Genomic DNA, 68,102 nt, shown 5'->3' on the forward strand with positions numbered 1-68,102 from the left:
CTCTCAGATTAATGTCAGCGTTTGGCTCTGATCCAAAAGGGAACAGCGAGTCATCGTCTTTAATGGATGCAAATAAAACTTTGGGTTGAAGCTTTAAAAACAGCTAAAATGTTGGCTGCTGAAGGAAGTTCTGAACAGCCTCAGTTTGGAGAAAGAGATGGTTTCTGAAAGGATTGAAGGGCTAAAGGCTAGTCTGACAAGATGCCCAGGAGCGGCTCTAATAAAAGAAGCGACGCACACGTGGACTTTTGTTAGACATCGGTATTCATCAAAAGCTTCTGGTGTCCAGTAGCAACTGTGTATGTTTGAGACTCTTAATTTGAAGGATTACAGGAAGCTTTATGCTGCTGTAATTCTCTCTCTCCTCCTTGTCTGATTCTCATGTTTAAGATGCACCCTGTGTGTTTAGAGTCTCCGCTTTAGCTACAGGTAGGGTGTTATTGTTTACAACAGCTGGCTGGAGTGATGCATGCTGGTCCTTCAGGCCCCAGTAGCTCCAGAGGGTCATGTAATCCCACATGGTGCTGTAACGAGCCATCAGGCAGTAATCTGCTGACATCCGACCATCAACACCGCCCTGCTTCATGAACGCCGCCCTCACATCCTGTAAAACCTGCAGCTCGCCGCCATCAGCAGCACTGCGAGCCCAGAGGCGTGGACTTCATGAACCTGCGTCGTTTGTCAGCTGAGGGACATGAAGGTGCGGGAGCTGCAGGTTTAACGGCGCCGCCTCCCCTCCACGGTGAGTTCATGCTATTCGTGAGTCGCTCCACCTGTTCCTGTTCTCCACGCCTCTTCAGTCACGTCACCTCCCTGTTCAGAAGTTTCCTTTTGGACTTCCAGGATCATCTCTGAAAATCAGCTCAAAATAAACGTTTCATTTAGGATTCAAGGTGTGAGAGTAACTTTTCCTCTTTGGGCGTGTCCCTTCAGGAGTCTCCACAGCCAATGAGATGTCTCCATCTAGTCCTGACTTCTGCATCCTCCACCCTCACACCAACTAACTCCATGTCTTCTTTCACATTCTTGGTCTTCCTCTCAGCCTCCAGCCTGGTGGCTACAACCTCAGGATGAGGATGAAAATCATACAAAACAACATTCCCACTGGATAAACGAAGCTTTAAGTTTATTGGATCTTCTCAGCGATGGATGCTCTGAACCTCCAGCAGCTGATAAATGCGAGGCGAACACAGATGCCAGGTTGTGTCCTGAGGACTTTTATTGCAAAATCCTGAATTGAAAATATCATAATATAGTTTTTTCATAAATGGATGCATGAGATTATAGCTTTCTGTCACCAGACAAGATCCGAGTTTCTTATTGTAATTATAAAAAATAGTCTTGAAATTTCCGCAGCAGTTTTAAAATGAGACAGATTTTTTACTTTACAGGTGGGTCTGAGACCCCTTTAGGGTTCTCAGGTGAGAAAATAAAAGTAACACGGGTTCGACGTGATGTTTTAAAATGACTTTAAAGTGTTTTCAGTGTAAAGAGACTCCTCTCTGAGTAAACATCACCCTCAGTGAAGCCAACACTGGTGTTTTAGTGACGCCTGCTGGTGAGAAACCGGGCTACCGTTAAACAGAGAGGCAAACCTCTCAGGTGTTCCACACGGGGGCTGTCTTCTGGTCAGGATGGAGAAAAGTCACATAAAAACACTAAAACATTATTTAAATGTTCAGATGTGTTACAGCAGACTTTAGTTTTACCTGAAGAGAAGATCTCTGACTGAGCCTCCTTCCCCTCGGACAATAAATCCTCCTGACAGCCAATCACGTCGAAGCCTCTCACTTTTACCCAGAATGCAGATGGAGCACAAATCTGAGATCTGAGCTTTAGGACGCCGGGTGCTACATCAGGCCCAGAAACGCTCGGCCCTGAGGGGAAATCGTGAGCTCCACTGCTGCAGCTCTTTGTCCCATCCGGACTGCATCTCCACCACTAATAACCAGCGGTCCCAGTTAGCTGGAGATCACTGAGTGAGGCTTTCCGCGGCCTCAGGTGTGACCGAAGCACACAGCAGCTCTTTGTTTCTGTACACGTCTCTAAGGAGGCACGGAGAAGAAAGCAGCTCAGTTTCCGCTAACTAAGCAGTCGTTGGTCTGTTGTGAGACGTTGAAAGTCAGGGTCACACATCAACTCCCACAGCGCCCCGACAGGAAGCAGCTGACAGAAACATGGCCTCCACATCCACGTGTTCACCTCCTCTCAGCCAGGAAAGCTGGTGTTGCATGTTTCATTCAGAACAACATCAGGAAAACCAGTTTCATTACCTGCTGAACAACACAAGCTCCTGCAGGATTTATTATGTATTCAGTACAAACACGTGTTCCTCCTGGGGAGCAGCTTGGTGTTTTAACAGTGGAGAACATGAGCTAGTCGCTTTCACAGCTGGCAGGAAATCAAGCCAGACCCTTTTGGCTGCTGATCAAAAACCAGCAGAACAAAATCAAATCTCCTGGTTTTACTGGGGAGGTGATTTCCTCCCCACAGCTGATTTCTGCTCTGGCTTGTTTCTGCGGAGCCATGGTCTGGGAGTAGATGGGCGTGGCTTTTCTCCCTGTACAAAAAGGTCTGGTTGACTCACATCGGCTAAGGGCTTTCATAGAAAACGGCGTACGTTTATTTGCATGTGACTTTTGTTTTGAAGGTTGAAACGCATCGATAGCATCCTCTCGCAGCTGGGAAACGTTCAAATGGTTACACCGAAAAGTAACCCGTCCACTATAACGGCGACTAACTGATGCGTAGAGAGAGAGAGAGAGAGAGAGAGTGAGAGAGAGAGAGAGAGAGAGAGAGAGAGAGAGAGAGAGAGAGAGAGAGAGAGAAACTGAAAAGTTTTGAAGTGAATAAATTAGATAAATAAATCCTGAAGAATCAGTGAATGAACCCACAGAGATCCTTCAGTCCAGAACCAGACAGGAGGTCTGAGTCAGAATCAGAAGTCCTCTGAGGTCAGAATCCCAGCTTCTCTATGAACGACATCAGAGAGGAGAAATCTGAAGAAGTTCAGTCAGCTTCTTCAACACTTTTCTTACTGAGTCTGAAGGTCCAGGTTCACTGAAGTGTGGAGGTCTCCTCATGGAGCGGTCACTCCTCATAGACGATTGGGTCCTGCAGGTTCTGCTCTGTCCTCCTCTTCCTCCACGTGAACGTCCATCTTCCTCCTCGGTCAGTCTGAGCGGAACCAGTTAGACTGGCTGGGATTCACCGGCTGTAGAGTTTCACAGATAAACAAAAACAGCTTCCTGCTTCTGTCTGATGGCTTGTTTCATCTCCCAGAGAAATCTTCAGAGAAATGAGATGTTTTGAGTTTTCTGTTAAACTTCAGATTCAGTTTGTGATGAAAGCTAAACATCTGCATCAGCTGAGAGCAGCTTATGGGCCATTCCCATCTGTACCGGGTCGGCCCGGGCCGGGTAGCGTAGGTTGTTTACATATCTGGGTGGCCTGGTATTTTTCCGGGCCAACCAAGGCTCATTCTCAGCCCTCTTCTCGAGGGGGTCTGCTTCAGGCCGACAAGGGCCAACACACCCACTGCTGACAGCAAATTCACACCTTCCATTAGAGCAAGCCTCTGATTGGTGGGTAGAATCAGCCCACATGGGCTTAAGGCAAGGATGTGTGGAATCAACCGGGCCAGGCTAAGGCCGACTGGGGCTACCCGGCCCGGGCCGACCCGGTACAGATGGGAATGGCCCATTAGTCTGGTTCACAACCTTTAAACCTCCTCATCTCTTTCTGGATCAGCAGCTCTTCAGACCTTCTGAAGGTCTTTGGACTTTGGCTGATTGATGACCCCGTTTTAGTCTTTGAACCAGAACTGTTTCATCAGATCTGGATCAACTCTTCAGGTTTTACTGCCGTATTTCTTCCGGCTCTTGGAGGGTGCAAGCGCTTTTTTCCTCCTCTCCTCCATATCTTATCCTCAAGGCCCTTTGTCTGTCTGTGTGCTGGGTGCACGGCTGCTTCTGCATTTTTTCTGGAAACTGAAATCACTAAAATGGACCTCGTCAGCTGGTCTCTCAATGCGATTGATAAATTTTTTTCAACGATGAGAACGGGAGAAGGGGCTCTCGGATGCCCCCCGGGACAGACCCAGTTGGACACATCATGGACTCCTGGAAACAGTGGAACTTGATTTGTTTATCTCAGCTGTCTGTGGAGGACTCTGAAGACGTGTGGATATTCGTGGTGTTGGTGTCAGGTTTCCTGCTCATTGGCCTTGGAGGCTACCTGGCTTACCGGAAAATGAACGAGCTGTCGAGGAACATTGGCCTGATCCCGGAGCTCAGAGATGGTTTGCACCGCGCTGTGAATTCACAGACTCACATAATTGTCGAGATGAATCGTAAGCTTGGAACTTTGGCTGAGATTCATTCTTTGGCACAAAAGATGGATGCCATCAAGGACAGAGTGGACAAATCAGCACGGATTGGGATAGATTAATGTCCATTATTGGGATTTTGAGAGGCTGAGGACCAACAAACTGTAAGACAGAGAGGAAATTATCTCTGTCTGGCCCCAAAACAATTTCTAATCGCAATCTGGCGCCTTTGAGCCAGCAAGGCTCCAACGAAAACTCCCCCCTCAGAAGATATGTGGAATGTGCCGTCGCTATGGCAACTCAACTCTGTCTCCTATCCCAGCCTGGGCAGGACTGTGGGAAGGCCGCCGAATTGTTCCAAATTCACTGCAACCCTCCAACCTTTAATGCTCCTCCCCCTGTTCAGGCTGAGGTGACGTGCGCTGCTTGTAGTGGCTGCAGGAACTGAAGTGCGGATAGTCCCAACCCACCACCCCACCTAGTGGACACTTATGTTGTGTTGTCTGAAGTCTGTTGCATATCTGTTTGAGGGTTTTGTTGCAGAGCAAAGCTGCCCTCCTGGTGGAGGGTAACTCTGAAGTGCCTTTTTTCCCTCCACCTGAACCAATCCTCATGTAACCCTCTGATCTCTATTAAGGTAGCGCGACTCAGGGTTGTGAATGACCACAGTCACCAATTCTTGTCATGTGTCTTGCCCATGTACGTCTGATCTCTGAATTGTGTGTACTGAAACTCTATTTTCCCTCTGGGATTAATAAAGTATCTTTGAATTGAATTGAAACTGATGTTCCAGGGCGGATGAGATCAGAGTCAGAGAGACAAACGAGTTACGTTCAGGAAGGAAATCTGCCCCGTCTTTACTTTTGTGACATGTCCTGTTTTTAATTTATTAAAACTGATCAGTTTTCCTAAATTAGGCACTGAAGAGACATTTGACCTAAAAATACCTTTTTATAATTCGGTTAAAATGAGAAATTTTAAGAAATCGTTTGTTTCCAGAAAAACTCAACATGTTTGTTTGTTTCTTCAATGTGAGCCAAGGCCAAAGTAACAAACAAAACACGACTTCCTGTTTGTTCTAGTGAGAACTTCCTGATTGTTCTAGTGAAAACAAACAGGAAGTGATCCAGCAGGTTGTTCTGAAGGAGAAGCACAGCAGAGAGAACAGCTCTCAGAGACTCTGACAGAACAAGAACAATGCTCACGTCTAACTCACCTGATTCACTTCAGTAACCAGAGTCTGAAACCTGTTTTACCTTTCTTCCTGCTCCTCCTTGGAGGAAATCCCTAAGTCTCCATATAAGGAAAAGGCTCCACATCCCTTAGACTCCACACAGGAAGTGTTCCTGGCATTTTACCTTCAGTAAGCAGACTGCGTTCCAGATAGACTCAACGTTTACGTTAAAGTTATCATTCATAATACAAAGAGGTGTGGTTGTTGATTAAGTGTTAAATTGGCTTTCCTCGGTTCTTTATAAACTAAACATAAGGGACTGACAACAAGCAACAAAAGCTGCTGCCGACCACCGACCTGACACCAGACAGGACCTTCAGCTGATTGGTCCTGGATCTGGTTTCTTCTGAAGCGTCCCTCCGGTTCCTGTTAGCATCATTAGCATTCAGCAGATCAATCAGCATGTTTGTCTCTGAACGACCTCGTGAATAAATAATGAAGCTTTAATGAGACTCCCAGCTGATGCTCACCAACTGGCAGAAAGGAGTTTTACCGCCGGTGCCCCATAGGTGGCGCTACCACACTGATCTGAGTTCAGCGTGTTTCAAACCCCAGCTGTGTCCTCCTCCATCTGACTGATGAGGTAAAAACACACAAACAGAGTCAGACCAAGCCTTCTGCGGTCGGTGCTAACCACCAGCAGCCTTAGAGGGGCGTGTTTCATGTTCTACACGCGTGAGGACAGAAGAAGGTCACATTTACTATATCTGATCTTTTTAAGCATCTTTTAACCCAAATGAGCAGATTTAAACCAGATTAGGACGGAAGCATCGTCTCAGGATGTCAGGAATACTGATGCAGCTGATGAAGGGAACGTTTGATCCTCTGTCTCAGAAAACATCTGAAACAGGAAAACACAACAATAACAGTGCATTTATAAAGTTTCCTCACATCAGGATGTTTACTCTCCAAAACTCTGTAGTTTTACTTCACTGTGATGTTCCTGCAGCATCTATAATTCACTTGTTTGTATTTAGTTTGCTCTCTGAACAAAGATTTGTCGGTTTTCCTTTCATTCCTTCATCAGAGGAGCCGATTGTCATGTTTGTTCCGACAACAACAGAAAGTCTCCTGTCCTGTTGTTTTCAGCAGCTTTTATAGAAATCTAGAGTTATGAATCCGACAGAAGACGTCTCAGATGCTTCTGAGTGACAGAAAAAGCCGGAGATGAAAGACGAACCAGGACTTTGCTGCATATTTATCTCTGTTTGTGTTTCTGGAGGAAACTCATCAGTTGAACGTCGTCATTAATAAATCAGAAATCTGAGCAGCCTTTGATTTGTGGCCTCTGAAGAGTCGGTCCACGGCCGACTGACTGATGATCGTTTTCATCTGAAACCAACTTTTCCTTCAGAGTTTCAGCAGAAATGTGTTAAAGCGGAGTTCTTCTGCTGGTTTGGGTTTAACGCGACTGATCTGAACGTTGGGTTTCTTTGACTTTCAGCAGAAAAAAGAGTCACAAACGTGGAAATAAAGAGAAAAGGTTGCAGCTGATGTGAGTCTGAAGCTTCATCATCTTCATCATCACAAACTTTAGTCACAGAGTTTAAAATGCTCCTGTAGTTTCATCAGTTTTGCTATCGCTTTTTATTAAATTCATGTTATTTTATCATTTATTTATTCCTGTTTCTGTTGTTTTATCGTGTTTTTCTGCTGTTTGTCGGAAACTTTTTGTTTTCAGTGTTTTAAAAAGGTTTTAATAAATAAGTATTATCATGAAAATTGGATTTATTTGTAATCCAGCTCAGATAATAAAAATCAAGTCATTTAAAAATAAAATGAAACAGAAAAATACCTAAATTTTAAACAATTAAACACACATTTGTTGTTTTTGTAAAAATCTTGATCTTTAAAATGTATTTTACTCTCTTCTTTACTTATTATGTGTAATCTTAGTTCAGGTGATAAAAAAAATATTCTCTTTATTTTAATTAATTATTTATATCAACTTAGTTTTGAAATTATTTTTTAGCTTAAAATGTTGTGAATTTAATTTTTTTCTCATTTCCAAAAGTAAACAAGAATCTAACATTTATATTGAAAAAAGTCAATTAAAATAAAATATATGATTTTTTCTTTATTGTCTCCTGTTATTTAAAAGACAAATTTTCCTTCTTTTAACATCTAATTTTATTTACTGAACATTTTTAAGGTTCCATATTTCTCTAATTTCATCATTATAATCTGTGATGAGTCTAATAAACGATCATCTGTATTTTTCCTCCAATAGACGTTCACTAACAATATGGATGATGTCAGGAAAACTGGGATATAAATGACGGATATTAGTGACCACCTACCTGTTTTTGCAGTCTTCAAATGCAAACGTTCCATAAAACAAAACATCGCCATGAACTACAGAAGAGATAATCCGCTAAAGCCATGGAGGCATTAAACAAAGACCTTAATAAACAAAATTAGAAGGAGGTACACGTCAGTGATGTCAACGCTGCCTACACATCCTTCATGAAAATACTGTTGAAGTCATATAATAACTGCAAATTAATCAAGTCTACAGGTAAAAGGGAAAATCAACCTTGGATGACTAAGGGATTAAAGAATGTGTGTGCAAAAAAGAATTATTTATATAGGAGTCTTTTAAAATGGCAAACAAGGGAAGCAGAAGATAGATATAAAAATATAAAAATAAATTAGTAACAATAATTATGAAGCAAAAAAAAAAGATTATTATGGTAATCTATTGAATCAGAATAAAAATAACACAAAAACTTGGGGAATACTAAACAGTGTGACTAATACAGTGAAAACAAAATCCAGTATTCCAGATCACTTTGTCAAGGACAAAAAAGATATTTATGATGATAAAGAAATCACTGATGAGTTTAATGATTTTTTTGTAAATGTAGGCAGGAGTTTGATGGAGAACAAACCAATAATAGAAGATAAACTGACCACAATGATTAGTACTGCCAGTAGTACTGTCCTTGACAAAGTAGATAAAGAAGAAATACGAAACATTGTAAAAAAACTGTGGAAACAAACAACCGATTATCAGGACTGGACATGATAACCGTTAAAACCATCATAGAATCTGTCATTCAACCATTCACTTACATTTGTAATCTATTACTTTCTACTGGAAATTTTCCTGACGCAACGAAAACAGCGAGAGTCATTCCTTTGTACAAGAGTGGTGATAAACATAGTTTGAATAATTACTGGCCGGTGTCACTGCTTCCACAGTTTTCTAAAATACTGGAAAAAGTATTTGTATCAAGGTTGGATAAATCCATCAAAAAAAATAATATTTTAAACTATGAACAATATGGGTTTAGAACTAAACATTCCACAGCAATGACAATAATGGAATTAACGGATAAAATATCAACAGCAACTGACATTAAAAATGACTTTGTTAGTGTTTTCATTGACATGAAAAAATTTTTTGACGTCATTGATCACTCAAGTTTACTTTGAAAATGAAGTCAGTGTGGAATAAGAGGCGTGGCTCATCAATGGGTTAAAACTTATCTAGAAAAAGGAAACAGTTTGTTCAGATAAAGGACCATACATCAAAACTATGTGGTATTAATTGTGGAGTGCCACAAGGGTCGGTCCTCGGAACAAAACTGTTCATTTTGTTTATTAACGACTTGTTAAATGTATCTAAGACACTCGGTACCATTCTGTTTGCAGATGATACAACACTGTTTTACTCAGGATCAAATATTGAGGAGGTGGCTAAAGTGATAAATGATGAACGGATTAAAATTAAAAACTGGTTTGATATAAATAGATTGACATTGAATCTTAATAAAACAAATTTTTTACTGTTTAATGATAAAAAGAACAGTGATGTGTCACTGGAAATAGATGGGATTGAAATACAAAGAGTAAAAGAAACTAAATTTCTTGGAGTTCTTATTGATGAAGACTTGTCATGGAAATCCCATGTTAGTTACATAAAAGGTAAAATTGCCAAATCCTTAGGAGTATTACATAGAGTCAAGTTTTTACTGACTAATTCTGGTTTGTTGGCGTTGTACAATTCACTGATTGTTCCATACTTGACTTATTGTGTAGAAATCTGGGGAGCAACATACAAAAACTATACACAACCCTTATTTATTTTACAGAAAAGAGCTCGGAGAATCATCAATTATAGTGACTGTGGAGATCCATCGAACCCATTGTTTATTAAATATGAATTACTGAAATGTCATGATTTAAAAGACTGGAAAATCTTACAAACCATGTATAAAGCCAGTTTAGGTACTCTGCCAACAAACATTTGGGGGATATTTGAAAAGAGAACTAGTAATTACACGCTGAAAGACACTGTTGTGTTTACAAAACCTAGATTTAGAACTAAAATGAAGGAGTGGAATATATCTGTACATGGTGTTAAATTATGGAATAACCTTAAAAGGGAAATAAAAAGAAACTGTCATTTAATATATTCAAAAATGTAAATGAGTGCACTAAATAATTATGAAAATGTAAATTAAATCAATGATCATGATCGCTCTGGAATTAAGAACAGGAAACAGTTTAAATGAATCTGTGTGTGTGTGTGTGTGTGTGTGTGTGTGTGTGTGTGTGTGTGTGTGTGTGTGTGTGTGTGTGTGTGTGTGTGTGTGTGTGTGTGTGTGTGTGTGTGTGTGTGTGTGTGTGTGTGTGTGTGTCTGACTAATGGTAGTTATATATATAAATAGATTATTTCTACTGGAAAAGGGGGCAGAAATTATAAGATGTTTTTCTTCATTCTGCTCCTTTTCGTTCAAATTAGATTTTTTGTTGTTATGTACTTCTTACTGGTTATATGTTTTATTTGTTTTTATTTTGAATGAAATAAACGAATAAAAAAATAAAAAAATATAATTTGACACGTAAACATTGTCTGTGATTAAAAGTCAAACCTGATTCTGTTTCAAACATCAAGTTTTATTATCTTCGTTAGTAAATCTTTGTGTTTTATTCATTTTTTAACTCTGATGACAGTTTGGACTTTGTCTTGTTCTGAAGTTGAATCAGTGGGAAGGAGCTCACTAAGCTTCTGATTGGAGGATGATTCTCCAGACCCCGCCCTCCCCGCTCCAGAGGAACACGAGAGGATGAAAACGGGTCTGAGCAGAGCTCACAGGTGGAGAGACGGAACATCAGGACCTTCTGGTCTGGACTCTGGTTCTCTGGAAGCTCGTCTCTGGACCCGGACCAGAGAAGACTCCAGTCTGAAGGCCGCTTGATCTGTTTTTCAGAAGCTTCTGGTCTCTGAAGGTCTCTGCTGCTCTCTGGTTCCACTCTCTGACTCTTTGTGATGAGGTTCTGCAGCTGGTTCCGGAGGGCCGTCTTCATTCTGCTGCTCCTTGTTCAGCCTGGTACCGCTCAGGATGAGGAGGGGATTCCCATCCCGGATCACGGCTTCTGCCGGCCCATCTCCATCCCGCTCTGCACAGACCTGGCCTACAACCAGACCATCATGCCCAACCTGCTGGGTCACACCAACCAGGAGGACGCTGGGCTGGAGGTCCACCAGTTCTACCCACTGGTCCAGGTCCAGTGCTCCACGGAGCTGCGGTTCTTCCTGTGCTCCATGTATGCTCCGGTGTGTACGGTTCTGGACCGGGCCATCCCACCCTGCAGGTCTCTGTGTGAACGGGCTCGGCAGGGCTGCGAGGTTCTGATGAACAAGTTCGGCTTCCAGTGGCCCGAGAGGCTGCGCTGCCAGAACTTCCCGCTCCACGGAGCTGGAGAGATCTGTGTGGGTCAGAACACGAGTGGCTCTGAAGGTTCTGCCTCTGATCTGATCCCGGCCACGCTGCCTTCCTCCACCTGGACCCGGCCGCCCTTCTCTTGCCCCCAGCAGCTCCAGGTGCCCCCCTTCCTCCTGTACCACTTCCTGGGGGTAAAGGACTGTGGAGCTCCATGTGAGAGCTCCAGACCCGGTGGGCTGATGTTCTTCAGTAAGGAGGAGATAAAGTTCAGCCGGTTCTGGGTCGGGATCTGGTCGGTTCTGTGCTGCGTCAGCTCCCTCTTCACGGTTCTGACGTATCTGCTGGACTCCAGGCGGTTCTGTTACCCAGAGAGACCCGTCATCTTCATGTCCGGCTGCTACTTCATGGTGGGTCTGGTCCACAGCACCGGGGCTCTGCTGGAGGACCGGGTGGTGTGTGGGGACCGGTTCCAGGACCACGGATACAGGATGGTGGTCCAGGGAACCAGGAAGGAGGACTGCACCGTCCTCTTCATCATCCTCTACTTCTTCATCATGGCCGCCTCCATGTGGTGGGTCATCCTGTGCCTCAGCTGGTTCCTGTCTGCTGGGATGAAGTGGGGACATGAGGCCATCGAGGTCCACTCACAGTACTTCCACCTGGCAGCCTGGGCGGTACCGGCGCTGAAGACCAGCACGGTCCTGGTGATGGGGCAGGTGGAGGGGGATCTTCTCACTGGGGTCTGCTTCGTAGGAATCTCCAACCTGGACTCTCTTCAAGCCTTCGTCCTGACTCCGCTCTTCATCTACCTCCTCATAGGTGCCTCCTTCCTGCTGGCCGGCTTCGTGTCGGCGTTCCACATCCGATCCGTCGTGAAGCAGGACGGCACCGGGACGGAGAAGATGGAGAAGCTGATGGTGAGGATGGGCGGGTTTGGAGTGCTCTATGTGGTCCCTGCTGTCCTCGTCCTCTCCTGTCTCCTCTATGAGACGGCGTTCCGGTCTCGTTGGGAGACCGCGTGGCTCCTGAAGACCTGCAAACACTTTGGTGTTCCGTGTCCAGGAGGAAATCCGCCTCCTTCCAGACCAAACGTCCTCCTGGTCCTGATGAAGACCTTGATGATGCTGATGGTGGGGGTGACGTCTGGACTCTGGATCTGGTCCAGGAAGACGCTTCAGCTGTGGCGTCGCTTTTTCCACGGCTGAAGCTTTTCTTCCTGAAAGGATTCGGGCCGATCCGGAAGATTCCAGGAAAATCTTTAGTTTGTCTTCACTCCAGCAGCTTTAAATCTGTCGTGTTTAGCAACAAAACAACAAACGTGCTGATGAATGTTGTTAAATTTTAAATGAAACAATCTCATCTCAGATTAAAGTGAATAATCTTCATTTCGAACATGAGAGATTAAACGGTTTAAGTGCTGAATTGATTTTGTCGGAATTATGAAGCTGATTTGTTTTTTTTTACAATAAAATAATTATTTATTTTTCAGAGCAACAGAATAAATCTGCAGATTTAATTTTACATTTTAAGTCTTCTGTTGTAAAGATGTGAGGCGTTTTACCAACAAACTTCATTTTCATTCTCAGAATTTTTGCTTTTTCACTTTTTTGTGACTCAAAGTTTCAACAAACATCAACACCAGAAACTCAATAATAGCACAAAATTTAACTACATTAACTATTCTGATGTTTTTACTGAAAACTCAAACTTTACACACAACACAAACGTGTGTGTGTGTGGGTGGGTGGGTGGGTGTCTATATACATATGTGTGTGTGTGTGCGTGCATATGCATGTATGTGTGTGTGCGCGTGTGTGTGTAGGTGTGTGCGTGCCGTGCTTGTGTACATATGCATGTGTGTACGTACGTGCCTGCGTGCGTGCGTGCGTATGTGTGTGTGTGTGTGTGTGTGTGTGTGTGTGTGTGTGGGTGTCTATATACATATGTGTGTGTGTGTGTGTGTGCGTGCATATGCATGTATGTGTGTGTGCGCGTGTGTGTGTAGGTGTGTGCGTGCAGTGCTTGCGTACATATGCATGTGTGTGTGTGTGTGCGTGTGTGCATGCATGTGCATGTATATTTGTGTGTGTGCGTACGTGCGTGCGTGTGTGTAGGTGCGTGCGTGCGTGCATGCATGTGTGTGTGTGTAGGTGTGTGAGTGCGTGCATGCATGTGTGTGTGTGTGCACGTGTGTGCGTGCATATGCATGTATATTTGTGTGTGTGCGTATGTGCATGCATGTGTGTGTGTAGGTGTGTGAGTGCGTGCATGCATGTGTGTGTGTGTGCGCGTGTGTGCATGCATGTGCATGTATATTTGTGTGTGTGCGTACCTGTATGCATGTGTGCGTGTGTAGGTGTGTGAGTGCGTGCATGCATGTGTGTGTGTGTGTGTGTGTGTGTTTGTACACCTACAAAACACAATAGGATACAAATTTCCATTTTTGGGTACAACTGGTTTTAAAAACATAAAAAATCAGATGTTTGTGAATGAAGACATTTAAAAAATTAGTATCTAGAATTTTCAGTCTTGTGTTTCTGGTTTCTACGGGTTAACTGTAGCGTGAACTGGTACCAGGTGTGTTCAGGTTCTTTGATCCTACCCTCCTTTCCTTTTAGACGCACGGCCCAGAGCACACCTGCTGTGATGTAAGCTGCTGCTCCTCCCAGTCCTGAGAAAACATCTATTCTCCTGTAAAATCTCTGAAAAGGAAGAAAAGTCAGACATAAAACACAGTTTCTGCTGATGAGCTGTGATGTTTTTATTCTTTAAATTCAAATGCGGTGCAGTTTTTAGCTGAAGAAGGCGTAATACTGACAGTTTTAGGTAGAATATTTAAAGAGCAAGTCACCCCCAAATCAGGTATTTTTTTCTGATAAACTATATAAATGTGTGACTAATCGTGCTGCAGACACGTGTCGTCAATAATTTAGCACTTTAGTGCATTTTAGTTAAAATTTTAATGTTCTGCCTGAAACTGTCAGTGTTGTGCCGTTGTCAGGTAAAAACTCTGCACTGCATTTGAATTTAAATCTGTCATCGCTATTGGCTAAGAGGTACCCTAGAACGTTAGCTGGTACCATATGATGTCACAATGTTATTGTGTGCCTGTGTGTGAGTTTTTGTTAGTGGCTCCGCCCTCTCGGTCTGCTAGGCAACAGCATTGTTCCAGTTTTCAAACAGGAAGTGGGAGTTGATTAATAATGTGGTAGGGGGTGACTTGCTCTTTAACTAGGCCTTATGCAGCAGTCCTGGTCCCAGAGGGCCGTGTCGGCATCCATACTGGACGGGTTCCTCTCTCCAAACCCAACTGCAGCCTACGCAGACGGAGCAACAACCATTGTTCTGAGAATAGCTCATGTGGGAGTTTTCCAGCCTACCCATGCTGGGAACAACGTTCCTTATTAATCTAATTCTGTTTTTTCAGAGCATTTTGATTTTATGTTAATCTGTTTATGATTTTATGACTGTTTCATCTATGTGAAGCACTTTGTGATTCTATGTCTGTGATAAGTGCTATAGAAATAAAATTTACTTATTGTTATCAGAAGTCACATGTGTTATGATTCTGACTGTCCATCTAAGTAATCTGAGTAAAGTAAGTACTTTAGGAGGCTGGACTCAGAATCCCACTGCAGGGCACTTCAGTCAGATGGTTATTGTTGACAGGTGCTGATGGTCCGTCATGAGGCCTCGTTAGTGACCTCATCAGCTGTAGACACGAGGAAGCTCTCCCGTCCCCATTTAACACTTGAAGACCATCGCTTCATGCTTGTGTCCTCAGCTTCAGAAAGCAAGGCTGCAGCTAGAGTAACCGGTACGGCACACACACACACACACACCACGCTCTGCAAATAGTCATTATTCAAGGGGTTTTGCTCCCCAGCCCCAGCGTGTTTCACTGTCACATCTAATTTAAGCCGTGATCACTTCTCATTTCTGAAGCAGCAGGTTGAAGACGAAGCTTCGTAAATCCTGGATGGTAGAACCTGCTGGACCGGCTGGAGTTCTGATGAGATAAAAAACCCAAAGTCTCAAACAAACCATGATCGACCCGGCTAACCCGATGTCCTCCTGGTCATGTCATGTTAAAAACACACACAGGAAGTGTTTAACTTCATAAACGTAATTATTTTCCATATTAACAATCCCAGAAGACTGAGCCCACTTCCCCTGACTCATCGGGATGAGGTCTACGTGTTCTCCAAAGCTCGGTTCCCCCCATAGGGTCCGGAGCGGGAGAGCACTCGATGTTTGAGATGTTCTCATTTACTGAAACCCAGGGGCGCCGTAAAGCGGTGAAAGATTAGGAAGATTCTTAGGGCCCACAGCTGTCAGGGGCCCAAAAACGTTTCAAAGTTGAATAAAAAATATAGTTTAAAAATCACAAATACTTTATTTTGCAGTATTTCTTCTCATTTAAGACATCTAACAAACAATCTTTAAGTCTTTATGAAATGTGTATTTATTCAGAGGTCCCTACTTTATTTTGACTAATTAGTTAGTGAGTGGTTAAATTCAACCTGGAACCCCAGCTCCGGCTATGGATGAGCCCCTAGGGGGCCCAACTTGATATTTTTTCATGGGGTCCAAAATCTCTGGCAGCCCCCCTGCTGAAACCATACAGCAGTGGCGCCATCTAGCGGACACATTTAGTCACATTCAGAGAAGAAAGGAAGAACAAGATGTTTGCAAAATTATCAAAGCTGTGTTTATTTTGATGTTAAATAGTGAACATTGTGATGCATTTACATTGTGTTTATTTACATTGTGATTTATTTACATTGTGATTTATTTACATTGTGATTTATATACACGCTTAAATAGTGATTAAAAATACGTGATCATTTAAAATCCATGTTTCTCACTTTGCATCGTGCTCGTGTGCAAATAAAAATATCAGCATCTGGTGTCTTTGGTGCGAGTTCCTGGAGAGAAAAAGAAAAAGTTATTAAGTTTCAGAGTTAACTTATTCTGAATAAAACCGGATTAATAACAGGATTTGTGTTTGGACTGAATAATGATCCTGAATGTCTAAAGATGGCTGTAAAATAAAATAATTAGTGTTCTGTACAGATCTGCATGTCCAGTAAAGTATGAATGAGCTCTGTGCATGAACAGATCAGCCGTTTGAATTATAGCAGTAAAAATAAATCATGTTTGCAAACAAGTCAGAAGGATGAGGCAGACGTTAACGTTGAGGATTATAAATCTGCCTTTGAAGGGTTAAGATGTTTTAGCAAACATTCAATTCAGTTTCTGTAAATTTAACCCTTAAGAACCCAAACACTTTAGAAACAGGAATAAATAAATATAGAATAAAAAATTGATATTTGAACCCGTTCTGCAGAAGCTCGAGACGGGGCGGGACACCGGCGTCACCACGGGTCTTTAAGGGTTAAAATACAAGATTAAAATCAGATTTGGGAGGCTTTTTAATCTGAAGCGTCTCTTAAGACATTCCTAAACCTGATCATTCAGAGAAGATCTCGGTACTTTCCACTTTTCCCATTGAACCGAGAACTTCTCCGATAAGCCGAGCACCGCTAGGATCCTCGCTACAGGATGAGTTTATGGGTGAAGAGTAATCGAGTACCAGACCTTGTGGCTGTGGTTGTGTCGTCTTGTGATTAAACGAGTGGAGGGATGTGGCTTCGTTCATCATGTTGGGAATCACGTCGCTCCATGGCTTCGCTGTTGGAGGAAATTTCAAATACGACCATTTTAGAAATCACCTTAGCTCACAGCCCTGCCGTAAAAACCCACATGAACGGCAGCAGAGAGCCAGAACCATAAGGTCCGACCCAAACACACCTGGAACTTTCATACACCCTTACCCCAACAACCACACCCGGAGAGCAGCAGCAGCAGCAGCTCGGTCTCACCTGTTTGCCATCGGTGCCGCCTGTTCGGAAGGGAAACGGACGTGGAACAGTTTTCATCCACTTCTTGGATGGTGTTGCCATGGGGACAGTGGCGCAGCCTCTCCCAAGCGGCCGACTGGCGCGGCGAGTCACCACAGAAGCAGTTCTTCTCCCTGAGCTTGGGATGGCCGGCTGCAGGACGTCTGCCGATGCCCTTCGACTTCACGGAGTCGCCAGCGGGTCTCCACTGTGGAGATGTGTGGCACGAGCTGTTCCCAGAGGATTCCTCCTCGGTGTTCCGTCGTGGATCTGGACTGGAACCTCCTCTCAGCGGCCTCTTGGTGTGAGACCTACAGGCTTCACACGTTGGTAGAAGAGCGTGGTTCCACTGCTGGAGGGGAACGGCTTTTCTTTTCAAGCTTCGACCATCACACCCTGAACCCGAGGTGCAGTCTCGACGTTTCAAACATCTGGAACAGAGCTGTTCCTTCTTGGAAGCATAGGGGCTGAACGAGTTCTCGTTGGCGTTCCTGCTGACGCTGCAGTCGTGGTCGGAGAAGCTCAGGCAATCCACTTTTCCTTTGGGTTTGTACCGCTCCTTCGGCTTTCTAGTAGCTGGTTGTTCCCTGTGATCCGTGTCTAGCTTCCTTCTCCTCTTTGGTCCATCGGAACCACAACAGCTCTGCGGTCTGATCTGCTTCCTGGGAGCTGGCGGGGTCTTGGTGGAGTAGTAGATATGATCAAAGTCCGAGAGCCAGCTGCTGGAGGGAAGGTAGGTAGGGAGGGACTCAAACGAGGTGTCTGGATGGTCGTTGGTTTCCAGCCTTGGTTGGTCTCCATTGGCTTCTGGAGGTGAACGGTCCATCAGCGCCACCTCTTCTGTGCCGATGAGCTCCGCCTTTGGAGAATCAGACACCATCTCGCTCTCCAGAGTCGAGACAATCTCCTGCAGGTCATCCTCTTCAAGAGGAAACATCTCGATCACATGGATTATCTCTTTGGTAGGAGGCTCATCCATCAGCGTCTCTGGCTCCACCACTTCTGAGGACAGCAGCAGATCATCAGAATTTGCAAAGCAGTTCTGGATCAGCAGCTCAGGGGAGGAGATCAAAGTTTCCTCTGCTGACCAGACGGTGGACTCCATCTTCCTCAGCTCATCCAGATACTTTGGATCAAACGGCAGGTGAACACCTTTGAGGTAAAAGTTCTCAGGCGAGACGTCCCCCGTATCCTCACTTTTAGGACAGGCCAGCTCTGGAAATCCTAAACTGGAGGAGACGTTCACGGGAACCACCTGGTTCCTGGGTTCCTCCGGCGGAAGGACCTCCCCGGTGCTCGGCTTCCCAACCAACAAGATGTCGGGACAAACTTGGAGCTCCTGCTCAGACTGGTCTGCGGGGACGTGGAGCCCCTCGTCTTGAAGGACAAGAGAGTTGTGTTGGACCATGCCCTGGGGGAAGCTGTGGGACATGTCTGCAGCATCGTGCAGCAGCTGTAGTCCCACTGGTGTGGAGCAACACTCGATCCTCAACTCCTCCGTTTGGATCACAAAGCTGCCTTTTGGAGGGGTTGGAGAGAGAACCTTCTGGAGCTCCATGGAAGGATTCTGCTTCTGTACATCTGAGACAGGTGAGAGCAGCTGCCCAGTGGAGGTGCTGGGGGCGGCGCTGTCGGGGCGCTCACTGGGCATCGGGGTGCTGGTCCTTTGAGCGGAGACGAGGGGTTCAGTTTGGACCTCAGAGCTGGTGGTGTGTCTGCTGGGGGAGTTGTGCTGGTAGCGGAACCTGCGGGCGTGGTAGGCCATGGCCTGGTAGTACTGGGGGTTCAGCACCCGCCTGTAGTCCATCAGGTGAAGGTGGGTATGAGGAACCACAAAACCAGGTGGATCTAGGTAGGGGCTGGGCTGGTAGTGGGGCATCATCGGCAGTCCAAAACCTTCAGGATCAGACAAAGATTTAAAAAAAATCAAAAACACAGACAGGTCCCACCGAGGGGGGAGGGCTAGAGCCGCTAGGACCCTTCACCATTTATCCCGTCTAGAAATGATTACGATAAATCCGATAACGAGGATCTGAAGATGGCTCGATTTGATTTCGCCCCTCCTAAAGTTTATCAGAGACTCGTCCAGGAAAAACAGCTTCAAGCTTTCTCTCTCCAGTTCAGTCTCCTCAGACCAGTGGAAGCAGCCAATCAGAGCTCTGATTTTCTAAACCACAGCCTTACGAGGGCTACTACTACTACTACTACTGCTACTAAAAGGGTTAATACTACTAAAAGGATTACTACTACTACTACTACTGCTTCTGCTACTAAAAGGGTTAATACTACTAAAAGGGTTAATACTACTAAAAGGATTACTACTACTACTACTACTGCTGCTACTAAAAGGGTTAATACTACTAAAAGGATTACTACTACTACTACTACTGCTGCTACTAAAAGGGTTAATACTACTAAAAGGGTTACTACTACTACTACTGCTTCTGCTACTAAAAGGGTTAATACTACTAAAAGGGTTACTACTACTACTACTGCTTCTGCTACTAAAAGGGTTAATACTACTAAAAGGGTTACTACTACTACTACTACTACCACTACTACTACTAAAAGGGTTACTACTACTACTACTACTACTACCACTACTAAAAGGGTTACTACTACTACTAAAAGGGTTCCTACCATTACTACTACTGATCCAAAGTGTCCTAAACCAGGACTCAGACTCCCGACCAGCAGGGGGCAGTAATGCGGCGTTTCATTTTAATAAAATATTTTCCATTTTGTCCTTTTAAATATCAATACTTAGAGTAAATATCTACAGTTAATTTCACTTTGAGGTTCATAAATTCTCCAGATTCACTTTAAAAACTCAAATAGGATTTTTTTGTACTAAAATTTATCCAGAAGTTCTGGTAAATTATTCCTATAAAATGGTGCTTCTTTTTTTCTGTTAACTAAACAGTTTAAATTCCATAAAAAGTCAAGAAAAATGGTTTTTACAGCCCCCCCCCCCCCCCAAAAGACATTCGTGTTTGATCAAAATGACTTTCATAAATTCAACCCTGCAGGTTAAAGTCTAATCCTGCAGGAAGAAAGCACAGAAACACTCAACATTCTGAGCATTTCGATCCAACAACAGTATTTGAATGAAAACTTTGCCTGAATTAAGCCAAACATCCGAACTGTGAAACTAGGCTCCTACCTAGGCCCGGGTATCCGTAGTACGGGTTGTAGGACACCGGCATGGCCATGGGGACAGGCCACTGCAGACTCTGCATGGGAAGGTAAGGCTGCGGCGGCTGGACGTAGAAGAACGGTTTGTGGTGCTGCCCGTCAGGACGAGGTGGACCTGGACCTGGAGCTGGTTCAGGAGGTCTCTGAGAAGACTCAGCTCCAAGGTTGGGGTGTGGACCGCCAGGGCCCAAACCGTACGGATGATGGAAGGTAGACGTGGCTGCTTCCATACCTGAACAAAGAAAGACGTGATTTAATGTGTGTGTGTGTGTGTTTTTGTCATGACACGAACACAAGAAACACTCACGTGCAATGAAGAAAACATCCAGAACAGCTTTTCTTTCTAGAAAGGAAGACTCCAAGAGCAGAAACGAGTCTGTCAAATGCTTTACTGATTGGCTGTTTCAGCTCCAGGTGGTGAAGCTCCAATTAGTCTAATGAGCTGCCTTCAAAGCCAATAGGAGAGGCTCCGTTCCAGCATGATGCATCCGTTTACCTGAGCAGAAGCACCTGTTGGTGGAAAGATGTGGGAGAAAACAGGAATGAGGAGTCAAGAGCTGAACCAGCTGGCACCAGAATCAAGAGGAAAAGCCCAGATAGGCGTCGGAGTGACTCATCTGGTTCATCTTTACTATCTTTGTTAAGCTATTGACCTTTCTTTTAAACTAAAGGAAACAAAAATGAAGAGTCCAGTTTGTGGGTTTATGCAGAAGCTCACCTGCCTCAGGTGTACCTTATAGTGGTGTGTTGAGATTATTTAATGCATGGCCTGTTAACAGGTTGTTTACCCTGCAGCAGCAAACAGGAAGTCACATTCAACAACCAAACAGTTCCCGACTGCAGCTGCAGCTCTCCGCTCCACATGGGGAACGGTCATTTCACCAGTGTGTGATCACCAAACGTTTTCTGATTGGTGTACGATTTAAGTAAAACTAGGGATGCTTTTGTCCTGCCGTGGAACACCGGACCAGCTCTATGCCCTTTTGAGGACCTGGGAGGGTGCGTGGGAGTTCGCCCAACCACTCGACATGTGTTTTACTGCATCCCCCAGAGGCACCTGTGGGGGGTAATCCGGGAGTATGGGGTACCAGGCTCTCTGATACGGGTCGTTGGGTCCCTGTATGGCCGGTGTCAGAGATTGGTCCACATTGCCAGCAGTAAGTCGGGCTCTTTACCGGTGAGAGTTGAACCACGCCAAGGCTGCCCTTTGTCACCGATTCTATTCATAATTTTGATGGACAGGATTTCTAGGAGCAGCCGAGGTGTTGAGGGCATCCGTTTTGGTGGCCTGATGATTGGGTCTCTGCTATTTGCAGATGATGTGGTCCTGTTGGCTTCATCAGAACGTGATCTTCAGCTTTCGCTGGAGCGGTTCGCAGCCGAGTGTGAAGCAGCAGGGATGAGAATCAGCTCCTCTAAATCTGAGACCATGGTCTTGATTCAGAAAAGGGTAGAATTCCTTCTCCGGGTCAGGGACGAGGTCCTGCCCCAAGTGGAGGAGTTTAAGTATCTCAGGGTCTTGTTCAAGAGTGAGGGAAAACTGGAGCGTGAGATCGATAGGCGGATTGGTGCTGCATCTGCAGTGATGCGGGCGTTGTACCGGTCTGTCGTGGTGAAGAGAGAGCTGAGTCAGAAGGTGAAGCTCTCGATTTACTGGTGGATCTACGTTCCTACCCTCACCTATGGTCATGAGCTTTGGGTAGTGACCAAAATAACGAGATGCTCGGTCATCCAGGAAAGGCTCTGAGTAGACCCGCTGCTCCTCCACATCGAGAGGAGCCATTTGAGGTGGCTCAGGCATCCATTTTGGACACCTCCCTGGTGAGGTTTCCCAGGCATGTCCAACTGGGAGGAGACCCAAGCGAAGACCCGGGACACGTGGGAGGGACTCTCAGCTGGCCAGGGAACATTATTCTATAAAAGCTGAGCCACAAATAAATTTGACCTTTTGATCATTTTGGCCTTTAATGATTAAAGTCCCATTAGAAACGGTTCAGTGCTGAGGGGAGACAGGAGGATAGCTGAGACTGAGCCACATCCTCAGTTTGAAGACCCAAGTCAGGATTTTAATTCCAAAAAATAAAAACATGCATCACAAAACTGAAACGACAGGATTTTATTAAACTGCCCCCAACAGTGGCACATCTGCAACAACCATCAGCCCTTCTCTTTGTGATATCCAGTCATCTTGGAGTGTAAGGCAGCATCACTGCAATTTTTTTGTTTATTTTTACAACAAAATATGCTTCTTGTGCCGTGCGTTTCACCTGGTGATTAAATGTCTTCATCCCTCAACATGAACACCTTTAGGGGGGGCCTGAGAAATGAAAACGACGTGTTAAAACTAAGCGAGCGATTAAATTGTCATCTAGAGCAACTGTAACCTACAGTTCAATCGGTTGGTCAAAAGTCGGTCGAGGAACATTAGCATCTTGGTTCGTCTCTCACTGGTGAGCCTAGGAGAAGCAAAACAAAAGGTGAACTACAACATCTGCATGCAGGTTTGTTAGAAACGGGAAGGTGAGTGAAAACTACATCGTTCCCAGTGTAACGGTGGGGTTTGGTCATGATTCTCGTCTCTGGGCCGGTGGTACATCATCTTCCACTGAGTGCTTGTTTCTGTTCGATCAAGGAGAAGAAAGAACGGAAATATGTTTAAAAAAATGTTTCAACTACAACAAAACAAAAAACACCAAAACTTAAATGTAACCAAATATGAGGTCCCTCAAGGATGCATGCTCAGCCCGGTGTTCTTTCACTAACTGTACTACCAAATTCAGGACTAACCTGCTAAAGTTTGCAGATGATCCAACAGTAATGAAGTCATCAGCAACAACGATGAAAGATCCTACAGAACTAGGGGGAGCTGTTGGTGAACCGGTTTGTGGACACTTCTGCGCCCGCAGGACAACAAAGCTACTTTAAGGATAAATGTTCCTTTGCACATCGACCCCCTTTCGGATAGGCAGCACCATATTTAAAAAGGTCTGCATCACTGAAAATCCACCGGACTCTCAGAACCACACATCTGACTAAAGAAAGCCGAAAGAGGACACGTTTCCTCACAAAACTCAGGAATGAGAGAATTCTAAAATAAAAAGGACAACGAATTCTGGTCTAGGAGGCATTTTAGCCAACATCTGTCCAAACCGCCGAAACATGGGCGTCAGTTTTATCTTGATTACTAGGAGAAAGTTCGTCGCCATTAAACAGAGTCACAGCATCCGTGCATCACCTGTAGCTTAAACCATCTTCTGCATTACAGTGACGAATGTCCTTAGACCCTCGGAGCGTGTGGAGAGGCAGCAGGTTTAACAGAAACAATAAGGGTCCTAGAACAAAACCTTGCGTTACGCCTCGGGCCACAGAACTGAAAGACTCGGTTACTGAACATGCTCCGTGATGGGAAGCACACTTCAGGCGACTCGCCACATTAAATCATCTCAGTGAAGCCGAGGTCATCTTGTTTTCCAGGTCATGTGCCAGAACAACGGACAAGAGTAGACCTCATTCACCAGAGAATCACAACAAAACAAGCTAAATGAGCTTCAGTTCAACCAAGATGCAGGTTGATAAACACTGAGTCACATGACCTGGACTAGACGATCACCTTCTCAACCCTGTGGAGCAAGCTAAACTAGCAGCACTGTGCAGAACTAGGACAGTTTAATAGATGCATAAAATGAAAGATGTTAGCTTTTAGTTGCTGCAGGTGAATTTCACCTTGTCGCTGCAGAGGGGCTGCATGCTTCCTCCTGGGAATCACGTCTCCATCCATCCATCCACCCTGGTCTTCTGGGGTCAGGTCTTCTCGGAATAGTCCATCTGTGAACATATTCACGCATTAAGATTGTCCAGAATAAAAATACTAAAGGAGCTCTGGTCTTACCCTGACACGTCCTACACTGGCGGTCGCTGCTGTCCAGCTCAGCTTCAGCTTCTGCGGTCTCCACCTTCCGAGCTTCTTCCTCCTGCTTCGCCAGCTCCGAGAGCTCCTTGTACTGGTCTCTTTTGCACCAAGGCTTGGCTGCATGTCTTGGGGTGGACTGAGACTTCCTGGGTGCAGAATGCTTCCTCACAACCACCCTGACAGGCTGCTCACACCCTCTTCCATATCCGCCCTCCACGTCAGAGTCTCCACCCTCGTCCCGGTACATCTTGGAGCTGTGGACTTTGCTTCTGCTTGTTCCTTTTGTCAAACTTCTCCCACAACAAGCACAGCTGGACCTCTTTGAACCAGAGAACCACTCATCGTTCTCGTTTGTGGCTCGAGGGGATCCGGTGACTACTTCAGTGAGCCTCCTGCTGGCGTACACGTGGCTGGGAAAGAGATCCACATCATCCAGATCTGTGGAGAACATCTCGTCCCTGGAGGACAGCTCATCTAAGGATGGGCTGAGTACGCTCATGCGTTCATGCGTGGTCTGCATGGGGAGGTAGCTGTAGTGGTAAGGCGGTCCTGGAGAGGAGAGGTGTCGAGCTCCAGGTGATAATACACCATCAAAGGGCAGTTTGAGAATCTGGTAGGACTCCACAGGTTTGGGTTCGCCACAACATGCTACCAGATCTTCTAGCTTCGAGACTTCCTCACAGCTTTTAGACTCATTTTGTGCCAGCTGACTGGAGGCAAACGACGGAGAGGAAAAGGACTTCCGGTGCTCCTCGGCATCAAATCTATGGACACTTGAGTCGGTCATTGAGATACTTGTTCGGATATCCACGACCTCTTCTTTCTCAAGCGAGACATACTGTACATTTGATGTTGAGGGCTCAGGAGACTCTTCCTGGATGGATGAGCTATCTAGAGGCAGTTCCTCCTCCAGCCTTCCAGCCCATCCCTGAGGGTTCAGGGGGTCTAAAATCATTTCTCTAGACTTGTTGTAAACCGTGGACTCACTCGAGGTCACAGCCGACGACTCCCGATCGAGAGGCGCTGAAGGAACGGCGTGACTCTGCTCTTCCGTTTTCTTCTCTTCCCCAGGAGAAAACACTCCCGAGGACTGTGAAGCAATGCCAGAGTCGAGCTCTCTGTTGGCGTTCTGCAGCTCCGTAGCTCGGATTTTATCCAAGCACTCGATGAGCTTGGTTATGGCATCACTGGGGTCAGTTTGAGCCCCTGAACAAGTCGTTTCCCTACGTCCGTGTGGCTGTGGAGGAGGAGGAGGAGGGGGATGATGATGGTGCTGATGAGGCACATCACCCCAGGGAGAAGCTTGGAAACGAGGCTCCAACATCCGCCGGTAGCCCATAGGGTACAACGGAGCATTTGGTAAAACAAAGCCAGGATACGGTGCGTAGGGGTATGGATGCATGCAGGGACGGCCAAAGTTAAAACCTGTAAACGGGTCACAAAGTAACCTCATATTTAACTTAGTCCAACTAGCAACGTGTCAGCTTAAAACTAAATATTTAGCAAACGCGTTTAGCCAACTGTCAGAAGATACCTTCCAAACTAAAAGTAGGTGAGAAGATCTCCGATCTAAAAGATGGTTAGATGGTTGATTCCTTCAACCATTTGGCTTCATCCTCTCTGAATAATGACCCGTGTTCCAGTCAGGGTTCTCTGTGCAGAGTTAACAAGTCAGGGTTAAACTGACTGATACCTCAGGGATGTGCAATCCTGGTCCGGGGCACAATCCAGAGTGTTTTAGTTGTTTCCCTGCTTTAACACACCTGATTTTAATCAGCAGATCATGGAAAGGCTTCTACAGAGCTGCTGAACGGGTGATGCAACCATCGAGCTGGAACTGGGAAACAACTTGGGCAGCAGTAGCTCAGGTGGTAGAGCGGGTTGCCTCATGATCGGAGGGTCATGGGTTCGATTCCAGCTCCCGCCAGGGGATCCTGCTGTTGTGTCCTTGGGCAAGACACTTCACCCAACTTGCCTGTGTTAGTGGTGGTCAGAGGGGCCGACGGCGCCAAATGGCAGCCTTGCCTCGGTCAGACCTCCCCAGGGCGGCTGTGGCTACAAGTAGCTTACCATCATTGGCAGTTTGTGAATGTGAGAGTGTGTGAAAGCGTCTTTGGGTGTCAAGAAAAGCGCTATATAAGTTCAATGCATTATTATTATTATTATTAACTAAAACATGCTGGATAGCAGCCCTAGAGGACTAGAGTTGCCCACACTGCTCCAATAAAGGATCACAACATGCCCTATAGGTTATAAATTGTAAGTTGCTTTGGATAAAAGCGTCTCCTAAATGAATAAACACAAACATAGTCCTGCTTTTTTGATAGGCTACTGTCTGAATTAGCATTTTAGTTTCAAACCCTCTACATCTGATGCCATTCCATGTAGCTGGGATGTATTACACAGTTGGTCTGACACCCACCTGCGGGCAGACCGAAGTGACCGTAGGGGTTGTTGAGCTGCCAGTGCTGGTACAGGTAGTAGGGCTGGGAGGGAGGCTGGACGTAAAAGAAGGGTCTGGTGTGGGGACTCCTCTGCGCTCCGTTCTCAAACGAGTGTGGCGGTTTGCCTGAATCTGCAGGAAATGGTTCAGTATCAGAGTCAACCCGTCTTCTGTCGGAATGCAGCCAGGATGGGTACATGAGTTCATCTTTACCGTCCATTTTCTGTAGCGTCCTCTCAGGCCGTCGGAAATAAAACACACTTATTTCATCAAATACTTTGTTACAAGCAGAAATAGAAACGCGTCGCTCTCGGCTCCGCGGCACGTTTCTACAGATTCAAGGCGAAGCGCCGCAATTAATCACCGCTATAAGAAACAGGTGCGGCTGCGCACTTCCGGTGTGTTCGGACCAACACCTGGTCTCAGGGGAAACAATCAAAGTAACGAGAACATCCTTTTATTATAGGACATTTTAAAAGGAAAATACAAAAAAGATGACTTTATATAGGATTTAAAGATTATGATAGCTACATAATTTGCATGTTTTAGTTGTTTCCATAGCTACACCTTTAACATAAGAAATAATAGCATACACTCCATAATAAACGAAATAAATAATTTCCAGCTCAAAAATGTAGTAGTTAGAGTTATAAACTTAAGAAATATGTTGATTTATTTCTAAAGGATCCTTCCTGTGACAATGCATGTTGATTTGAGGACGTGGGTCTTTCCTGCTTATTCTGTGTAGCAGAAATCTGTTCTCAGTTTATTAGAGACATTTAATATTTTACTTTTTTAACTCTTTTATTCAAAAGCATGTTTTAAAGTGTATGGGGTCCCAAATAGTAATGTGGAATTCTAAATGTACAGCAAGCAAAAGCTCATGCAGCTCTCAGGATAAACCTCATTGCTCTCTGCTTTATTGAATGCATCATCTGACATTTAAAGTGTAACAATATATTTCTATTTTTCTATATAGTATTTAAAGAGCAAGTCAACCCCTACCAGAGTCTAACTCCACTCTCACTTCATGTTTGAAAAATGCAACAAATGCCGTTGCCTGGCAGGCCGAGAAGGCGGAGCTGCTAACAAATGCACACACACACACAGGCTCACGACAGCATTGTGACATCATAATGTACCAGTTTACATCATAGCATACTTCTTAGCCAATAGCGGTGGCAGATTTAAATTAAAATACAGTGCAGAGTTTTTACCTGACAACGGCACAACACTGCCAGTTTTAGGCAGAATATTTAAATTTTAACTAAGATGCACTAAAGTGCCAAATTATTGACTACACCTGTCTGCAGCATGACTAGACACTCGTTTATTTAGTTTATCAGCAAAAAAATGTAGCAGAGTCTTACTCCTGTTCCACTTCCTGTTTGAAAGATGCCGCAAATGCTGTTGCCTAGCAGACTGAGAGGGTGGAGCCACTAACAAATACACACACATGCAGGCTCACAATGACATTGTGACATCATAATGTCCCAGCTAACATCATAGTGTACCTCTTAGCCAATAGCGATAGCAGATTTAAATTCAAATGTAGTGCAGGTTTTTACCTGACAACTACACAACACTGATAGTTTTAAGCAGAATATTTAAATTTTAACTAAGATGCACTAAAGTGCCAAATTATTGACTACACGTGTCTGCAGCATGACTAGACACTCATCAGGGGAAAAAAGTTGATTTGGGGGTGACTTGCTCTTTAAGTACAATGCACGCACAAACTCGGTGATTATAATTATTTCTAATAATTTTGTTGTCCGCGCTGCGTGTCACCTTCTGGCCAGCAGAGGTCGCTGTTTCTCCACCCAGCAGCTCGGGTCATTGAGTTTGCGTGCATGCGCAGTATCCTCATTTGGCCTTAGATGCGCTCATAGTTTTCGTACGCAGCTCGGCTCTGACAAACAACACTTTAGCCCCTCAGAGTCCTACTTTACACGCCCTGCTGACGAGAAAATCTACCGTGTGGGTTCGGAGTGTGGGACCGGCCGACCATCAGAGTAAGAAAACCCAGGATTTTACCAGGTGAAGCGGTTTGGTCGTGCGTTTAGCTCCTTCCAGCTCAGCTGATGACCATCCGACTCTCTCTTCAGGTTTCTGCCATCAGGTCGTTCTTTTCTGTGATAATATCAACACGTTGAGGTTACGATGTTAGTCTGTTTACTAGCCGTCAACCAGTTAGCTAACCCCATCGGTTAAACCTTAATCTACACCGGAACTGAGGGGAGAACAGAAGCTAAAGTTGCTAACTGCCCGCGGTTTGAATCCGCCCCGTTTGGTGCGTCTTAATTCAACACAAATCTTCAGATGTTAGGAAAACAACCGCTGAGATCCCGAAGGAGTCCGTTTGTTTACTGTTACTTTGCCTAAATCCAATCAGCACACGTGGTTTGTCGGAGAGAGAGCAGCGCAAACGTGCTAACGTAGCTAACTAGCATTAGGCTAGTTGAAAAATGTAAACTAAAACTAGTGTTAACGCGTTAATCCTGTTTCTGTGGGATAAACCAGCTGGTTTACAGGAAGAGAGGTGTTTGCTGCAGACCAGTCTCGGTGAAGGTGCTGTTTGATGCCTGGCCTTTGGTGGAGGATGTTTGGTCGTCTTTCGTTCAGCCCTGGGTCCAAACCCATCATAACCCATCATGGTTCTGAGGATGGAACCTGCAGCACGTCAACTAACCCTCAACAAAGAACCATGGAGTAACACCTGTCCTTAAAACGGGTTTATATATCAGAAATTACAATCCTATTCATTTTAAACATGACACGCTTTGTTCGTAGCCACTTAATGATGACGTGTTAAACACGTTTTAAGGTGAAGGTTCAGTTTTTGTCACTTGCCTCTGTGAAAATCACATTATTGTTTCAGATCAGTAAATACGTTTTGGTCATGCATTAGCACCTCGTTTGGATTTGGGTCCAGTCCAGACCTGTGTGCTTGAGACCACAAAGATCCCAGTGCAGGTCCAGACCATCACACTGCCTCCGCCGTGTTTAACTGTTGCTTTGATGTTGATGTCTTTCCCAAACGTCTCAGGAACATGAAGCCGTTTCATGATGATATGAGATGAATCTTTGCATTGTTTTGGGCCAGTGGAGGTTTGAGCCCTGACTCTTCAGTGACCTCTGACCTTCACCGCAGCCTAATGAGGCCTGTGGTTCCTTAGATGTTGTTCTGATCTCTTTTATTATTGGATTTATTCAGAACGGGGCTCGGTGTGTGAGATCTTTTAGCCCACTTCCTGTTGTCAGATTGCTTCTAAGATGTGATTACGTAATCCTGCAGGTTTGGTAGTGATCAGGCGCGTTTAGACATTAATGTGTTTTATTATGAAAGTTAATTCCCGGTTTAGGCAGGGAATCCCTCCTAACAGAGCAGGGTTGGTTTCAGTAGCTCCCCCACCACAGTAAACAGTGTTTTGTGTTTACTCGGGTTATCTCTGTCTGCTGATTTGGGACATTTAAATGTGATAAAAGCCAAATCTATAGAAATCTGTGAAAAATGAAGTCAGTCTTTGGAGTACTGCTACTCGCTGGTTCTGTGCTTGTATTTATTCTGGAAGGCAGCTCTTTGCTACTCGAGATGCATTAAAGGTCCCACGACATGTTTTATGTGAACAGTGAAACAGAAGTGGTGGTTTTCCTCTCTTTTAGAGGAATTCTGTAGTTTTCCTGTGTTCATGTGGTGATGTAAGCACACCATGCCAGTTTTTCTGCCTTTGAAAAACAAAATAAGGGTTTTATCAGGAATATTTGAGTCATCTGAGTTTAAAATAATCTAAGAAGAAACAGATTAATAACCTTGTAGGGAGTAAGAACAGGAGAAGATTAATCAGGACTGTTTAAACCTAAAACTCTGACATGAATCCGGCTTTGTGGTGGTTTCTGATTGGATGTGTTTTCTCACCTCGTTAATGGCCGTTCTAAATTAGACACGCCCTGTTTTCGTACACCTTTTGCCAGCAGGTGAGATGTGGATGAACCGAAGACTCACCTCTCCTCTTTTCTGTTTCTCTTTCCCAGACGAGCACTGCTGTGACGCTGTTGCCGTAGTAACCGTGTTCTACCTCTGGTGCCTCGCTGCATGACTTCAGATGACAGACCCTCGAGAGGAAACCTTCCTGACCCCGGACCCCCCTCTTCCCGTGGACTCCTGACAGGGTGACACATTCGTCAGGCCCACTGGGCTCAGCTGTCAGCGGGGCTGAACACCTCCACTCGGACCGGTGGAGGTGTTGAGGAGCTGCTCGCTCCCCCCCCCCACCTCCCTCACATCTGTCTGCTTCAGGAATATTTTTTCTTCTGGTTGACTTGAGTCCGGTTCTGCCGGCCGTGTGAGTTTTCAAAACTGGGGCGCGATTCGTGGGATGCGACCATGTCGGATCTTAGCGAGCGCAGGCCGGTCAACACGGACTACGCTGTCTCCCTGCTGGAGCAGCTCAAGTTCTTCTACGAACAGAAGTTACTGACAGATGTGGTGCTGCTGGTGGAGGACACGGAGTTCCCGTGCCACAAGATGGTCCTGGCCACGTGTAGCTCCTATTTCAGGTGAGTGTGCGACACCGCCGGTGTGGAATAACACGCGCGGGAAGCTTTTGTTGTTGATGGGCCGAAGGAAGTCAGAGATTCTGGATGGACAGCTCACCTCCTCGTTCAGCACATCTGACCTTTTCTTACCAGAGGAGATGAAAAGGTTTGGGCGAGAGCCCGAGGGCAGCTCTGCCCCCGCCGTTACAGCGGATAGAAACGAATAACGTAATGACTAACAGACGTGTTCCTCTGGAGGCCTCGTTCATACGCAGCGTTGCACAATAACCCGAGTGTGACAGAGGCGGGCTGCAGCTCTGAAGCTCGCTGCATCATGTCTCAGAAACGCTCCACACCCCCACCCCCACTGTGTTTATCAGCTGTGAACACGCAAACGTCTCCCCCTCAGGGGTGAGAGGTGCAGCAGTGCTTCCGCTAAACACACTTCCTCTCCGCTCACACGCAGGGCGGGGGGGTAATCCTGCAGGACTGCTAGGTTTACACACGCCGTGGTGCGTTCAGGCGCCCTCAGCCTGCTGCTGATCACCAGCTGATTTAGTTTTTGCTCTACAGTCTCTGTCCTTGAGCTGTTTCCATGAAACAACTTTAACGTAATCAGAAGTGCAGACCGTGGGACTTTAATAGTTTGTTTTAGCCAAAAATGACTCAAACGAGTGAATGATCAGTTTTGTAGCCTTTTGCTAAAGAAATTGGAGAATCACAAACATTTTTACAGTCCTTGGAGCCGAACTAACGCTGGAATCGGCGTCTGTCGTGATTTCACGAGTTTCTTCCGACAAAACTGCTAGTTTGGTCTTTTTCATAAATGAAGCTCTTATTTTGACAACGTCCAGTGGAGGCTCGTCCTCATCGTGGCCTTTGTCCCCGCAGGGCGATGTTCATGAGCGGCCTCAGTGAGAGCAAGCAGACCCACGTCCACCTGAGGAACGTAGACCCCGCCACGCTGAAGATCATCATCACCTACGCGTACACGGGGAACCTGGCCATCAGCGACAGCACGGTGGAGCCGCTCTACGAGACGGCCTGCTTCCTCCAGGTCAGTGGAAACGGCGGGGGGGCGGTCCGGTTCGGGTCTGCTGATGTAGCTTGTTTAACCGTCTCTGTTTAAACTGAGAAGCGTTTGACTCTGACTCCTCTGTCCCGCCAGGTGGAAGACGTCCTGCTGCAGTGCAGAGACTATCTGGTGAAGAAGATAAACGCTGAGAACTGCGTCCGCATGCTGAGCATCGGCGACCTCTTCAGCTGCAGCGAGCTGAAGCAGAGCGCCAAGCGCATGGTGGAGCACAAGTTCCCCCGAGTCTACCGCCAGGAGGCCTTCCTGCAGCTCTCCCACGAGCTGCTGATCGACATCCTCAGCAGCGACAACCTCAACGTGGAGAAGGAGGAGACGGTGCGCGAGGCGGCCATGCTGTGGTTGGAGTACAACATGGAAGCTCGCTCGCAGCACCTGTCCTCCGTCATCAGTCAGATCCGCATCGACGCGCTGTCGGAGGTGACGCAGCGCGCCTGGTTTCAGGGCCTGCCGCCCAACGACAAGTCCGTGGTGGTGCAGGGCCTCTACAAGTCCATGCCCAAGTTCTTCAAGCCTCGGTTGGGCATGACCAAAGAGGAGATGCTCATCTTCATGGAGGCCATGCCAGAGTCGCAGGGCGAGCGACCAGTCATGTCTACGGCCGTTCCTACGACGATAGTGTGCTACAGCCCGCAGGCGGAGAAGGTGTACAAGCTGTGTAACCCCCCAGGAGACCTGCAGAAGGTGGGAACCCTCGTCACTCCAGACAATGACGTGTACATCGCCGGTGGGCAGATCTCACTCAAGAACTCCATCGCCAATCACGGCAAGAGCTGCAAGCTGCAGGCCGTGTTCCGCTCGGTCGATAGCTTTTTCTGGTTCGACGCCCAGCAGAACGCCTGGGTGCCCAAAACCCCCATGCTGTGCGCCCGCATCAAGCCCTCGCTGGTCTACTGCGACGGCTTCATCTATGCAATCAGCGGGGACAACTTTGGAGGAGAGCTGAACAAGCGCACGGTGGAGCGCTACGACTGCGAGAAGGACGAGTGGACCATGATGAGCCCGCTGCCCTTTGCCTGGAACTGGAGCACCTCCGTGGTGGCGCACGACTGCATCTACGTGATGACCCATGACCTGATGTACTGCTACTTCCCTCGAGCTGACACCTGGGTGGAGATGGCCATGCGTCAGACCAGCCGCTGCTTCGCCTCCGCCGCCGCGTTGGGCAACCTCATCTTCTACATCGGCGGCCTCCACGTGGTCAGCAACTCCGGCATCCGCATGCCGACGAGCACCATCGACGGCTCCTCGGTCACCGTGGAGATCTACGACGTGAACAAAAATGAGTGGCGTCGGGCCGCCAACATCCCCGCCAAGCGCTACTCGGACCCGTGCGTGCGGGCCGTGGTGTTGCTCAACGCGCTCTGCATCTTCATCAGGGAAACCCACATGAACGAGCGCCCCAAGTACGCCATCTACCAGTACGACTTGGAGCTGGACCGCTGGTACCTGCGGCAGCCCGTGTCGGAACGCGTGCTCTGGGATCTGGGGAAGGACTTCCGCTGCGCCGTGGGGAAGCTGTACCCCTCCTGTCTGGAGGAGTCTCCGTGGAAACCCCCCACCTACCTCTTTGACGGAGCCGAGGAGTTCGAGGTGGACGGGGAGCTGGTGACCTTCCCTCATGTATAGCTCCTAACCCAGCCTCCCTCCCTGACCTTTGACCTGTCTGTAATACCCAGGCCTGAACACAAGGGGGGGTCGTTTTGGGAGGGATGGCCGGACTTTAAGACACTCGGACTGAATCGATGCCTCCGATCATCTGACCGTTCTGGTTCTGTTTGTTTCATTTTGCCGTCGTGACTTCTGTTAGGTCGGACGTTATCCGTCAAACTGGTTCCATTGTGATGATCTCAAACTAATATTGTGAGGAGGATGATGATGAAGATGCACTTAACCGGTAAATCCTCTGGTTATTACGGCAACTGTACCAAACCCCCCCCACCCCGCACCACCACCAGACCAGACCGCCTTTCAGCTCCTCAGCCCCCCGTCGTCCTCCTGTTGTTACCGCTGAAGAAACACTCTGCAGAAAACCGAACCTCTGCGCTTCTCCAGGTTAAAACCCGAGACCCGATGCAAACTAATATAAATGTGATTTAACGCCGACTTTCTAACCGGACGTCAGATTAGTCGCGAAACATCCGAATCACAGCTGAAGAGCGCCGATTCTGTGTGTGGATCAGGTTACGTCTTTAAAAACTATGAAATCTAAACCACCGGTTTAAGTTTGGGGGATTTTAAGCATAAAGACTTTATAAATCAGTTCAGACAGATGAAGGAAAGCAGGCGAAGTCTGCAGGACGACCCACGCGGGTGAGGCGGGGCGTAGGGGTGGGATTCAGAGCTCACCGGGACTCTAGTCCAGGTTTTCCTCTCAAAGTGTCTGTTTTTATTCTGATTCATCCCAAAGTTGCTCCCGACCACCATGGCGGCCGTTTAAAAAAAGACTTGTCTGAAGGACCTGATTTTCAGCAGAGTGTTCCTTTAAACCCAGGATGATTTTCCTCTAAAGGCCTCGCAGACGAGCGGAGGGGCAGCTGTGGTTTCAGGACGAGTGGCGGGAAACCGGGCAGCTGCAGGTCCAGTTGCCTCTTCATGCCCCGCCCCTCCACCCTGGCCCCGCCCCCTGTCTACCGCGTCTGCTGCACACAGGCCTTCCACACAACCAGCAGTTTACACCTCAGTGTGTCCATCGTCACGTGGCCACGACACTTCCTTTCCTCGACTCGCAGTACAAACCGGCTCTGGGCTCATGCATTTTTTATTTCTAAGCTGCTGAAATATATAAATCTAAAATATATATTTTTCATATGTTTAAAGACAGCTGTTCTAGTGTGGAGGTGGAAATAACCAGGTCTATTTTGTATTAGTGTCTTTTTTATTTAATACCAGACTTTACTGTAGTGTGATTGTGCGTAGATCTCCATCTTTCTTATCCCAGGATGTCTTTCTGAGTAAATGCAGAGAAATCCTTGCTGCTGATTGGTTCAGAGACGTGAGGGCGGGTCCAGGGTTTGGGAATCATCCCAGCAACCTCTGTAGTCAGTGGGGAGGGGGCTCTTCCTCTCCAACTTTAAAAACAGGAGCACGGGTGCTTCATGACAAACCGTAACTAGCATGTTTGGCTGCATCATTTTCCTTTGGCACTGTATTTTGGATGAACGTTAATTTATTAAAAAACGTACCAAAAACGTTCTGAAATGGACTCGTGGGTGTTCGCTTTGTGCTGCTGCTGTTTTTATATGTACCTTTGAGTTTTTTTGTAAAGTTCAGCGTTTTAAATAAACCCCGAGTCACGGCTCAGGAAACGCCACCTTACCGTAGAACGTTACCGCGGTGTCGAATCCGACTTCCCGAGTCTTTGCTTCAGTTCTAGTAAAAACAAAGGTCACGTGTCAGAGGAGACCTGGTTTAAACCAGAGCCAAGTTAACCTGGTACAAGTGGTTCCACCAAGCCAGAGCTGGGCTTTATCTTCATTTATTCTGTTAAAGAGCAAGTCACCCCCAAGCCAACTTATGTTCTCTAATAAACTATAAATGCGTGTCTAATCGTGCTGTAGACGTGTGTAGTCAATAATTTGGCACTTTAGTGCATCTTAGTTAAAATTTTAATCTGCCTAAAGGGCTCGACACACGGGAGGCGACAAACGACCGCGATCAGCGAAATTCGTCGCTGTCGCTTTTATTACCCGACACACGGGAGGCGACCCGCGGCAGCAGCAAAGCCGTCGACGCGTTCTGTTCCACGGCGAAATCGAATCTTCTGTTGTTTTGATTGGCTGTGTCAGGTTGGAGGGAATTAAGGTTATTTAAGCGGTTCTGAGTTAATAAAGTGGTAGATATGATGTTTCACAAGGTGCTGCTAGAGTTATGTGAAATCTTACTTCTGATTTTACTATAAAACAATAATAATCAACTTCTCCTCCATGTTTGCTCGGAGGTGTGCGGAGCATCCTGTCCGCTCATTGGTCAGTGAATGAAACCTCCGTTGATTGGTCCTCGTCCGAGCGACAGCGACGATCGCGTCGCTGGGTCGCCTGTGCACGACACGTGCACAAGCGCAAAATTTCACACGCACGTTTTTCTCGTTTCGCTTGGTAGGAGGGAGACCCACGATTATCGCTTTGTCGCGCATGTCTCATTGAAAATGAACGGAGGAGAGGCGATGTCGCCTCCCGTGTGGAGCTCATAAAACTGTCAGTGTTGTGCCGTCGTCAGGTAAAAACTCTGCACTGCATTTGAATTTAAATCTGCCATCGCTATTGGCTAAGAGGTACCCTAGAACGTTAGCTGGTACCATATGATGTCACAATGTCGTCGTGAGCCTGTGTGTGTGTGTGTGTTAGCGGCTCCGCCTTCTCGGTCTGCTAGGCAACAGCATTTGTTGCATTTTTCAAACAGGAAGTGGGAGTGGAGCAAGACTGGCGAGGGGTGACTTGCTCTTTAACATTTTATGTTAAGATATTAAATACATATTTTCTCAAAATGCTAACATTTTCATACAGATAAAATTAAATTAGCCTAAGAAAACTTCACGCATTACCTTTTATTTGTGTCTTTTGTTCAACAGATCTAACAGTTTTCAGCATTTCAGAAGCATTTCCAGCGTTTTTCACCCTGCAGTGATTTGTTTGAACCCTGGCGGTTCGCCGAGGTCAGCAGGGTCACGACTTCCTGTCAGGGTAGTGCTTTTGTCAAGCTGCTCACCATCACACCAGACGGACACAACACCACTGCTACCAAAAATAAAAGTGCAGTTTTATTTATTTTCATTACAGCAACACATCACTTCCTTCTCCAGTACAGTAAAAGCATCTGAGGAAAATAACGGTAAAACGTGGTTCACCAAACATTCATTAAATATAAAATCAACATAAATCATCAGATAATTAAAAAATAAAAACTTATCGTACTTGATTCAGAATCCAGAAACGGCTCAAAGACTAAACGACGCAAACACTTAAAAACAAACACTCGGACGGAAAGCTTAGAGGACAGAGCGAGCGAGCGGGAACACATTTAATCCGACGCTCGAGGAGCGGACAGACCCGGTTAGCAGCTCAAAGGTTCAGAAACACCAGATCCAGAGAACCAAACCACCGCTTTGTGCAAATAAACGCACAGGTCCACTTTTCCGGTGTGGTCGGACAAAACACGGACATCACACAATAAATTACTTCAGACTGGTTCGGCTTTAATAAATGTAGTTCTTCAAATATATATGAATATATATGTATTTATACACGACACCGAAGTACAAAGAGCCTGGAGGACGGTTACGGACGCCCTGCAGCTCAGGCGAGTATTTTGGTTCAGGAGGATTTCTGTAGTAACACGCTGGTGGCTTCAGGACGCCGGCGCGGCGGAGACATCACGTCCAAAGAGACGTTTCTAAAGCGTGTTAGAAATAATATCTAAACTGGTCGACTCCTTCCTACATGGCCTTTGTTCAGAGAAATAGGGTTTACGGTCTTCAGGATTGATAGGCTAATGGCTAGTCGTGGTGCAGCCAGGAGCAACGTGTTCCAGCTCCAGTCGACTTAGTTCATAAAATAACTTTGTACGAAATTTAGGAGATCTGAGCCGTTTTAGGACAACAGCAGAATAATTTGTTCCTGTACTAGCTGTTAGCTTATCAGCCATGAAGGAAGTAAACTATTTCTCTGAATAGAGGCTGTTAAGGAAGCTAGTTTAGTAAATGCTTCTGACTTTCCACACAAACACACTCAAGACTTTAAGAAAGATCGCTTTAATTATCTATTAAGACTGAATGTAGCGTGTGTGTGCGTGTGTGTGTGTGTGCGTGTGTGTGTGCGTGTGTGTGTGTGTGTGTGCGTATGTATGTGTGTGTGTGTGTGTGTGTGTGTGTGCGTATGTGTGTATGCATGTATGTGTGTGTGTGTGTGTGTGTGTGTATGCGTGTATGTGTGTGTGTGTGTGTGTGTGTGTGTATGCATGTATGTGTGTGTGTGTGTGTGTGTGTGTATGTATGTATGTGTGTGTGTGTGTGTGTGTGTATGCGTGTATGCATGTATGTGTGTGTGTGTATGCATGTATGTGTGTGTGTGCGTGTGTGTGTGTGTGTGTATGCATGTATGTGTGTGTGTGTGTGTGTGTGTGTGTATGCATGTATGTGTGTGTGTGTGTGCATGTGTGTGTGTGCGTGTGTGTGCGTGCGTGCGTGTGTGTGCGTGCGTGCGTGCGTGCGTGTGTGTGTGTGTGCGTGCGTGTATGTATGTGTGTGCGTGTGTGTGTGTGTGCGTGTGTGTGTGTGTGCATGCGTGTGTGTGTGCGTGCGTGTGCGTGCGTGTATGTGTGCGCGCGCGTGCGTGCGTGTGTGTGTGCGTGTGTGTGTGTGCATGTGTGTGTGTGTGTGTGTGTGTGTGTGTGCGTGCGTGTGTGTGTGTGTGTGCGTGTGTGTGTGCGTGTGCGTGCGTGTGTGTGTGTGTGTTGATCCCTTTCAGCTTTAATACTAATCTAAAATGATCAGATTTTAAAAATAAGCTTTAATAAGCTGTTAAACGTTTACAGATTTGGGAATAAAGGTCTTCCGTACGTTTCTGTTCATCATCACAGTTCAGGAGGTTGTTTTAAAACTACTGAGGCATTAAATAAATCTGTGGTCGAGTATTTGATAAGACCGTAAAAAACTTGCTAAAATTTATTCTGTTAATGATTTTCTATTAACACCAAAATGCTAATTTATAAAAAAGTACTCTGAAGATACCACATAAGTTATAGTTAAAGGACGGAAACTTACAACACGGTCATACATGAAGTTGGAATAACTACCGTTAGCTAAAACGTGAGTCTGTTAGCATCTGCGTGACTAAACCACAAGGATCTGATGTTAGCTGCTCTGTTGGAACTACAGACTTTATGTTTAAATAACAGTTTTCCCGTTACGGAAGCGTCTGAGCGCTTCGTTGTGTTCCTGATCTCGTTAGCTGTTAGCTTCATTTATAAAAATAGAAATTTGTTTATTGTTCCCAGAAAAATAATTCCTTTTGTATAATTAGCCTGAATTTTTCTGCTTCTGTGGTATTTTTGACTTGATTTCTATCAGTGATGGCAACATGCTCGCACTAATATAAAAAAAATAAATATTTATGACTACCAACTCCGTGTTTCCATACCGTCCCTCGATGGTTGCTAAATGAAACCCAAACAACCAAAATGTTACTACAGAAGAACACGAGCGAGTCTAAAACCTGATCGTCTTTAGGACGCGTCGGCTCTCGTTTCCGAGGACATCCTGGCGTTTTCGACACGGTTTACAGTTTTGGACAAACGGAATGAAACGCAGCGAAGCGTAAACGCTGCGGACCCAAACAGCGTCGCTCACGCCTCAGGGAAGTGTTCAGAGACAGAAACAGGTGGTCCGAGTTTTGTGGTTCTGATCAAAAGCAGTGGCAGCTTCCACCTCACAGTGACTGTGGACCGTTCAGGTATTCGGTTGAATCTCCAGCCGAAGGTCAAAGGTCAGAGCCCGCCGTGGTTTTGGGTTTAGGCTTCCATCTGAATTTGAGGAAACGTGATAGTTTTTCTGCTCACGTGGTAACGGAAGCAGCTGACCCAGAGGCTACGGCGCCAGAGGGTTACGGTTTCACCTCGGCGACGGGCTCTGGGCCGGAGGCGGCGGGTGGTGCGGGCTGAGCGAGCGTGGAGAACCAGGAGGACATGGCTGACTTTGCGCTGGTCAGGGCTCCGCCCACTGACTGACCTGGGAGCAGACACAGACAGGTTTAGTTGCACTGACGACGTCTGGACGAACGCCTCGGCCATGCCGGCGCTCGGAGGCTCCGTACCCACGATCTTTCCGGTCTGGACCATGCTGCGGCTGGTCGTCATCATGGCGTTCCCGATCTTCTTCCCTCGCTCGCTGTTCTGCACCGAGCTGCAGAATGAAAAGATTTACTCAGAAACTTACTGTAAACCAGCGACAGAAGGCTGATGTTTCATCTCCTCCTGGGTTCATGTTGGTTTTACCACAGACCAGAAGACTGTCTCTGAATTAGGCTTAAGAGGTGAAACATCTTCATGCAGCAGGCCCGGTTACTGCTTAGATTTTTACTCTTCAGGTCGTAATGATCAGATTTTAAAGCACATATTTGCTCCGAGCACAGAACACACAACTATTAAAGACCTTTTCTGATTAACTAGCCAACCGGAGGAGGACCTCACTCCATGTAGAGGAAATCTACTCTGGCAACGGTCTAGAAATGACATCATTCTACGATATTTCACCCATCCATCCATTTTCATCCGCTTATCCAGAGTCGGGGCATGGGAGCAGCAGCCTAAGGCGAGAGGCCCAGACTTCCCTCTCCCCAGCCACTTGGGCCAGCTCCTCCGGGGGAATCCCAAGGCGTTCCCTGTCCAGGTGAGAGACATAGTCCCTCCAGCGTGTCCTGGGTCTACCTTTAGGTCTCCTCCCGGTTGGACGTGCCCGGAAAACCTCACCAGTGAGGCGTCCAGGAGGCATCCTGACCAGATGCCCGAGCCACCTCAACTGGCTCCTCTCGACGTGGAGGAGCAGCGGGTCTACTCCGAGCCCCTCCCAGATGACTAAGCTTCTCACCCTATCGCTAAGGGAGAGCCCGGCCACCCTGCAGAGGAAACTCATTTTGGTATCCGCGATCTCGTTCGTTCGGTCACTACCCAAAGCTCGTGACCATAGGTGAGGGTAGGACGGTAGATGAGCGGTAAATCGAGAGCTTCACCTTCTGACTCAGCTCTTCTTCACCACGACAGACCGGTGCAACGCCCGCATCACTGAGATGAGATATTTCAGTGAAATAAAAACCGTTTTGTGTGATCTGGTGTCAACGACTCTCGGTAACTACGACACCAACGTCTAGCTCCATGGCTAAAACCGACTGAGCTACGACCATTTTTGTGTAGATGAGCTTTGGCGGCCATCTTTAATGGGACTGACTGAAGTTAATCCAGTTAGACATTTAAAAGTATTAAACCAAAACCAGGCGCTGGGGTTTAACATTTACAGCAGGAGATGCAGAACCACAGGCTCCACCCATCCTGACCTCTGACCTCTTGTTACTCCAACAGGAGTTTAGATGTTTGTTTTTTGTTCTGAGCTAGCCCGAGTAACACTCACCCACCTAAGAACGAACACGCTGAGATCTTTGAATACAAGACTGAAAAGGTTAATGGGGCACTCTTGTTTGTTTTTTCACTGCATTTCTGGTAAAATGAGTGAAAATGAACCATTTAGGTCAAACTAACACCGAGAACCATAACATGTAAGGTAAAGAGACGTGAATCCTGCGGGATTCCCGGCTGCAGACGGTCATTCCCGACAGCAGGAATCCATTTTAACTTTGTGTCGGTCTCCGAGAGGGAAGTGAGTCAGAGGAGCAGCGGGTCCAGCTGGCTGACCCAAATAAACATCTCCTTATGCAGCGTGACGCGGTGCCCTGACAATAAAGAACCACAGCGTGTGTTCGCCTGTGGCGCCGCGCCGCGTCACGTGACCCAGCTTCCTAAAAACATCTCTGCCACCAGCTGCTCCTCGGCCCGCGCCGATGACGAGGGCCGGCCTGGTGTCGGCGCCGCTCGCCGACGGGGCTGGCTCTGGTTTCTGTGATGAGCTGAGAGAGGACAGACTCGGCTTTTACCTCCTCATCTACCCTCCTCCAGACCTTCTCCCTACGCCATCCAGGCTCGGATTCCACGTTTACAAGCTCTCCATGTCGACCCAAACAGGAAAACAGGAAGAGCTACATTCCAAGGTTGTCTGAGATAACTCAACAGAGAGGTTGTGCTCTCTCAGGAAGCTTTCCCAGGCCCAATGTGGGGTTTAGAAAATATCCTTTCTCATTTCTCTCACACGGCACCGCTGTCGAAACATACCTGTAACTAAAACCAGGTGTGGAAGCCCCGCCCTCGGCTTTATAGTACCACTGGCGGATACCATGGCGACCCAAATGAGTTATTTATGGTTTCTATGGTGACCCTAATGAGTTACTAGAAGTCACTGCGGTAACAAACCACTGGAGATTACCATGGTGACCCCGATGAGCCACTGGCTGCAGCTTTAACGTTTCTGAAGTTTCTGTTTTACAGAAAAGTTTTTCACCTGCAGCAAAAGTCTAATTAGACGTAGAATTACCGTTCTACGGTTTTTATAACAAACACGGATGTTGGAGTTTTGACCAGCACCACAGGTCCAAGTCCAGGAGGAAAGCCCGGCTGCAGGGTCGTGGTCAAAACCAGCATTCCCAGTCCTCACCGGCTGCAGGATCCAGTGGGACTTCTTATAACCGTAAGTTGAATTGGACTTTTTTCTTGAAATGACATTTTAAAGAGGTCTTAATATATTTAAAAGTAAATAACACTAACAATAATAGTTGTGACTCATAACTACAAAACATTTTAGGTCGATAACCGTAACGTGCCGAGACTTCTGTGGGATTTTCATGTTGTTTTGCTTGAATTTGTTTGTTTTAATTTAAAATAAAACATTTAAAAACTAAAAATGCAGCAAAATCTTTCTTGAATAAGTGAATCTGAGGATTCATAAACTAGTTCAGGATCGAGTTTTCCCATCTGAAACCAGTTCTGGTGACACGCTGCCGGGTGTTTAGGCGGACTCTCACGTTCCCGTGCGGAACTTCAGGATGAACCAGCGATGACACAGAATTCCCAAAGTTACCGGAGAGCAGCGGGAAGTGGGACCACACAGCTCGTTTTAGCCCAGAGGGACGCTCAGCTGTCCACTTTATTTATAATCCTGATAATAAAGAGCAAAGTTTGTTCAATCAGTTAAGTTACTGAAGAATTGAAGTACTAAACCAGCTGAACGTCTGGTGTTTGATTCCGATGTGGAGCAGCTGGGTTGTTTGTTTACTGGAGCTTTAGGCCGGCGCTGACACCTGACACCTGAACGTAAAGCCAGAGCCCGGTGAAGTGACCCGAAGGGGGGCACGGTGCTCTCCGTTCGGGGGCGTAACTCTAGGAGCGGCGCTCCAGCTGTGGACGGAGTCGGCTTTCATCCCCGCTTCCCAGAATGATAACGGATCTGAGGCTGATGGAGTTTCCAGCTCCGTTTTTCAGAATGAAACTCACACATTATTAATGACTCTGGCCGTTACGAGCCCCTCGTCCTCACGGCAAACCCCCGCCCTGCGACTAGAGTGGAGTGAGGGGCTCCTTGCAGCTTTTACCAACAGCTGGGTAGGAAATCCCATCAGCAGAGTTTTAAAGAGACGCATCAAAGCAACGAAAACGCCAGAGCCGGCCAGACACCTGCTGTGACCTCTGCTGCTGGAGTTTACGTGGAGCAGCTGGTTTCTGCAGAGCTTGGTAGGAACCCTGGAGCCAGTCTCTGCAGACCCCAGAGGTGGTTGTGGGTTCAACTCCCAGCACATCAGCAGATTCTGAACCAATCAGATCAGTGTCCCTTACATCCTCTTTCTGATGCTCAGAACTTCAAACGACTAAATGCACAGAGCAATTAAACAGATGTACCTAATAAAGTGGCCTGCACATCTCTGTGATCTGTGGTATATTTATCTCATTTAGGAAATAATTTCCATTTTTATTTAGATATTATGAGATTCATATTTTTATTTGTATAACAGAATTTGGTTTATATTTTTAACAGAGTAAATATTGTATTGCTGCTTTGTTCGGGTGAATTTCTGCGTTACTATCCAGCGTTGTTTATGTTTGCAGACTTTCTGCTTATTTTATTTTGTATTTTAACAAATTAAAATCACAAAATAATGTTTGTTTGTTTGTTTAAAGATTTGTGGTAAGTTACAAAGTTTTCAAGATAAAACAGAAAGTTTCCTGGATTTGAGCTGTTGTTTCACATCGTGGCCACTAGAGGGCAGCAGAGCTGCGTTTAGAAGGAACCGCCCAGAGGCGGGCGGTTACCCTGATGTAGCACTCACTGTGAGAGTCGGAGTTTCACATCAGCCACGCCGTACTGGCCCTGGAACGGGTGGCTGCAACAGAGAAGACACGCGGGTCACTAACCAGGTCACTAAACGAGTCAGCAACCAGGTCTCTAACCCAACTCCTCCATGTAGTTTAGAGAGAAAAGGAAGCCCCCCCACCCTGGAGTGATGACGGTCATGCCTGGATGCTTGTTGCTGAACCAAACTCGGTAGTTGTGGGTGATTTTCCAGGCTGAGACGAAAGGAGCTCCATAATCCGCCAGAAGCCTCTCGTTATCTGGAGTTAAACACAAGACAGGAAGTAGAGTAGTGTGTTTATTTAGGGATGGGTCAGGGAGGAAAACCCAGACTTCCCTCTTCCCAGAGACTCTCCAGCTCATCCTGGAGGAATCCCAGGTGTTCCCTGGACAGAAAGCTGATTTAATCCCTCCAGCGAGTCTTCGGTCTCCTCCTAGTCCAGGAAACCTCCAGAGGGAGGAAAACCAGGAGGAGATGAGGAGATCTCAGCTCCGTTTCACCACAGCAGACAGAATCAGCACAGTCATTTCTGAAGATGATGCCCTGATCTGTTGGAACGTCTACCAAGATCTTCCCCAACTAGGGAACCTCTTTACTGTGGTCTAAGCTCGGAAAAGCCGACTCTCATTCCAGCTGTGAACCGTCCCAACATTCCAGGTGTGAGTCTAACCCTAAAACTACAGCTGAGGTGGTACACGCCTAATATGAGTTGTTTTCTTCTCTGCTCTTGGATCTCCTACCTTCCTGTAACGCAGACGACAGCAGGGAGTGCAGGTAGAGGGTGAACTGGGCTCTGATCCACTCATCTCCGCCCTCCCATCCCGTCCCGTCCAGGAACACGTCGTCCCGGTTCTCGGTTACGTGTTTCACCAGGTAATCCGCAAAGCGCAGGTCGGCTGTGGTCAAGCACAGGATCTTTCGGAGCTCGGGGTCCTGGATCTGGACCCGAGCTTCTTCCACCTGCAGCAGGATCAACATTTAATTCCAAGCTCCTCCCCTTTGGAATAACATCGCTACCCCAGACTTACTTCAACCACAGCATCGCTGAGGTGCCGCTGCTGCCGGAACAGGATGTTAGTCGCCCCGGCAACGAAGCCTCGCACGGTCACGTCCGACAGGAGGTGATGCTGCTGCAAAGCCATGTAAGGCAGGCACAGGTAACCCTGGCAACAGGAGACAATGGCTGCTGAGTTCACAAGAGCTGACCTGGCTGGGCTGATCCCAGATCAGACCTGAGACCAGATCCCAGATCTGAGATCAGATCCAAAGATCCGAGACCAGATCCCAAAACAGATCTGAGATCAGATCCAAAGATCTGAGACCAGATCCCAAAACAGATCTGAGATCAGATCCAAAGATCCGAGACCAGATCCCAAAACAGATCTGAGACCAGATTCCAGATCTGAGACCAGATCCCAAAACAGATCTGAGACCAGATTCCAAAACAGATCTGAGACCTGAGACCAGATCCCAGATCTGAGATCAGATCCAAAGATCTGAGACCAGATCCCAAAACAGATCTGAGACCAGATTCCAGATCTGAGACCAAATTCCAAAACAGATCTGAGACCAGATCCCAAAACAGATCTGAGACCTGAGACCAGATCCCAGATCTGAGATCAGATCCAAAGATCCGAGACCAGATCCCAAAACAGATCTGAGATCAGATCCAAAGATCTGAGACCAGATCCCAAAACAGATCTGAGACCAGATTCCAGATCTGAGACCAGATCCCAAAACAGATCTGAGACCAGATTCCAGATCTGAGACCAGATCCCAAAACAGATCTGAGACCAGATTCCAAAACAGATCTGAGACCTGAGACCAGATCCCAGATCTGAGATCAGATCCAAAGATCTGAGACCAGATCCCAAAACAGATCTGAGACCAGATTCCAGATCTGAGACCAAATTCCAAAACAGATCTGAGACCAGATCCCAAAACAGATCTGAGACCTGAGACCAGATCCCAGATCTGAGATCAGATCCAAAGATCCGAGACCAGATCCCAAAACAGATCTGAGATCAGATCCAAAGATCTGAGACCAGATCCCAAAACAGATCTGAGACCAGATTCCAGATCTGAGACCAGATCCCAAAACAGATCTGAGACCAGATTCCAAAACAGATCTGAGACCTGAGACCAGATCCCAGATCTGAGATCAGATCCAAAGATCTGAGACCAGATCCCAAAACAGATCTGAGACCAGATTCCAGATCTGAGACCAAATTCCAAAACAGATCTGAGACCAGATCCCAAAACAGATCTGAGACCTGAGACCAGATCCCAGATCTGAGATCAGATCCAAAGATCCGAGACCAGATCCCAAAACAGATCTGAGATCAGATCCAAAGATCTGAGACCAGATCCCAAAACAGATCTGAGACCAGATTCCAGATCTGAGACCAGATCCCAAAACAGATCTGAGACCAGATTCCAAAACAGATCTGAGACCTGAGACCAGATCCCAGATCTGAGATCAGATCCAAAGATCCGAGACCAGATCCCAAAACAGATCTGAGATCAGATCCAAAGATCTGAGACCAGATCCCAAAACAGATCTGAGACCAGATTCCAGATCTGAGACCAGATCCCAAAACAGATCTGAGACCAGATTCCAAAACAGATCTGAGACCTGAGACCAGATCCCAGATCTGAGATCAGATCCAAAGATCTGAGACCAGATCCCAAAACAGATCTGAGACCAGATTCCAGATCTGAGACCAAATTCCAAAACAGATCTGAGACCAGATCCCAAAACAGATCTGAGACCTGAGACCAGATCCCAGATCTGAGATCAGATCCAAAGATCCGAGACCAGATCCCAAAACAGATCTGAGATCAGATCCAAAGATCTGAGACCAGATCCCAAAACAGATCTGAGACCAGATTCCAGATCTGAGACCAGATCCCAAAACAGATCTGAGACCAGATTCCAAAACAGATCTGAGACCTGAGACCAGATCCCAGATCTGAGATCAGATCCAAAGATCTGAGACCAGATCCCAAAACAGATCTGAGACCAGATTCCAGATCTGAGATCAGATCCAAAATGGATCTGAGATCCGAGAGTTTTACAGCTTTTAGGAACTTTATTGCTATTAGTTGTTACCTTGGTGAAGATGGCGAGCGGCATGCCGTACTGATCCTCCTCCAAACCCGACACCAGACCCTGGGTCACCCCTCCCTGACCGCTGACGGCCTGCGGCTGGACGGTTATGGGCATTTCTGGATTGGGCTCAAAGGTGTCCGGTAGCTCCGCCGCCACATCAGCCACCTCCTTTGGAACTCCCTCCTCCAACACGCTGGGATCCAGGGTCTCCCAGTCGCTCTCAGAGGACCCTGGGGACGTGCGCGAGGGGGGTTTGAGGTAGTGGTTGTCCCCCTCTGTGCTGGTCCCAGAGGACAGAGACTCGACAGCGGGTTGAGTTGACTCCACCCCCTCCAGCTCCAGGTTGGAGGCGGCGATGTCGGTGACGGAGACGGTGATGAACTCCTCCGCTCCAGAGCTGTCCACCAGACCCAGGTCCTCCGACATGCTGCTCTTGGGTCTGTAATGGGACGAGTCCACCAGGCCGTGCTCCATCATCCCTGAAACAAACCCGTCACTTCCTTTTCTTCCTCGTTTTAAACGTTCTCAGTAACACCTGCTGCAGGTGATTCAGACCGACGCAGGTCATCTGTGTGACCTTTAAACATCACCTACTGGAACTGCTGTCCAATATTATTCTACAGAGTTTGACACTTTTATTCCATTAGTTTCTGTTTTATAATAAAGCACCTTCAGATTCTTCAAACCATTCACCAACAAACCATTTTTACAATCAGAAAATTATTTTGATAAAGTGAACAAATTAAAATAATAATAGGTCCAGTGCTGAACCTCCGTTCTGTCCCAACGCTGTTTAACTATCTGTGTAAACTAAAAATACTTCGACTAATCTGTTTTTCTAAACTAAGCCCAACAGAAATAAACCAAACTTCAGGAAAACAGAATGTTTCTGCTGACCGAGAGGCAGTTTCACCTAAACTCTCCTCGTGAAGACAAACATTCTGATTAATCCGAGCCACCCCGGTTCTCCGAGGCCGTTACTGACCTGGGAACAGTGACAGAACCGTCATCAGAGCGCCCACCAGTCTGTTGACAGGAGACACGTAGAACAAGACCTGCCAACAAACGAGTCATACGGTGAACCTTCAGCTACGACGGGGACAAGAAGTCACGTTTTAGTTTGGAGGTTCACCTTCTTCTCCAGCAGGATGAGTTTAAACAGGAGGAGAACCTTCAAAAGCAAAAGAGCACTGGTTCAGTACAAATACTCATAACTAAACCAGATATTTTCTATTTTAAATCATTCGTTTTCAACCTTGTGCCTGAAGTGCAGGATCAGATCTCTCGGCGATAACCCTGAAAGGAAAAAAACTTGCGGAATGAAGAGTTTGCTTTAGGTTTTCAGCTTCGAGAGACAAAAAAAAAAAAGCGTACCGAGATAAACCTGCGACCCGTCCAGAGCCGAACCCGCGAGGGAGCCGTTCATGTGGTCGTAAAGCTCCTGCAGCAGAAACAGGAAGTGAAACACCTGCAGGGCATGATCTGGGCCAGATCTGGGTCAGGAAGCTCCCTCACCTTCAGGATGGAGATCTGCGAGAAGTCCTTCTCCTCGAAGTAGGCGTGAGTGATGAGCTGCAGCTTAGCCTGAAGTAAGCCGTAGAGAGGCTGAGGAGGAAAACACGGATAATAAACCACGCTTCCCGTTGATGAGCAGCAGAACCCTCACAGATAGAGCTTCAGTGGAGAAGATGTGGTAAATAAAAACATGTTTGTGTGCTGATGCTTCAGACTCTTTGAGCATAACTAAAATCTACACGTTTGTTTGTTTGTTTACTTCCTTCTCCTGTGACTCACCACCCGGCTGAGGACGCAGACGCTCTTCTGAACCGTCTCTCTGGTGACGTCAGCCTGGCGGACCTTCAGGGCCTGAAACAGCATTTACATCCATGAGCGTCGCCATGGAGACGCTGGGGAGGAATCCTCATTTACATCCAAATACTCTTGTTGCTGTAATCTGTAGATTATTTTCCCCTAGTTTCAGATTTTCCTCTGAAAGACTTCTTGAACTCATAAGAATAACCAACCATAATAAAACTATAGCAGACCCAGCATCGGCAGGAGACAGGAGCTTCATTTATTCGGGTTTTAATTTCACTTGTTGCTTCCTCAGACTTTCAGAATAAAGTTCTGATGAAATAAAGAAAGCCGAGTCTGGATGCGGGTTCTGGTTCTGACCAGACACAAAATTAGTCACTGACCTTTGCTTCGATTTGGCGATAGCAGGACACCCCATAAACACACTTCCTGTCTCCGGTGAGAGGCGGCAGGTGGAAATAAACCGTGTCTGCAAAACATAAAGACCACCGTGAGGCACGCCGACGTTTTACTGTAGAGCTAAAAAACAAATCCAGAAGAAGAGCTTTTGCTTGAACAACGTTAAATACAGCTGAGAAACACGCTTCATTCACTCCATTTTCTGATTAAAGAGCAAGTCACCCCCACATCAACTTTTGTTTCTGATAAACTACATAAACGCGTGTCTAATCGTGCTGCAGACACATGTAGTCAATAATTGTGCACTTTAGTGCATTTTAGTTAAAATTTAATTTTCTGCCTAAAGCTGTCAGTGTTGTGCCGTTGTCAGGTAAAAACTCTGCACTGCATTTGAATTTAAATCTGCCATCGCTATTGGCTAAGAGGTACCCTAGAACGTTAGCTGGTACCATATGATGTCACAATGTCATTGTGAGCCTCTGTGTGTGTGTGTGTGTGTGTGTGTGTGTGTGTGTGTGTGTGTGTGTTAGTGGCTCCGCCCTCTTGGTCTGCTAGCCAACAGCATTTGTTGCATTTCTCAAACAGGAAGTGGGAGTGGAGTAAGACTCTGGTAGGGGGCGACTTGCTCTTTAAATAGCCTTTAAAATATTCAGATTTAGCATTTTAGGAGGACTAAAGACGAGATTTTAGAGGTGATTAAAGATTACGGGACCAAAAGGACATTTATAACAGTAGAATTCGCACAGACTAGTAGAAAGATGTCTGTCAGGTGTATTTGAGGGGAACTCAAAAATATCTGGATCGTTCAGACGTTCATTTAAACAGAAACCAACTAATTAAATGTACTTTTGTTCCTGATCGATCAGACAAAAAGAACCTGAACAATAAAACCGCAAAGAACAACTACGGGAGCCTGGATGTCCAAACTGGGAGGTGGTGCTGATTTTTCCTCATAGATGTTGATATTTCAAGATAAAATCCTACAGAAAAAGGTAGGCTTATATTTGTGTGTCATATGCTACCAGTGTGTTTTGCTCTCGTTCTGCCACATCTGCTCACACTGACTTTTGAAAACACTTGTGAATTTAACCTGGGGGGGGGGGGGGTCCTTTGGATGGTAGGACAGATGAAGAGCATGCTTTCTCATCAGAATTGGACAAAATCTTTTGATCAATAAACTTAATTTCCATTTTCTGTGACATTGTTTAGAGCCGAGGCAGAAATCTGAGTCCGCTCTAGCCAACGTGAATAATTCAGCTCATCCTGCAGCGGTTGTGTTTCTCTGTAACTGATATCATCATATCACTGAAGCTGTTAGCCAAATCAGCTGCAAACAACAGGCTGGGAGGATAAAGAACATTTAAATAAACCGTTAGAACGTGGAAAAAGATCCGACCAATCAGGATAATCCAACAGAAACAAAAATCTGCTGATTCCTCCTGCAGCCTGAGTCATGCACCCCTGAGCTGCTGATCAAACTGATGTTTGGTGAGAGTCAGCATGTTTGCCTCCACAGGCGACAGTCGGATAAGCAGCAGCAAAAACCACAACGGTCACATGACTTCAGCTACAGGCGTCAGGCCCACGTGTAGAAAACCAGCTGACTTCAGCATCAACCAAAAACAACCACTAAGACTTTAGCCGATTTTCATTCATGCTGTATTAATAAACACCCCCTCCTGCATGGGACGGAGACTTTACTGTAGTTTCTTTCTCTGAGATGGGGTTAGGGTAAGCCGTACCTTCCTGGTAGTTGTGCGCTCCGTCGGGAAGAGCCAGGAAGGGGAGGTACTTCCACTCCTCCGGCAGCAGGTTGCTGTCGTGACCCTCGTCTGGCATCAGCGGCGGGTACGAGAACTCAACCTGAGGGCAGAAAAGAACAAAACTCACTTCGTCTGTCCTGCTCGGACAAGATGGGACGGCTCGGGGGGATTTTCTGGGTGTAAACGTTTTCCGTAGAAGAAACAGCTGATCGGTTATTTCACTAATAAGGCTAAATTAGTGTCAAATGTTAAGTAAAAACATTTTCTAGCCACATTTTCTGTTTCTGTGGAAAAGTCATTAAAAATAACACAAGGATTTACCGAGAATTGCCTAGAGATGGCAGCACTTGGACTAGCCGTTAGCTTATCTATCCTGGAGGACATTAGCTCTAATTCTCTAAACAGAGGCTGTTCAGGAAAGATCAGGTAAAAATAATTATTTATAATCCATTCATTCACAAATGCTTTAAAATGTCCTTTAAAATTAGGATTTGCAGAATTTCATTTGTAATCTAGTAAATTTAGGTATTCCCATTGTGGTCATGTGATAAAGGTGTGTGTTTAGGTGTGTGTTTGTCACTGTCGGGTAAAAAATCGTTCCATTCAAACAGGAATCCTGGGACAAACTCAGCCGTTTCCCAACATTCTGCCTGTTTATTTGGATTCTCGGTAAACAATGACGCAGCAGATTTACACACGTCCCACGTGTCCAATAACAGACTTCTGTTAAGAGCAGGTACAGAACCTTTTCACCTGACCAGGTGTGTCACCTGACCTGAATCCCTCAGCCAAAACAGCGAAGCCTGTCACAAGGAACACGCGGACTGTTGAGTGTTTCTCGTGTTTCTGAAAACCTCTTAGAATAAACTTGAGTTTCTGTTTGCTAAAAGAATAAAATAAAGTTTTAGACAGTTAAACAGCAAGTCACCCCCAAATCAACTTTTTGTTGCTGATAAACCGTATAAATGAGAGTCTAATTGTGCTGCAGACACGTGTAGTCAATAATTTGGGACTTTAGTGCATCTCTGCTAAAGTTTAAAGAGCAAGTCACCCCCTACCAGATTCTTACTCCACTCCCACTTCCTGTTTGAAAAATAAAACAAATGCTGTTGCCTAGCAGACAGTGTGTGTGTCCGAATCCGTGGGAAGGATGCTTGTAAGAGCGCATTTTGAGGTCGATGACGTCACAGCGCAGCGACGAGTACTGTCCGAATTCCAAGAATACTCATTCTCGTGTCCTCGCTCCGCCCACATTTCGAGGACGGTTCTGTTGCGTCCTCACAGAACAAGGCTATCCCAGCATGCTTTGAGCACCGGCTGTGGATTTTCAACAGGCAGAGAAAATGAGGAGAGCTACAAAGTTTTAAACGTAAGTTTTTTAAAAATTTGCCTTAGAAACCTAAAAAGCTTAAAGCGGTTCAGTTTACAGACTATTTTCGTTTGTATTTTTGTTTTATAAATTACATTTTAGGCAGAAATCAGCCAGAACGAGTTTGTATCGCGGGTCCCAGTTATTCCTGTGTGTGTGTGTGTGTGTGTGTGTGTGTGTGTGTGTGTGTGTGTGTGTGTATGTGTGTGTGTGTGTGTGTGTGTGTGTGGTGTGGTGTGGTGTGGTGTGGTGTGGTGTGGTGTGTGTGTGTGTGTGTGTGTGTGTGTGTGTGTGTGTGTGTGTGTGTGTGTGTGCGCAGCAAATTAAACTTGTCATTTGTTTTAAGGACAACGGAGCAAAGAAGCGTTTTTATTAAGCTTAGAGGTGAAGAGTGAAGCTGTTTACACACAACCACAGTAGTTCTTCTGTGAAAAGTAGTTTTACATTCAGGGATTTACACAGCTGACACGTTTTAATGAAGTAAAAAGTGTTTGTGTAAAGAATATAATTTTTATCTTCTCATGTGGATAAATGTAAAAATGTGTTTCTGTGGTCTCTGATTTTCTCTGTAGGACTGCAGGTGTCCAGGGTCAGGAGAGGCTTTACCTGGTGGTCCTCCTGGGAGAGAGGCCTTCTACTGTCATCATGTTATTGTTATTTAGCTGTTTGATATTTGAAACGTTTATTAAAACAAATACTAACTGATAACTTTTTCTGGTCATTGATTTTATCACCAGTTTTATTATTACAGATGTTTTTGAACATGTTACATGAACAAAAAATGAAAAGATGGTAAGGAGACAAGATTATTTATAATAGGTTACACTTATTTACAGATCAAAACCAGTATGGACCAGTTATGTACGGTTAAAGCAGGATTAACCTGAGTGACTCTTCCTGGATCATTTATTTAAACTGAGTGAGCAGGAAGTCTTTAAAGAGCAAGTCACCTCTTACAAGAAGCGTACTTCACTCCCACTTCATGTTTGAAAAATGCAACAAATGCTGTTGCCTAGCAGACCGAGAGGGTGGAGCCACTAACAAATACACACACACTCACGACACTGTGACATCATAATGTACCAGTTTACATCATAGCATACCTCTTAGCCAATAGCGGTGGCAGATTTAAATTCAAATGCAGTGAAGAGTTTTTACCTGACAACGGCACAACACTGAAAGTTTCAGGCAGAAAATTGAAATTTTAACTAAAATGCACTAAAGTGCTAAACTATTGACTACACGTGTTTGCAACACGATTAGACACACATTTATACAGTTTATCAGAAAAAAAAGTTGATTTTGGGGTGACTTGCTCTTTAAATATTTTACCTAAAACTGTCAGTATTGCGCCTTCTTCAGCTAAAAACTCTGCACTGCATTTGAATTTAAATCTGCCATCGCTATTGGCTAAGAGGTACACTATGATGTCAACTGGTACCATATGATGTCACAATGTTGTTGTGAGCCTGTGTGTGTATTTGTTAGCGGCTCCGCCCTCCAGGTCTGCCAAGCAACAGCATTTGTTGCATTTTTCAAACAGGAAGTGGGAGTGGAGTAAGACTGTGGTGGGGGGTGACTTGGTCTTTAAAAAGCCGTGTGAACCGGTAGGTTTTCTGTTGCAAACTTGAATTTTTATTATTAGACAAACAGGATCCCAAATTTACAAATTGCAGGATAAATTTTGAATGTTTTGCTTCTCAGAACATCATCGACCCCAGAGATGTTTCTGTGCCTGAGTGTTTCTGAAATGTAAACACGGCTGATGGAACACCTGATCAACAAAACCAGAGAGTCCATCTTAGCATCGTAACCGAACAAAAAGCATATCTATACACAGGACTAAACATCAATAACTCCTCTCTCTGAGGAGGAGGAGGAGTCGTGTGCAGATTTCAGAGCCACAAACCCAAACGTCTGATGCTCAGCAGGAGATCACTGACCCCTATCAGATATCCCCCCCACCAAATGCGACAGGGCCCATTTTTCGAGCCACAGACCAGGTTTTATCCCAGCTTCTGTCTCATCTTTAAACAAAGAAAAGCAGCTTTTGTATCTTTAATTGTGGGTGGCAGCTGTTTGCGAGGCCACAGATGTAAACAGATGGAGAGCAGCAACAAGGAGGATCACTGTTTCCAGATCTTAAAAGATCCATTAGAGCCGCTCAGACCAAACGCTTCAGGGACGCGTTCACTACCTAACCGTGTGTTTCCTGTTGCTTTCATCAGACAAGAAAGCAGCAAGGCACCAAGTTCATGTTAGCACGTTTACACACACCTGAGCTCTGAGTGTGTTACTCAGGTAAAAAGCATCCAGATCTGGTTTTGTGGGAGAAAAGTGGTTTGCCTGCAGGCTGAGCTAAAGGGAGGTGTGGCTGCTGTGATGTCACAAGAAAGCCTCTTTTTTATGTTTGTATGAATAAAATATTTGTTCTGAAAATATGCACTACTTTAGGACTTGGGTTTAATCATGCCACCAAATAAAAGGAAGTTTTGCTTCAGAGTCAGTTAGAAAATACCAAAATGCAAGTTACTGAAAGGAAAATAACGAATTTCACATTTTTGAGAGGAACTGAGATATTTCTGATGCAGTTTTTAAAGCTTGTAGCATCTTTGATTATTGTTGTTTCTTCCTATTCTGCCCATCACCGTTACTGAACATTAGATAATCAATTAGTATGGAGATCCAACCGGATGTGGGATCAGGTGAGCAGCTGCTGGAAACAACTGGAAAATTATCTGAGGTGGCAGCCAGAAGAGATGTTATATAACTCCGCACAAACAGCTAGAAATCAAAGACGGTTAAAATTAATATTTCCATCTGCATCAAATCCATCTCACCTGCAGTGAGCTGGACCATAACCCTCCATTCTAATGTTTTAGTAGGAATGCACCTTTATACCAGAGCTAGCCACAGTTAGCATGAAGCAGGTTCGTACCTGACAGCCTTTTTTATGGTGAAATCCAACAACCACGATGTGTAGCACCGGCCCCTTCCCTTCAGTTTCGCTGCCGTGAGACTCCATTTTCCCTCAGTCTTCTGTTCTGGAGGTCCGGTGGCGTTTGTGAACTCAGGGGGTTCGGATGTAAACACAGCGAACGGAGCCTAGTTTGAGCCCCGAATCTTTCCCACGCACACACACTCACGCGCGCGCGCACACACACACACACAGCGCTGCAGCTAGATTTCAACAAGATGTTTCCCTGTTCCTCACTTCCGTGTTTGCGTTACCGATTCTGTCAGATCCATCGGGGTCAGAGCACGGATTAGCTGTTAGCATTAGCTTTTAAATGAAAAACTGGTTCAAGTCGCATTTACACAATTTATAACAACCTGTTTCCAATGAATCTACTGACATATTTTCTTGCGAATATCTGATTTTGATCAAATCCTAAAATCAGTCAAGCATAACTTAACCAGAAACAGGAAGTAAACAAATAAACTCTCCATGCTGCAAAATCCATACTTAAGTCTTATACTCAAATATTTTTGCCTCTAAAGTGATTGTTGTTTTGGATGTTTTATTTATTATTTTTTGTGGGGGAATTTAAGTATATTTTTTTATCTATAGCATTCCAAAGTAAATCAGAGTTTGTCTATTCTTGCCTGAATTCGATTTGCTCTTGATTCGATTGGTTGTGACTGCTGCAGTCACACGAAGAAAGTCATGGCGGCTACTCAAGCGACAAACCCGTCACAATTGCTCCCTCTGGGTTCGTAAAATCTAATTTTGTTCCGTTCTTGCTTCAGATAGTTTCGCCTTTAGATACATTTCAATAAGAACCGAACAAGCAGTTCTAATTTAGTGAGTAGCAAACAGAAGTGAGCCGTTTTAGCGGTAAAATCACGCCGGTGTTACGTACAGATCTTTTCACCGAAGTAAACCGTGTCCCCGCTTCCTGACAAGATTTCTAGTCACAGGATTGTGTTCCTCCTGCTAAAATATATTATCTGTGGTGTACGGATTTAATTGTCAGTATGTGTAATTTGTGAAGTAAGCAGTTGCATGTATTTGATAAATTTAGGAACTCGTGGGGGTTATGCTTAGTTCAGCCATCTTTATTGCTTGCATTAATTTACTAATAAAAGTCAAATAAGGAACATTTTACCATTTAAAACATATTATAGCTTAAAGAAAAAGTTTTAAAGAAAACCCCCGGAGATTCTGGTTTAGATGGGGGACACATCTCGATGCAACACCAGCAGGTTTTAGCTAGCTGCAGATAAAGCAATAATTTCGTGTTCAAGCGTGAGTTTTTACCTAATTTATTTTAACAGAGGAGTATTTGTGGCAGTCTAAAAACTAAAAGAAGTGATTGTGTCCTATTTTACAGCAGTTATGACCTGAAAAAGTCAAACCAGCTCGGGTGCCTTAATGAGGATGGCGTGCTGATTGTACACCTGTCCGTGTCTGAACATGAGCAAAAGCTGAGCTGCAGCAGTCATAATAATACTCCTGAACTTATTGTGTTATTTAAATTCAAAGTAGTCACACCCGTGAACAACTTTCGTTGACAACTGACAAGAAAATTCATTTCGTCCATCGACATATATTCAGTTAGATTTAGTCATATTCTTCTGCCACCTACTGGCCAATTAGTGTATGTGCAGTACAAACCTCAACAGTATTTCCCTTAAGAAAAAATGATTTTTAGTAGTTGGTCCTGATTGGTTTTAGATGCTAAACATCACATTAGTTATTTAGAAAATTGTTAAAATCAAACTGAAAACTGTAGAAAATAACCTAACCTGTTATATTTTCAGAGCTTGTGGACAAATGTATCGGCTCTCGAATTCACATCGTCATGAAAACCGACAAAGAAATCGTCGGCACCCTGCTGGGGTTCGATGACTTTGTCAGTATCCTTCCTTAAAAGCTGCTGATCAGCTGTAGTGCGTGATTCAGAGGTGACATGTTCAGATTTGGTCCTCAACTGTGTGTTTCAGACATGGTGCTGGAGGATGTGACAGAATTGTAAGTGTACGTTGTTTTATTAACCGGTGTCTGCCTCATTCATCCTGCTCATCTCCTGGTGTTTCTTCCAGCGAGATCACACCAGAAGGACGGAGAATAACCAAACTGGATCAGATCCTCCTCAATGGAAACAACATCACCATGGTAGGACACAAACGGCTTCGGTCTCTCTCAAACATCACTCAGCTGGATGATTCATGTCGGGTTCATTTCTCCTGCAGCTCATTCCTGGAGGAGAAGGACCAGAAGTGTAAATCCTGTTTTGTGTCTTTTGTTTATTCTCTCCAGGTTTTTGGAGCATATTTTTGTAACATTCTTTGTTCAGTTTTTAGTAAAAGAAGCAGGTCTCACGTGGGAATTAAGATGTCTTTGTTGCAAATAAATCTGTTTGAAAAACATCCTTGTTTCATTTATTTATCATAAAAAGTAAATTTAGTGCAAACATTGGGACAAAATGAAGTGTTACCATCAGAAACCAGTGATAAAATCCAGCATCCAGTCTTTGTTGGACTGTAAAGCTAAATGAGAAGTTTCACTTTTGACTCATGAACAAAAAACGTGGAACCGATCTAGAGCTGAAACAACTAATCGACTTAATCGATTATAATCGATTATTAAAATAGTTAACAACTTTTTTAGTCATCGATTAGTTGTTTAATAATCATATTTTACCGCATAAAGTCTATTTTTTACCACAATCAGACATCGGTTACAAGCTGTTAAATTTGCCGCCAGTGTGTGGCAGTAATGAGCCACTGATCTACCAGTGGAGCCGTAGAAGAAGAAATGAGCCAATGGGTGCCCTCGGTTTTCATGACGTATCACGTTACTGACGCTCATCTTGCTGTGAGAGATGGCGGAACAAGAGGAAATACGGAAGAAAAATAGAAGCGACAAAACTGAAGAGAAACCCCGGACAAAAACCTCACGAGTATGGGAGCACATTTGAGACGAAAGCATGTGGGGGCTGATGCAGCAGAGGAAGAGCACCGCGGTCAAGTGAGCCGTCATTTGGAAGAGCCAGCCCGGTAAGTAACAGAAAATAAACAAGCTGGACTTAGTGTTTTAGCTGAGTTCGTTATAGTGGATGTTAAACATGTTTTTTTGCCGCGTCAGTCTGCGGTGTTCTACTTCTGATTGACTAGATGCAATCGTGAATCTCCTCCGTGTTGTGTATCATGCGCTTGCCAAATTTAGCACGTCTGTTTATAAGAATGTTCTCGTTAAGAGAAAAACGGCACAAACCCATAACTATGTTCCTCATTCAAAAAAGGACAACTCCGCGGAGAAAAATATACAGACAAGCTGTGTCCAGGTGAATATAACACGGCATAGTTGTACACTTTCAATTTTTAAATACAGGAGAAATTCAGAAAAAGTCATTTTTTTACTATTAAAAGGCTGTTTTACTATCTAACGCTGTAAAACGCCTCACAACACATTTTTATCATGTTTCTTAAACAGTATTACACAAAATAAACATTTTTCATATTTCTCTGGCTAATTTAAACACTCCCGACTCAAAGTAAAAACCTCATGAGCTTCTTACTTAGAGCTTTTTAATAGTAAAAATGTTTTACTTTTTTTCTGAATATCTCCTGTTGCGGGCTATTTTGTAGAACGTAACCCTCAAAATAAATGATCACTGTATATTGTTAATTAATTCAAATAATATAATATTGATTTAGTGTTGTAGTGTGTGTGCTGCTTTATTTTATATGTGTACTTATTTCAGTCTATTTGTGTTTCTTATGCAGAAAAAAACAAGCAACGATGGACAACTACATGGGGAAGAAGACACTCACCCCCCAGCAATTCATACCACTTACAAACTCTATTCTAAACATGCTGGTAAAAGACATGAGGCCACTATCCATGGTGGAAGGAGCAGGCTTCCAGCTAATGCTAAAAATTATTCTGGACTGATATTTTGCACTGTTTAGCTCATTTTATACTGCTGACTGTGTTCATGTGCAATAAAATAGATTGCAGTCAACTGCACAATTCTCTTATGTTTTTTTGTTCTTAACTGAAATGCATCCATCACTTGTATAGGTAAAATAGCTAAACAATAACAAACCGATTAATCGATTAATCGAAAAAATAATCGACAGATTAATCGATTATGAAAATAATCGTTAGTTGCAGCCCTAAACCGATCCCAGTTTTCCTTTCCTCCAGAGCTTCAGTACATGGACGGCTTCTCCTCCCCTTTGGGATTGATCACCTTTTCCAGATTTTTGTTGATGATGTCGTATAGCTCAGCCTGAAGAGGACAAATACAATGTTCAGGAACGTTAGACTTCCCTTCAGACCAGCACGACGTTCCTGTAATAAGTTAGTGGTCAATAATCTAGCTGCTTCCTCTGTTTCAGTTTTTTCAGGACATTTTAAAAGGACAAATTCTTCAAGCAGAGATTTCTACATTAATCTGTTTTTAATCCAGAGATTTAGTTAGACAACGCTGGTTCATCCCTTGAGTTATGGAGCCTGTTAACACCCGAGTGACTCGTCGGACTTACGTAGAATCCACGAATGTCGAGGACGATCACTCTGATGTCAGAGTAGGCGGCTCCGTCCTTCTCATGGACGAGTGAGCGGTAATCCATCTGAGAGCAGGAGAAAGTCAGATAACATCTGATTGACTAAACCAAACGTGGTCGCAGGAGGAAAAACAGCAAATCTGATGATTTTAACTCCATTTCCCCTTCCGCCAAACCTCTTAAATCAGAACACTACTGTTTGGGAGAAGACGGCCGGCTCACCACGTGAGTGTCTTTAGAGGCTTTGGCGACGGCGTCTCCTCGCTCTGAGAAGTACCTGAGAACAGAAAAACTGAACAGACCTGAACAAGCCTCCCGAAGCGACTGAAAGCAACACGAAGGACTCCCACTAAAAAAGGTGGACCAAAGCTCACTTGTTGATGTTGGTCTGAAAACCGTCGACTTTGGTCTTCACAGCTGTGATTCTCTCCAGGATTTTCTCCTGTGGTTGAAACAAGGAAGCCGAGTTTAAACGTGCATTAAAGCGATGATCATAGTGAGAACGAAGGCAGAAGCCCACCTGGATGGCAACTCCAAAGTCATTTCCGTCTTCTATTTTGGGAATGAGGTGCTGAATCCAGCTGGACACCTGCAGGAATCCATTCATCACTCACTTAGAGCTGGTTTCAGAACAGACTTGTCTCCAGAGGATCACTTACTACAATGATGGTCTCCCTGAGGCAGACGATCTCTGGTTTTACTCTGTCTAGAAGGATCATTATCTTCTCGTTTCCTTTGATGAAGCCACATTTTGGAGCTGAGGGACAAAAAACCTGGCCATAAACTTCACTTCTTAACCAACCAGCTGTGACAGAAAAGCGGACTCCTTACCCTTCTTCTTTTTCTTCTCATCGTCTCCATTCTTGTCAGTTTCCATTTCCTGGAAGAAAGACTTCGTCAGAAAGAGCTGGAAACCAGTACAGCTCACGTTTTATGTGTTGTCCAACGTCTGATCGCCGTTCCTCTTCTCTACATAATTCAGTCGCTTTTAAAGGTCACGGATGGATTTCTTCTGTCACTAGTTAACTAGTGTGCACATTTTGGCCATCACTAGTTAACTAGTGAGACACAAAAACCTTCAACTAGCTGACTGGTATGCATTTTGGCCTTTACTAGTTAACTAGTGAGCCATTTTTGTGTCAACTAGTTAACTAGTGAAGCCAAAATGTGTTCACTAGTTAACTAGTGCGCATTTATGTCTACCACAAGTTAACTAGTGTGCACATTTTGACCCTCACTAGTTAACTAGTGAGACACAAAAACCTTCCACTAGCTGACTGGTATGCATTTTGGCCTTTACTAGTTAACTAGTGAGCCATTTTTGTGTCAACTAGTTAACTAGTGAAGCCAAAATGTGTTCACTAGTTAACTAGTGCGCATTTATGTCTACCACAAGTTAACTAGTGTGCACATTTTGACCCTCACTAGTTAACTAGTGAGACAAATACCTTCAAGTAGCTGACTGGTATGCATTTCTGCTTTTACTAGTTAACTAGTGAGCAGTTTTTGTGTCAACTAGTTAACTACTGAAGCCTAAATGTGTTCACTAGTTAACTAGTGCGCATTTATGTCTACCACAAGTTAACTAGTGTGCACATTTTGACCCTCACTAGTTAACTAGTGAGACAAATACCTTCAAGTAGCTGACTGGTATGCATTTCTGCTTTTACTAGTTAACTAGTGAGCAGTTTTTGTGTCAACTAGTTAACTACTGAAGCCTAAATGTGTTCACTAGTTAACTAGTGCACATTTTTGCTGTCACTAGTTGACTAGTGGGCACATTTTCACCCTCGATATTTAACTAGTTGACACAAACATGGCTAACTAGTTAACTAGCGGACAGAAATGGCTTACATGTTCATGACAATTCTGGCTGATATCCTGATATCAGAATAAATGTTCATTATCCTGATATCAGAATAAATGTTCATTTGGCTTGCCATAGAACTCTAATTTTGAAAAGCTGAAGTTATTTACCCAATATTTGGTAATTTGGCTATAATGCATCATATATATATATATATATATATATATATATATATATATATATATATATATATATATATATATATATATATATATATATATTGTTTACAATGCTGGTCTAAAGGTTAAATTACAAGTATATAAACAAAGTATCTTTTGCAAAGAATAAAACATCAAACTAGAAATGTAAAAGGTTTAGAAGACAGCTGAGTTGAACAGAATAATAATAATAATAAAATGCATTTGTGCAGCTAGATTTTTTATTTAGTTCCAGTAATATAATAGCAGTGAGGATGAGGAAGAGCGGATCACCTCGTCTTCTGGCGAAGGGGGATCAGGGATGGGAATGTCCAGCGGAGCCTGGAGTGAGGACATGTCTGTGATGCTGAGAGCATCATCCTGGAAAAACACAGCAGGACAGATGGGATGAGAGGAGCACGTGACTAAGCACAGGGCAAAGGTTGAAGTGAGTTAGGAAACTGAACCCTGAGAAGAGCGTCCAGCTGGATGATCTTCTGAGGAACGAAGCTGGAGAACAAATTCTCGGCCTGGAATCAGAAAACCGTGAGAAGCTGAAGAATGATGGATTTATGTTTGGTTTGACATCATAAAACACAAACCTCCTGATACAGAGACTGGCAGAAGTTTTCCACCTGCAGAGAAAGAATAGAATCGATTATTATTGGCTGAATGAAGCTGCTGACTCACGATTTACTTTCGTTTTCCTCTCTGAGAGGGACTTTCCTCTGCTCTTTCACTCATGAACTAAATTATTTATGTCCAGTAACTACAAATATGCACAAAAGCATCACGAGAACACAAAGTCTGCGTTTAAAAAGCGATCACTAGTGAATGTTTTTGTTATGATCAGATGCTTCCTGTAAATCCGGCTCGACTCACCTTGACTGAGCTCGCGCTGCTTATTTTCAGAGTTGCTGCTTTTGACATGGCGATGCTAACTTTTAAAATATGAGACGAAATGAATAAATCTGCAGAAATTAAAAGTATTTTCTGTCCTGCTGCAGCTGAGGACGGGAAGAAGGTCTTCTTCTTGGTGGCTTGACTTATTTTGTTTCCTCTAAGTTTACTTTCGATTAAACGCGAGCTTATGCCGCTGGTCCGCAGTCCCATGGGCTTTCTTCTTCCGCTGATAAAAGTAGTCCGCGCACCTGCGATATTAAAACCGCTACTGAGCATGCGCCTTAAACTAAGTACCTTCCACTTATCAGAACTAGATTTCTTTATCGGTGACGAGTTCATTTTATGATCTTTTTTTTTCAATTAAAAAATATACATTTTATGAATTACATGTTATTTTTTTCCATTTTGACGAGTTATCCATTTTATAACAGGATAAATAATCCCTTTTTATGTGTACCTTTGTCCAGACTGATAGATGAAAAGCATTTGAATTTGCTGCTTTGCAGCTAAATGTATGGTTTTTGGGATGATTAGGAGAGATTGTATGAAATCAAAATCACAGCTGATACTGCAAGTGTTTTATAACACAAAATAAGAGCAGGATTTTATTTCAGGGCTCAGTTTAATATTAAATTCACGTTTGATGAGATTGCAAAACTGCTTTCATCACTGCTAATGCTGCATTATTTAAATACTGCCACGTTTTATTTAAAAAAATCAAGTTTTGGTTTAAACGTGAGTTTAGTTCAAAGGTATGTGGTTTAGTTTAGTGACGTCAATCCGCTTTTATTTTGAAACTGTTATTTTGATCGGATGTGTGACAGGAACTCATTCCGTCAACTTTGTAGTTCCGCGTTGGAAGTATTTAGCTAGCTAGTAGCTTCAGACGGTACCAGCTCGATTCAGAGGAGAACTGGACCTCTGTTGTCACTTTTTAAACAATTTACGTGTCCAAATGAAAACGTAGACGCGTGTTTCATTTCCTGGGAGGACGGAGTGACGTTTGAGAGAAGCCTAAACAGCAAAAGTGGTGAGTAACTTAATAAATCAGACAGTATGTGGTTATAAACAGTTTCGTTTTCTGCTGCCGAGAAGTTATTTAATCTGTGACCTTTCATTCCCGACCTTTAAACGCCCTGATTTATATTTTATATCTAATTAAAATGTTTTGTTTTTCTAATTAAAATCTAGTGTTTGTCATTATGTAGATTCGTTTCCACTCTGTGTACCATTGAAACTAAAATATCCTGGACTTTCCCATTATGCTGCTCATGAGATTTGCCTGCCTCTTGTCATTGTTAATGACAGTAACATGGTAGGAAGTTAGAAAAGTTACTACCAGAAGTTGAACCAACCATCTGAGGACAGTGCGGCGGATCTGCAGCCAGAAATACAAACCCCTTCTTTCATTTTTACTTAAGAGAAGACCCCACCCTACAATAATAAGCCCTATAGTAATTATTTTTTTCTGTTTGGAACACAGAGCATCTGCAAACCAGACCCTAGAAGCCTTTTTTATCGTATGGTCCTCCGGTCTCATGCTGTAGTGTACCCAAAGGTTGTGTGACCAAAGAAACAGGCAGATTCAACATAAAGTTAACCATTTTTATTTTCCCAGTGGTTTTCAAGATTACTGGCACTGCCTCTTGTTAGGATTACAAGGGTACTTCAGCTTGGACCTGAATTTAACCCACCACACAGGAGAAAACACCTTTGACTCAGAATCATTGCAATCAGGTTCCCATGAACATAAGAGCACACCACTGGTAATGTTAAATCAGGCAGCAACTCTCAGTGCTGCAGCCGAGCAGGCCCGGTGCAGAAATATGCCCTGGACTAATTAGCAGTGGCAGTTCAGCAAAGGTAATGTAGGAGGTGACCAAACAAACAATATAGATAGGAGTAATTGTTAGTCCACCCTTACACTTTCCCCCAACTGCTTTAAGACAACAAAAGCTAGATGGAGCAGTCTAACAATTACAAAAGAAAAAATAAACAACCTAACAAGGACAGCAGGTAGCAATGAATTACTGTGTCTTGCAAACACCTCACACACTGCTCCTTTCAGTCAGCGTCTCATATGGCCGTCTGACCTTAAAACTCTGTGACCCCAACAAATTGCCACACAGACAAACGTCATGGGACCAGCTATGCCCTGGCCTCCCACAGGAAACTGGCACACCTTACTGACAGCCAGCCAGTTCCCTTTTAAAGGGGTTTCACCTACAGGGCCACAGTGGCACCTTGTGGTGCCACCTGCTACACAAAGGTCAAGTAATTAGATAAAAAATGACCAGAAAATAACTTTTAGTTTGCAGACACACACTGTGTCACACACATCCAGGGACTACGTCTACACGGGCCTTGATGCTGAATATCTTCTATTCTGATAGTTCTGACTTTGTTCTGTTGCAGAAAACAACTGCAACTTAGTTTTTGTCTGGAAATGGCAAATTTAAACAAAATGATGGATACTTACCCAGAAAATACAGAGATGGTGCACTCTAAATGTAAAGAAAAACAAGTGATTAGTTTATATGAAGCATCACTGAAATCGCATGTCAATAAAATAAAATAAAACTAATTATAAAACTAAACGTAAACTCCATGCTTTCGTTCTTTTTTAAACACAGAAACAGTTTTGTTTACCTGTTTGTAGCTACAGTTTCGCCGACAGCTGCCGGCTTCTTCAGGCTGACGCTGATGGTGGCGCGTCACTTCCTTCTCCGTTTATCCGCGGGCAGCAGAGGACGTTGTCGCCCTCTACTGCCCGCTCTCCCCTCTCCGACGATGCAGTCCCATGCGTGGTCCAGCGTTTAAACTCCGTCGTCCCTGTTCATGGTCCCACATCCACATCTCCTTATCTCGATTGCTTCCTTGATCCATCTTTTGTATTTTTGTTGTTCGGTGTTTATGATCCGTGTGTCGTCCCGGTCCATTACATGGTTTTCTCTTATGCAATGTTCTGTTACGGCTGACTTCTTTATTTTACTTTCTGCTTCTTCTTTTGCTGCTCTTGTGTGTTTTCGATTTGCCTCTTTCTCGCACTCCTTTCTGTGTTCTATTGTCCGTGTGTTGAGTTGGCGTCCGGTTTCTCCTACGTATGTTTTATTGCAGAGTTTGCATGGGATTTCGTAAACGACTCCACATTTAAGTCCAGCTGATGTTTTGTCTTTTGGGTGTACTAATCTGTTTCTAACTGTTGTGTATGGCTTTGTTGGTGTGTTTATGTTGTGTTTTTTCATTGTTGCTCTTATTTTTTCCGTTATGCCTCTGATGTATGGTAGGGTTATCACTGGTTCTGGTTCTTGTCTTTCTGGGTTTCTGGTTCTTTTTTTGGGTTGTTCTTTGCTTTCTGTTGTTGTTTGTTGTTTTCCTTTGTTTATTGCCCATGTCGGGTATCCGCAGGTCTTTAAAGCGTGTTGTATGTGTTTTAGGGCTGCAGCTATCGAATATTTTTGTAATCGAGTACTCTATCGAATCTTTTTTTCGATTAATCGAGTACTCTAATAAATTACCCTTTTGTGTTTGTAAACCATTATATCATATATTGATGAGCCAAGATGGCGCCGAGTATGGCTGCCTCGTCGCGAGCTCCACCAAGTTCCAACATTACACGCTCCCTACTGTACATTAATGCCACTGTTTTGCACATACCAACCTCTGTACATTTTATATCTCTTATCTTATTGTTTACTTTATTCATTTGTATACTTAGATTAGCCATTTTTATATTTTACTTGTTTTTACATTACTGTATTTTTGCACAACTCTGTTGCTGTGAAGCTCGCACACAAGAATTTCACTCGCATGTACTGTACCAGTGTACCTGCACATGTGACGTGACAATAAGTGATTTGATATCAAATAGCATGTTATAATTATGAAAGACCTCTTAAAATGAGCAAGCAATTGCCAGTTATTCTTCAAGTTTTATTCAAAATTAGTTTGCAAAACTTCAGCACTTCAACTTTACTTCACAGTAAACAAATGCCTGTGCACAACCTGAGCCGATTTTCCCCTCGTGCGAGAATCTGCTAGCCTGCAAGCCAGACAGAAACTAGGAGGATAACGCTGCGAGCGGCTGCGGCCCAAACAGAACCAGAACCGCTCACGGCGCAAACAGCTCGCCGGCTGTTTCCCTATTAACACACGTCCGTTTTAATTTCCACACTTTTTTCTCACACTAACAAGGATTGCCAAAAGCATGTTTGCTGTGGTTTTGTCAAATTATACTGATCACAAAACATTTATTTACTTTCTTTCGTTTTCCTCCGCCACTCATAAATACCCGTGTCCTCCTGCAGAAACCCCGAGGGACAACAGACATCAATAACACAATAAAAAGTCCGACGTGTTGTGTAAAAACTGCTATTTTTTAGCACATTTTAAGTCCGACGTGTTGCTAGCAGACGTACGGTGTGAGCTGAAACTGAGTGCTACAAACGAAAAAGTCGCAGAGTCCGCAGAATATATAGAAATACAGGCTAAAATGCATTATCTTGTAGAGGCTCCGAGTCCGCTTGCAGAAGAGACATTTACAGGTGCTGCAGCACGGAGGATGTGGTGATGTGCTAGGCTAAATCCATTTTACAGTATTTATACTGGACTACGTTTTCCACATTACGACGTGAAAAATGCTCCCACACCTTTGACATTTTCTATCTTTTTCGCCCTCCACCGGGGTCTACGTTGTCCGCCATGGCTTAAGAGAAAGTAAAGTTACATTCGCTACTCGCGTGTGCATTCAGTCCAGTGGGCATGTGCGTCACTTATTTCGGTCCGGGTGAAACATGACCCCGGGCGATTGCAAAGCCATGAATTAATTAAATATGAATTAAACGAATCCTCGAGGCAGAGAATTTGACTCGAGGATTTTTTGTACTCGAATTATTCGAGGTCCTCGAGGAATCGTTTCAGCTCTAATGTGTTTGTCCTCTTGTTTACGGTCTCTCTCT

The 68,102-nt window shown here is 44.9% G+C and overlaps 8 protein-coding genes and 1 long non-coding RNA gene across 13 annotated transcripts in view; 5 read left to right on the forward strand and 4 right to left on the reverse strand.

Annotated features, from left to right (window-relative positions):
- Positions 1-10,568: 10,568 nt before the first annotated feature.
- On the forward strand, positions 10,569-12,520 carry LOC107383092 (frizzled-7-like). Its single transcript, XM_015955518.3, has one exon. It carries the CDS (start codon positions 10,840-10,842, stop codon positions 12,439-12,441), a length of 1,602 nt encoding a protein of 533 aa, XP_015811004.1. The 5' UTR covers positions 10,569-10,839; the 3' UTR covers positions 12,442-12,520.
- A 3,410-nt stretch (positions 12,521-15,930) lies between these two features.
- On the reverse strand, positions 15,931-20,853 carry LOC107383093 (bucky ball). The gene is made up of 5 exons (XM_015955519.3): positions 20,642-20,853; positions 20,303-20,566; positions 17,122-19,035; positions 16,838-16,930; positions 15,931-16,164 (listed from the first exon to the last, which is right to left on the reverse strand). Exons 2-5 carry the CDS (start codon positions 20,562-20,564, stop codon positions 16,136-16,138), a joined length of 2,298 nt encoding a protein of 765 aa, XP_015811005.3. The 5' UTR covers positions 20,565-20,566; positions 20,642-20,853; the 3' UTR covers positions 15,931-16,135.
- A 1,582-nt stretch (positions 20,854-22,435) lies between these two features.
- LOC107383094 (bucky ball) lies at positions 22,436-27,041 on the reverse strand. Its single transcript, XM_015955521.3, has 7 exons — positions 26,901-27,041; positions 26,667-26,819; positions 24,224-25,669; positions 24,058-24,159; positions 22,870-22,953; positions 22,723-22,790; positions 22,436-22,651 (listed from the first exon to the last, which is right to left on the reverse strand). Exons 1-6 carry the CDS (start codon positions 26,905-26,907, stop codon positions 22,759-22,761), a joined length of 1,824 nt encoding a protein of 607 aa, XP_015811007.3. The 5' UTR covers positions 26,908-27,041; the 3' UTR covers positions 22,436-22,651; positions 22,723-22,758.
- A 3,827-nt stretch (positions 27,042-30,868) lies between these two features.
- On the forward strand, positions 30,869-34,149 carry kbtbd2 (kelch repeat and BTB (POZ) domain containing 2). Its single transcript, XM_015955523.3, has 3 exons — positions 30,869-31,247; positions 32,118-32,283; positions 32,395-34,149. The coding sequence occupies exons 1-3, from the start codon at positions 31,075-31,077 to the stop codon at positions 33,946-33,948; spliced, it is 1,893 nt and encodes a 630-aa protein (XP_015811009.3). The 5' UTR covers positions 30,869-31,074; the 3' UTR covers positions 33,949-34,149.
- A 5,551-nt stretch (positions 34,150-39,700) lies between these two features.
- Positions 39,701-55,963, reverse strand: avl9 (AVL9 homolog (S. cerevisiase)). The gene is made up of 16 exons (XM_015955527.3): positions 55,658-55,963; positions 51,330-51,450; positions 49,572-49,657; positions 49,168-49,239; positions 48,889-48,978; positions 48,748-48,814; positions 48,629-48,669; positions 48,506-48,544; positions 48,359-48,428; positions 47,374-47,852; positions 45,290-45,424; positions 45,002-45,221; positions 44,403-44,520; positions 44,238-44,291; positions 40,128-40,216; positions 39,701-40,042 (listed from the first exon to the last, which is right to left on the reverse strand). Exons 1-16 carry the CDS (start codon positions 55,742-55,744, stop codon positions 39,918-39,920), a joined length of 1,893 nt encoding a protein of 630 aa, XP_015811013.3. The 5' UTR covers positions 55,745-55,963; the 3' UTR covers positions 39,701-39,917.
- Positions 55,964-56,308: 345 nt separating this feature from the next.
- On the forward strand, positions 56,309-58,092 carry lsm5 (LSM5 homolog, U6 small nuclear RNA and mRNA degradation associated). Its single transcript, XM_015955531.3, has 5 exons — positions 56,309-56,432; positions 57,484-57,579; positions 57,667-57,694; positions 57,766-57,838; positions 57,916-58,092. Exons 1-5 carry the CDS (start codon positions 56,387-56,389, stop codon positions 57,946-57,948), a joined length of 276 nt encoding a protein of 91 aa, XP_015811017.1. The 5' UTR covers positions 56,309-56,386; the 3' UTR covers positions 57,949-58,092.
- On the reverse strand, positions 58,078-63,547 carry psme2 (proteasome activator subunit 2). 2 transcript variants are annotated; one of them, XM_070553396.1, is made up of 12 exons: positions 63,124-63,547; positions 62,844-62,876; positions 62,709-62,771; positions 62,536-62,622; positions 61,069-61,117; positions 60,897-60,994; positions 60,758-60,826; positions 60,612-60,679; positions 60,460-60,514; positions 60,217-60,303; positions 59,848-59,960; positions 58,078-58,256 (listed from the first exon to the last, which is right to left on the reverse strand). In XM_070553396.1, the coding sequence occupies exons 1-11, from the start codon at positions 63,481-63,483 to the stop codon at positions 59,880-59,882; spliced, it is 1,050 nt and encodes a 349-aa protein (XP_070409497.1). In that variant the 5' UTR covers positions 63,484-63,547; the 3' UTR covers positions 58,078-58,256; positions 59,848-59,879. The 2 variants fall into 2 exon arrangements, with proteins under 2 accessions (XP_070409497.1, XP_070409496.1); XM_070553395.1 differs by lacking the exon at positions 58,078-58,256 and having other exon boundaries at positions 59,378-59,960.
- On the forward strand, positions 58,525-59,692 carry LOC139070686 (uncharacterized). The gene is made up of 2 exons (XR_011521166.1): positions 58,525-58,722; positions 59,452-59,692. It is a non-coding gene; the product is annotated as an uncharacterized lncRNA (long non-coding RNA).
- A 411-nt stretch (positions 63,548-63,958) lies between the features above and the next one.
- Positions 63,959-68,102, forward strand: part of LOC107383099 (E3 ubiquitin-protein ligase RNF31) — a 29,655-nt gene continuing 25,511 nt past the window's right edge. For all 4 annotated transcript variants that reach the window (XM_054751914.2, XM_054751917.2, XM_054751918.2 and 1 more), the window contains exon 1: positions 63,959-64,174. The gene's annotated coding sequence lies outside the window, so the exon portion shown is untranslated. The remainder of the gene's footprint in view (positions 64,175-68,102) is intronic.

This window comes from Nothobranchius furzeri, chromosome 7 (assembly GCF_043380555.1).
Source record: "Nothobranchius furzeri strain GRZ-AD chromosome 7, NfurGRZ-RIMD1, whole genome shotgun sequence".
In the NCBI taxonomy this organism is placed as follows: domain Eukaryota; kingdom Metazoa; phylum Chordata; class Actinopteri; order Cyprinodontiformes; family Nothobranchiidae; genus Nothobranchius; species Nothobranchius furzeri.

Coding starts and splice junctions, on each gene's coding strand:
- lsm5 (XM_015955531.3), top strand. CDS start 56,387: ATGGCGGCTACTCAAGCGACAAACCCGTCACAATTGCTCCCTCTGG. Junction 57,580..57,666: donor GGGGTTCGATGACTTTGTCA/GTATCCTTCCTT, acceptor TGTGTGTTTCAG/ACATGGTGCTGGAGGATGTG. Junction 57,839..57,915: donor ATGGAAACAACATCACCATG/GTAGGACACAAA, acceptor TTTCTCCTGCAG/CTCATTCCTGGAGGAGAAGG.
- kbtbd2 (XM_015955523.3), top strand. CDS start 31,075: ATGTCGGATCTTAGCGAGCGCAGGCCGGTCAACACGGACTACGCTGTC. Junction 31,248..32,117: donor ACGTGTAGCTCCTATTTCAG/GTGAGTGTGCGA, acceptor TTGTCCCCGCAG/GGCGATGTTCATGAGCGGCC. Junction 32,284..32,394: donor AGACGGCCTGCTTCCTCCAG/GTCAGTGGAAAC, acceptor CTGTCCCGCCAG/GTGGAAGACGTCCTGCTGCA.
- LOC107383093 (XM_015955519.3), bottom strand. CDS start 20,564: ATGGAAGCAGCCACGTCTACCTTCCATCATCCGTACGGTTTGGGCCCT. Junction 19,036..20,302: donor CTACGGATACCCGGGCCTAG/GTAGGAGCCTAG, acceptor CTGATCCTGAAG/GTTTTGGACTGCCGATGATG. Junction 16,165..16,837: donor GACACAACCACAGCCACAAG/GTCTGGTACTCG, acceptor TTTTCTCTCCAG/GAACTCGCACCAAAGACACC.
- LOC107383094 (XM_015955521.3), bottom strand. Junction 22,954..24,057: donor AGCCCCTCTGCAGCGACAAG/GTGAAATTCACC, acceptor TTGATCGAACAG/AAACAAGCACTCAGTGGAAG. Junction 22,791..22,869: donor ACCGTTACACTGGGAACGAT/GTAGTTTTCACT, acceptor TGCTTCTCCTAG/GCTCACCAGTGAGAGACGAA.
- avl9 (XM_015955527.3), bottom strand. CDS start 55,744: ATGGAGTCTCACGGCAGCGAAACTGAAGGGAAGGGGCCGGTGCTACAC. Junction 48,979..49,167: donor TCTGCGTCCTCAGCCGGGTG/GTGAGTCACAGG, acceptor TTTCCTCCTCAG/CCTCTCTACGGCTTACTTCA. Junction 48,545..48,628: donor TCCTGCACTTCAGGCACAAG/GTTGAAAACGAA, acceptor TTGCTTTTGAAG/GTTCTCCTCCTGTTTAAACT.
- LOC107383092 (XM_015955518.3), top strand. CDS start 10,840: ATGAGGTTCTGCAGCTGGTTCCGGAGGGCCGTCTTCATTCTGCTGCTC.
- psme2 (XM_070553396.1), bottom strand. CDS start 63,483: ATGAACTCGTCACCGATAAAGAAATCTAGTTCTGATAAGTGGAAGGTA. Junction 62,877..63,123: donor GCAGCGCGAGCTCAGTCAAG/GTGAGTCGAGCC, acceptor CTTTCTCTGCAG/GTGGAAAACTTCTGCCAGTC. Junction 60,304..60,459: donor CCTCTAAAGACACTCACGTG/GTGAGCCGGCCG, acceptor TCCTGCTCTCAG/ATGGATTACCGCTCACTCGT.